Raw genomic sequence first — 72089 nt, forward strand, 5'->3', positions numbered from 1 at the left:
TCTCCAACTCCTGGCATGAGGCTAGGCAGTGGTGCACAGTGGGTGCACAGGGTCCAGGTGGGACCCAGGCCCTAGGAGGCACTCAGAAGCGGCTCAGGTCTCCAAATCTGGGCACAAGGCCAGGAAGTTGGTGCAAACAGTGCTGCATGGAGGGTACGGAAGTGGATCGGGGCTCTGGGAGCCACTCAGGACGGCTCAGGTTTGCAACCCCCCTGGCATGAGGCCAGGAACCCAGAACACAGGCCCATGCCCAGAGTATCTGGGAACAGACAGAGACCCCAGTGCCACACAAGGCAACTGGGGACTCTAACCCTCAGCAAAAGCCCCTTGATGCATGCGATGGTGCACAGGGCCCTGAGTGGGCAGCATCCCAGCGAAAGCCCAAGGCAGCTGGGCAATAGGTAGAGCCCTCGGTGCATGCGATGGCACACAGGGCCATGAGCGGGCAAATGGTTCAGAGAGCCCAGGAGGGCGGTGAGCCTCAGTCAGAGGAGGAGACACCTCACTCCAACCCTGGAGCCACGAGTTACCCAGGGATGGGGGATTCCCACAGAGACAGAGGGGTCTTTCCCACTCCTGCAATACTAACCTTTGGAGAGAAGACCCCTGAAGAGAGGGGCTCCTGTGGGGAGGTTTGGAGTTTTCCTGGTGGGGGGCGTGGGATGTAGTAACTGGGACGAGGCAGGCCTGAGGAGCACTGGGGATTTTCTCCTCCATCACTGGAGTGCAGTCACGGCTCCAGGACATACTGGGCCTTGGTGTCCCTTAAAGAGTGGTTTCAATTTGATATTCCTGCACTGTATATTTTGTGAGTCAGGGCCTCATATTTTATGTATTTGCATTTTATGGTTGTGAGCTGGTATGTCAATTGAGTAGCATATTGCCTGATCTTTATCCTTTGTTCTGGTTTACTTACCTGTATCCCAAGTGGAGAGGGAGGTAAAGGAGTGTACATATATTGCATATAGTTCCATGTTTATATATATATATTTCTTCCTATGATTTATTGTATTAATACATTTGTATATAGTTTCGTTCACAGAGCGTTTTGGCTTGGCTCTATAGGGGAAGGAGGGAACCTGCGTGCGGCCAGCAGTGGGGTGAAACTGGTGACCCTGCTAACCTTTCCCTTTGATTGGAGATGGCAGGACATAACCGGGTACTACCTGGGTTACATACCTTAGAAAGTGCCTAGATTGCCTCATTCACTATATAGGAAGCCTAGGAGATCTAGTTGATTAAGATTAATGATGTAGGGCAAAGTGCTTTAATATTAAGGCCTCCATACTGCAGTAGACGGTTGATGATGATCTGGCGCCGGAGCTCCAGTTCATCGCTGGACACAAGCACATGGGCGACCCTTCGCTATGTGGGCTGTCCCACTGACTTGCTGTTGGGTACCCACGTGTGTAGAATCACATTCATGCTTAAATACCATCCAAAATCCAAGTTGAAAGGCATCACAAATACCTTCCCGGCCCTTAAAAATATTTCTCTTGGGCAGCATTTGCAAATTTCTGTGCTGTGTGCCTGCATTTACAGGGGTGCGTGTGCGTGAGCGTGTGTGTGTGTGAGAGAGAGAGAGAGAGAGAGAGAAATAAATCAATAACAAATTCACTTTCCAGTTATCCTAGAATATGAATTTACTGAGTAAAAAAGCATAAAACAAGAGCATGCTCAAGATTATTATTATTCAAAGCTGTTAGCATGGGGAGCTTTGGATTTTACTAGTGCAGCATAAATTTGAAAAGAGCTCTCACTGGATGGGTCTAGATAACTTTTTTTCTTTCTTTTCTTTTCTTTTTTTTTTGTTTTTTTTTTTTTGGCACGCGATATGTTAAGGCAAACAGTAACAAAATTTCAGTTGAGGTCAGCGTGGGCATGATCCTCCTTCGGCCCATGGAAGGAGAAATTTAAAGTGATCATCTGCGTTTCTACTCTCCGACCTCTCCTCCTTCAAAGGAATCCTCAAGGCTTCCGAGTAAAAAAAAAAAAAAGGAAAGAAAAAGAAAGAAGTGTCTTCACGCAAACATGAGCCCATAAACACGAACCTGCTCCCTCGTATTGCTTTTGATGTGTGAACACAATGCCATTCTCTCCCTTGGCATGGGCCCAGATGCTTTCTTCTTTATTGCTGGCTGGAATGCCTAATAGGCATAAACTCACTGCAAACGGGACCCGCATGGATTTTAGCACATTTAGATCCTGAATAATTTAAATAATTTGATTCCAGTGATGTGGGATTGATTCAAATATGCAAACGTTTGCAGGGATGAGGGTGTGAAGAGGTAGCCATCCGAGGTTTCCTTTCAGACCATTGTTTTTCCTCCTATAGGATCAGTCAATGGCATTTTAGACTCTCCTCCTACTCATCTTTTCACTTGTCTGAAGCTTAAGTTCCTGTTGAACTAAATCCTTGTCCAGCATTTCCAAAAGAGATGTGAGTTTGAAGGAAGCTTCAGTTTTGGCTGATGAAGTGAGCTTGGGCTTAAACAGGTTTATGCATCCCTGATTTACTTAATCTACAAGGTGCATCTCTCCCTTGCCTTCTGGTCAAATTAAGGCAGTTTTAGAAATCCTGATTTTTAGATGCCGGAAACTTTCTGAAATTCAATCCTTTTTAAGGGATCTCAACACAGAGTACTGTTCGAACATCTTGCCTTGTTCTTTTTGGTTGTCTTACTTTACACATTCGTGCCCTTTGCAAGTGAGGAACTGCTTAAATAGTGTCTAACCCTGAAATACGGCTGCAGTCAAGTTGCAGAGCATTGCATCTAAGATTAACTTTGAAAATAATTGTGTATAAGCCACCAGGATATAGTATATATATTTTCTGCCAAAATTACTTCAATCACAAGGGGGTGCATAACATAGGGTTAGACTGACTAGTCCAAGGGGAAAAAAAATACTCAAACCAAACCAAACCGAACCAAACCAAACCGAACCAAACAGTTGTCTTCTGCTTTCGGGAAGTAAAGTTGCATGGTGAGTATTAATTAATTAATTAAAATGATTGTCCCAGAGAGGGGCTGTAGTTTAATGTTTAGGGCACTGCATTTGAAACATGAACTTCTGTGTACACTTACCTTGCTGTGAGCTCTGCCACTGAGATATGTTGTGACTTTGGGCAAATCATTTAGCCCTCCTGTTAATGCATGAAAGGGTTCTGAAAATAACATATTATATTTATTAGCTCTGTGTTGTAAAAATGCATTAAATAGCATGGACAATGTGTTTTCCTTTCACTGGATAAAAGGACATTTATAAGTAAGTATACATCGACATAGATATATACTCTAGCATGTGTGTGTACACCGTGTGTGTGTATTCCACAAACTGAGAAAGAAGAGAAATCAGTGGGCTTTTTCCTCTTTAACATACACACACACACACACACACACACACACACCAGTCCACAAACCGGGAAAGAAAAGAATAACTTCAGTGGGCTCCTTCCCATTTGTAAAAGTTGAGTGGGTCTAAATCACGCAAACAACTTATTTTTAACTGGAAATGTCTCTTTTCAACCAAACCATCTCTGATACCAATTTCCTTATTATTTGCATAATGTTTGGACAGAAACCGGACATGAGCATCTGAAAAAGTTGATTAAAAATATTTTAGGGGTTTAATCTCTGATTACATTCTGCCCTTCCTTCTTTATATTGTTTTCTGATCTTTTGTCTTGGAGTCCATGTGGCTGTGGGACAGACAATTGCCGTTGTCTTGTTTCCCATAGCCAGTCTTTGTTATTTTGCCTGGTCCATTTGGATTGGTTCATTAGGGGCTGGGTGAGTATCCATCAGGAGTCCACCTCCAACAACGATTCAGATAATGGCATATCAAGCACACATCTCACTGAAAGCAGAATGCAAATCCTAGATGCATAGAAGCAACTTTTGCAATGCGGTTAGAAGTAGAAAACAAGAGTTGAATCAGGACGTGGTTTTGTCCCTGGCTACCTTCTTGTGTTGCCTCAGTTGACCTAACTTCTTCGTGGTGATGGGATTTGGTCTGACACATTGTGTATTACATGATGCTGCAGCAACAAAAAGCACTAGGTTGGAGAATGTAGTGAGGCAGCATGTCCCACGTGTTGACTTGCCGATGGGTCTTTCAGCATCCTCTCTCTGGTAGAAATGGCAGTCCCCAATCCCCAATCCTTCAAGCATCAAAGAAGAGTAAACGCAGCTCGGCTGTCCATTCGACATATGCTTTCAGAAGCCTATTTTCCTGCTTCTGCTGGAGGACCTCTTCCTCCCCGGTCCAACTGACCTTGCACACTGAAAAGCTGTGCAAGCTGAACCAAAAGGTGCGGAGAAATGGAAAAGCCATGCCGCAGCATTTAGCTCACCGTACAGCCTCACAAAAGCATGCACACAAGCCAATTCTCTTGAAACAATGTGTGTTTTGGTCTGGGCACCATTAACAAATATGTTAACTCCATGTGACAACTGATTAATTTTGGTTTAAGGTTATGAATACAAAACAAAGCATGCTGGTATGTAACGTGAATTTTAATGATGTCACAGCACTGGTAAAAGATGAGAAAGATAATTTAATTTGCTTTCTTTGAAAGGTCAGTTCTCTTGAGATGAAATTTTCCCTTAGGGTGTCAATGCCCCTCATTCTCTTTTTCTCTTGCTCTCTCTCTTGCTCTTTATTTCTCATTCTCTCTCTCTTGCTTTTTCAGGAAAGTGAACATTTATATTTAAACACAAGAGTATCAGGGTTGGGTTTTTTTGTTTTGTTTTGTTTTCTTCTCTTTCCTTTTCTTTTGCAAAAATAGTGTCAAAAGAGAAGGGGGGAGGGAAAGCCCAGACGTTTCATTTTTCAAACTCGAGCCTATAAATATTTAAACAATGTGCTTCTTGCTCTTTTAGTTACTGGTGTGTGTGTGTTCGCGTTGTGGCTGAGTAGCGAAAGCAAGCCGCACATGGGCTCTAGCAACACAGGTGTAATCATTTCTCTGTAATCAAATTTGCATTTGCACCTGGGAAGATTGCAAGGGAGAATGAGTGATAAGCAGTGACAGGCTGGCTCCTGTCTTTGCTTAGGCGTGAAGGCCTTGGTCCTGGGAGCTCCTGCGAGGGCTCAGGCTGCTCAGCATTTCAGAGGAGTTACTCTGTACTTCAAAGGTTAGAATCCTACCCATTCCTGGGCAATGTAAATCAGCATAGCTTCAGTGAAGTAAATGGATTTATATTGATTTACACCAGACAAGATGTGGAGTCTGTAGTTCTGGGCACACGACAAACATATCTGACTGCGGTTTTCATTCACAATTAAATTCTATGGGACTCCTCCATAGGGGAGAAGAGTGTCAGCAAAGTGTCCTGCTGTTATACATTGGATATACATTATATACAGATAAAAAGGGCTGCTCAGCGTACCCGCGTTTCCTATTCTCTTCTATAAGTGAAACCCACTTAAAGTAAATGGAATTATGCTGATTTTTGCCACCTGATGATGCATTTCACCATGCATAAACAACTGTGGCCTAACAATATTTTTCTTACTTGGAAGTAGAAAATAGCACCTGTTAGGACTATTTAGGGAAGCATGTTTTAATCCTGGCAAAGGCAGAGGCCTTCTTACCTGCGTCTCTTATTCAGGCTTGCCGTCTATTTGCTTGCTTTCTGTCTTTGTGGGAGCGTTATGCTCAGATGAAATGCAGAAAGACTATAACAACGTCCAATGCACGAGCCAAGAATCCTACACAAAACTAAAATGTGATTATGCAATTAAAAACTGTATCACAATTTATATGCATAAGAGGATCAAGTTCAGGTTGCACAGTAACCATAATCCTGGGATTTAATTTTGGAGGGCTTAATTTCAGACCCTCAGTGGTGTCTTTTAATGCGGTATGTTTGCAATGCAGCCTGTATGCAATCAGACATGTACACACATACACAGGGTGTTTTTGGAACAAGTCTGCCAAAAGCTTCATTGACTTCAGTAGGATTCAAACAGGGCAGTGCCAAGGGTTTTTGAAAAAACGAACCCAGGTATTAAGTAACCTAGACATGTATTTATTTCATTGTTGTTTTTATTAATGATTTTTGTCCCCTGTTACCAAAGATGCAGGGTAAGATACTGAGCTCGTTTAGGACACGGTCATTGAGAGGTACTGGTGAAAAACTAATCCGCAATGAGGATTTCAACCTAAACTCGTAGACAGAGGGGCTCTCCTTCCATCAAACAAGCCTTTCACACTGGGCCCCCAACACCTTATTTAGGCTTACAATGAAACAGCAATAATAGCAACCACAGCTATGAAAGGGGATTTTTTAATTGCTGGTGTTAACTGGAATATCTTACACTTAGGTGGGGATTTCTGTTAACAACCCTTTGCATCAAGAACGAAGGAGTTAACACTATCTGATTTAAACAGCCGTTCAGCCGAAAGAGATGCTTCAAAATCAGACTCTCTCTAGAAATGGGTTGATTTTCTTTTTTGGCTTGGCAAAGACACTGGACCTGTACTGTATGCTAAGCTCATAATTGCCTGGCTTGTCAAGCTTCAGAGCTCACGCCTAAGACGCATCTTTCCTCCAGCCTCTGTTAATTTTGCCTTTCTAAACCCTAATGCCTCGAACAAGAACAAATGCACAGATCGCTACAAGAGCATTAAAGTTGTTGAGCTGGCACATGAAGCTGGCAGCTTCTCCCCTCCCGTCCCCCACCACCCGACCCGCCTTCCCTGTTTGTAGGTTTACAGCAGGGTTTGGACCACTGCAAAAAACATGTGCACAAGCATGCGTGCGCGCGCACACACACACACACATACACACACATACTCATTCATTAGGGCCTGAAGCTGTCAGATGAGTGTGGAGAAGAAGGAGCAGTTTGCAAGACCTTGATCCTCTGTTCTTCTCTGTGTTAAACTTCCTTCTGACAAGTGTCGGGAGATCAGAAATGTTTTATTCCTCAGTTTGGGAGAAATCCCCCCACCCAGCCACCAAATCCATTTTAAGAGCTACACCATCTTATATAAAGAGTACTCTATAACACTGGGGACAATCTTATATAACTGAATGAAGATGAAATCATTTAAAGCTTGATTGGATGGGGATAGATGCTATGGAAATTACTCTAAAAATCTTCAGATCTCATTTCTTAGGTTTTTCTTCTTTTTTTGGCACACTTCCCTCCCCCCACCCCTTCCCCAACTCTTGTGCTTTGATAGAAATGATGCAGTGCCCTATTACGTTCTGAAGAATGGGTCAGACAGATCGTAGGGTGTTTTATATTCACAATTAAAGTCTGCTGGACTTCTCTTTCTGAGAAATGTTCCAATATTGGATGCACATGGGCATTATGGTGCCATTATGTTGCATTAATTTGCTACAAGGACAATGGTCAAGAAGGGCAGCTAATTGCATATGGTACTTTTTTTCCTATGTCCCTTGGGTGGAATCAGTTTCTGGGGGTTGGGGGGGGGTTAAGGTGTAGTCAGGATTTAGGTAAGTGAACTACACTGAGGGACCTTGAGACATGAATCTGTCCCAATCAAATGCCAATATTTTTAATCTGAATGCAGGCCCCATACTTTTCATTCACTTACTACAACCTCATTACTCACAGCAATGGGCTAGATTATCAGCCCTCGCCCCACCAAGCCCTTGTGTGTTGTGAGGTCCTCTGAAACCAAGGTAAGAGAGACTGTTGAGGCCTTTCCCATGGTTTGTTCCCATGCCACCATTCATGCCAGATGATGTAGGCCCAGATCCCACACTATAACCCATCCCTTTTCCCCAGCCCCGCTGGGATACTTTCAGGATGAGGGTGTCCTGCTGCTGTCCATCACCATGAGTTTGAATGTTATTTCTGTTGCCCATCAAGAAACAGCCCCTTGGGGGGTTGGTAAGAAGCTATGGAAACTTTGATTTATTAGATCCAGAAACTAGGCAGGAAGCTAAAAGAGTCCTTAAGGGGACCTATCCAGTAGATGTGTTCTGAGTATGTCTAATGAATGAACCTAGCATTAAGTTCAGCACAAAATATAGCAGTTGTGGCTATTCTTGTTCAAGATCACAGCTGGGAGAAGACCTATTTCCTGTGTAAACAATCTAGTTGTTAAAAAGGTCCAACAGGAAGGAAAAGATCTAGGTCTAGTTCAGCTTGAGGACAAACCCAGAATCTGCGCTGCAAGGTCTTGAACATCATCCATTCATATCTACTAATCTGTTAACTATGTACATAGATGCAGACCCTTTATCCATATTGTATTTGTGCAGCCAATTTTTTTTTTTTTTAATATGCATTGGGCTATAAGATCTTGGTGATGGGACTCTAGATGCTCTTGTAGTCAGAGTAGTAAATAATATTAAGTATATCCACGTTGACCCTTTTTTGTGGTTTCCAGAACTTTCTGCTAATTCAAAGTTTGCTTCAAGATAAAAAAAAAAAACCAAAAAAATAGAGAGAACTGTTTAGTAATTGAGTTGCTAGCAAGAAGGTAACAGGTTTTTTCTGTACTGAAGGGAGGGGATATGTCATCATTTTTTTCCCCTGCCACATCCATACTTAGGGTGACTCTATGTCCCCTAAGAGGTAAGAGGAGGGTGGCAAAGAAATAGAAATAAAAAAAAAAAGAAAAAGTAAAAGACAAGCTCTTATATAAATTAGATAGATTAATGCAAACATTTGTCCACAAAGGAAGGTAAGAGGAGAGTGTTAAAGAAATAGAAATTAAATAAAGGCTCTTCAGTAAATTGTAAATAACAATTATGACCCCTACCCCCTGAAACAAATGCCACCTCCCAAGAAGCAGGTAAAGTCTTTTGGGTAGAGGTGATACCTTTTATTCAACCAACTCAATAGTGGCAAAAAAAGTTTTTTGCAAGCCTATCTCCCAGGAGGACACAAACAAATGAATAAGCTAAGAGAGAAGAGAGAAACATTGGTGAATCCCACTTCACCCCTTTGGTTTGCACCACGTACGACTCAAAAGCGTATTCATATCATGTAGGACCACTTTTCCCTGGGGTGAGGGTGACATTTTTTGTTTAAGGCCAGCATATTGCTCAAGTTACAAAGTAAGGTAAAAATGCTACATAGGCCCTGCAACGACCTTCTGCCTGGGGGGCTTTCACCCGTAGTGCCACATCCCCACAAGGATCACAGCAATTACTATTTTGATTTATGTCATGTGAGTGCCTGGAGGCTCTGACTGAGAGTGAAGCCCCATTGTACTGGGTGCATACAAACACATGGGAAGAAGAGTGAATGGCTTATGGTGATTTGTTGTAGATGAGGAACTGAAATGCAAAGAAGTGTCCGTGACTTGCTTAAGGTCAGACAGAAACTGAACCTATGAGCTTACCTGCCTCTGATCCAGTGCTTTTGCCATCAAACCATCTTTCCTCTTTAAAATAATTGACACCGACCTTGTAAAGCTGGTTCAATTTGTGCTGCTGAGAGGGGAGAGAATGTGATGTGCATTGAACAACCAGGGCTGCTAATATGAAAGCCCATGTCCTGTCCAAGATTTGTGATCTTGATATCACTTGGAGCTACAAACCCTGTGGCCAATATTTTTGTGTGCATTATACACAAGGCTTTAAAATGTCCTGTTAAGACAGGTAAATATAATTGATTCACACACAAGGGAAACTGAGAATTAGGCAGCAGGAGCTTTACCCAAGTTACACACCAAGTAACAGAGCCAGGCGGAGAACAGAAATGTGCTGCCCCCCCCCCCCCCCGACTCCTGTGTCCTAATTGCACCTGTTCCCAGAAAACACCACTTCATGGGATTTAGTGGCACGCACAGATCTACGCCCTAATGGTGGTTTTAACTTGAGGAAAGGATAAATGTTGAATTTCAGATCATAATAATACACAGCCCTTACGGAGCACTCTTCATCAGCAAATAGCGATGTCAGAGCTTTGTTACACATTGCACTTTAAGCTGCTTAAATGTGGATCAGTGTTAGTGTTAGCTCCAGTCTAGAGCAGTCGCATGTTCAGGCTAAACACCATCTCCCACTGGTCCCAACCTGTGCTGCTGTGACTTGCCACTAGACTAGAGGCTGGTGAGCAGGGGCGTGACCAGGTGCCAAGGCTGTGAGTTGCCACTAGAGGCCTGTTGAGCCAGGACAACTTCTGTCCCTGCTCTAGGTGGAGGTGGGGTGCCGAGATGGGTTGGTGGGGGCAGGATCATGAGACTGGAAAGGGGAGAGTTTAATGATGGGGGCTGGGTAGTGAGATGGGAGGTGGAGAGATAATGGCTGGGACTGGTGGTTGGGGGCTGGGTGGTGAAATGAAGGAAGTCAGCTACTGAAGCCACTAAAAGATAAAACAAAAAAAAATAGAAAGAACAATATAAATAAAGAAATAAAGAGTAAATACATTAAAGAAAATATAGTGAGTCTCATGTTTTAATAAAATGGGATTGGGATTGGGTACCCCCAGCTTGTGAGGGTATTTTATTTGCCCCAGAAGAGAAGACCCAGCTCACAGGGCTGGCCCCCTACCTTGCTCCACCCTCCCCTCCCCTAGCCCTCCTTCCTGGACTGGTCTGTGTCCCTGGTAGCTGCCCAGTCAAATCACACCCCTGAGGGTGGGACAGGGATTTGGTTTGGTGCCAGTACCCCCCGCCCCCAGCAATAAAGTTCAGTGGATGGAAAGTTTGTCCACACCACCCAGAACAGGAGGGTGGGAAGGCAAGGGACACTGCATCCTGGGATGCTGGAGGACTGAAACCTGAGTGGGTTATCTCTGGGCAGTGGTCATACATTTGTGGAACCTGAGCTGGGTGACACGGATCAGAGAGAAAACTGCCTGCAGTGGCATACATTTAAAACCCCTAAAGGGTGCTTAAAACTAGTTCAAACATCTTAATTTGTGGAAACTCCAGGGGTTAATTGCTCCCTGTACCACCTAAAATGAATGTGTAACAAGGCCCTTACACATAGGAAGGCTGCTTTGTACCCGTCTTGAAGATGGGAAGCTGAGGCACAGAAAAAAGACATGCCTTGATATGGTCAACAAGCCTCAAAAGACCCATAAAGATGGCAGGTATACCCTGAGTCACAATTCAATACCATATTCACACTGAGGCACATGGCCACATCTACACAAGTTGCTGACTATGTGGTTGTTACTGCATAGTCATTTAGTAGTTGCACACACAAGTACTAAATGACTGCACACTAACCAGTGTTACTGCACAGTAGCATCCCTCCACGGCTTCCTGGTGATGCTGACGGTGCAATAGCTCGTTACTACTGTGCAGTAGCATCATATCACTCTTCATGCCATGCAATGCTACTGTGCAGTAGTAACAAGCTACATCGCAGTCAGCGTCTCACATAGATGAAGCCACTGAGTGCTTTTGGAGACTGAGGCATCTATTCCTGTCAAGAACAAGATATGAAGGCAGAATTTTCTCTTATTGCTTTGGGGTGAGCCCTTGTAGATGAACCAGCAAAAGCAGGAACAAGCTCAAAAGTGGAAGAAGCCCAGTCACCTAATGGTCCCCTCATTAGGGCAGCCTTAAATGGAGCCTTTATAGAAATAAAGAACAAAAAATGGAGAACCCAAGTCAAGAGGGAGTGAAAAAGGATTTTTGCACTGAAAATGAATGCTTTCCATACATGCAGGCAGAAGGAGAGACAAGTCCCAGTATGCACAGCGAGAGACAAGAGTGGAGAAGGGACAGGTCTGCAGTAGGGCAGGTCACATCAGTGAGGGCTGCTTCTCCTCTTTGTGGGCAGGTAGCCACAACCGAGTCTGACCTAGCCCCGAGCGGTCAGCCTTCCTCTTAGCTAAGTGTCCTCTTTTGACATACAGTCAGGGTCTGGTTTTAAAACCTATCCTTATAAAATAAAATGTGGGCAGAAGTCCATGCCACCTCATGCCCCTGCTGCTGCTTCACATTCACAGAACCCAATCTACAGTCATTGACCTTATTTGAAACCATGTAATTATACATCAGGTCCCCATTTGTGCACACATTTGCTGGTGCTGGGACCTGTGCTGGGAACATGATTTAAGATGGAATTGGGGGGAGTATTGGAGCGGGGGAGGTAGTGAGCTCATAGATTTCATAGACATTAGGGCCAGAAGGGACCTCGCAAGACGATCGGGTCCAGCTCCCTGCCTGAAGGGCAGGAAAGTCAGCTGGGGTCAGATGATCCCAGCAAGGTGAGCATCCAGGATTTTTTTAATGCATCCAGAGTAGGTGCTTGCATTACTTCTGGGGGAGTCTATTCCAGACTCTGGAGACTTGGGTGGTAAAGAAGTTTTTTTCCTTATGTCCAGCCTAAAATGGTCTTCCAGCAGCTTGTGACCGTTGGACCTTGTCATCCCTTGGGGTGTCCTGGTGAACAGATGTTCTCCCAGATCCTGATGCACACCCTTGAGATACTTATAGGCTGCCACCAAATCACCCGTGAGCCTGCGCTTCTCCAGGCTGAAGAGTCCCATGGCTCTCAGCCTCTCCTCATAAGGCTTGCTCCCTTGACCTCTAATCATGCACATGACTCTCCTCTGGACTCTCTCAAACATCTCCACATCCTTTCTAAATTGTGGAGCCCACAATTGGATGCAGTACTCCATCTGCAGCCTCACCAAGACCGAGGAAAGTGGGAGGATGCCTTCTTGGGTCTTGCTGGAGATGCATTGGTAGATTGCATGGGGTGTATTGGTAGGTCCAGGGGATTTTTGGTGGGGTCAGGATGGGGGAGTGGTATTAGTGGGTCTATGGGAGGATGGCAGGTTGAGGGACGGGTGGTTTGGAAGGATCAGGGGGAATTTGGCAGGTGGGGGGTGGGATTTAGTAGGATTGGGTGGGGTAGGGCATCTGGGGCATCTGGTGGGGTTGAGGGGCATTGATGGATCCACAGGGGGTTGTCAGTCAGAGGGATAAAAATAGCTTGGTTCGGATAGGGGTAGGAAAAGCACAGCTCTGGGGCTGGGGAGAGCAGCTGGGCTTTCCCAGCCCTGGGAGGCAGACATTCGGCATATCAGGCACGAGTTAGCCTGATCTACATAATGTACCTCCTTAGGTGAATTAAGTTAGATCAGGCCAGCCATTTTTTGGCTGATCTAACATCCCCGAACACATGTACAGTTCAGCACTTAAATTGACCTATCCCTAATTAGGTCAATCTAAGTGTAACATCTGCACGTACCCATAGAGTACTTCTTGTGAGACATATCTACCCCTTTCCCACTACTTCCAGTGACCACATAGGTAAAAGTAGGAGTGTGCATGGGGCATAACTAGGACCTCATACCTGAGTTTCTCTCCAAGACTTTAAACTAGTACACTGCAGTTTTTACCTGTGTGTTTACTACATTAAGCTGGCCATTTTTCACTGTCTTCCAGACTTAATCATAATCGTAATACGGAAGAAGCCTTAGAAATGTTTGGGTAGCTTAAAAATGAGCCCTAAACACTAAGCAGACAAGGCTATTTGGGTGAATCTGATTCCCAGATTCACCCAAAGAGCCTTGTCTGCCTATGTCCTCAGACCAACACGGTTACAACCCATACCCCAAAAAACAAGAGGATTTTAGGTGGCCTCAAGGCTTTGTTACAAATAGTTCTGGATGAAGAAGAGACTTATAAAGTATGTGTTACATCTGTATTCTAGTGACTTGTCCACAAAAAGGACAGTGGGCTAGCATTGTTGTCAACCAACGGTTCGAGTCGCAGATAAGTGCTTTGGCAGGGAAGTTCCCAGATTCAAAATCTACTTATGATCTGTAGTTAGGAAACATTGCATTTGGCTTTGCTTACACTTGAATGCAGCGTTTGTCCAGCTGGGCGTTCAGGTAGCGTTGCTTCTAGCTTGTTTCATGTCTTCTTTGAAATCGGATCGTTGTTTGTGCACCTTGGCCACATCTACACGAGAGGCTGACTGAGCAGTAGCTCGTTACGATTGTGCAGGACCGTTGAGGGGCACAAACTGTGACATGATGCTACTGCACAGTTGTAATAATCTTTTGTTACAAACAGAGCTTGTAAAACGTTACCGCGCAGTCAGCATCACCAGGAAGCCGTGCGGGGACGCTACTGAGCAGTCATGCCGGTTACTGCACAGTCATTTAGGACTTGGGTATGCAAGTACTAAATGACTGCGCAGTAACAACGACACAGCCAGTGTCTTGTGTAGATGCGGCCATTGACATGTTAATGCCTCTTAAAGGAATTCATGGGGTGTATGGGGGGGGAGAGTTATTCTATCTCCATAATAATAACAACAATAATAACAATAATACATTGGAAAGGAAAAAGAAAGACGAATGAAAATTACTCCTTGAGGAAGAATTACCATTAAAAGCATACATTTTGATAATATGGTTTTTCCACTAAAGGAAAAAAAGAAAAGGCTGAAAAAATTAAAATACAGGAAAAACACAAGTGATTCCAGGAAGTGAGAGCTTTTGAACAAAATTAGCACATGTGCTTTATAACTGACTACCGCTTCTTTTTTTTTTTTTGATGCCTTGTTTCATGTCTAAATCATTTGTTGTGAAATGTAAGAATGCTCCTTTCCTTTTTTTTTTTTTTTTTTTATCTTCTTTTCGATTCCTCTCCCCTACCGTGTACTTACCCATTTTGCTTCATGCCTCATTAGGACACTGAGTCTAAACAGCCAGCTGGATGTGCCTGGCCTGTGTATGAGCATCCCTGCACCATTGTTCTGATCGCTAACGCTGCTCCCTTGCTCCCCTTTGAAGCTGCTCCAAAGGAACTTTATCCCTCTGTTCCAGCTGCCATTTCATTAAGCCCTTGCTTCACAGGATTTTCCACAACCACTGACACATCAGAGCAAGGATGTAGCCATTAAAATAATGAAGGGGTGGGGGGGGGGAGGAGAGAAGGGGGGGGGGAGAGTAGCTCTGAAGTGAAAATTGAAAAGGAGTACAAGGTTATTTAAAATATAAAAGCCAGGTGTATCCTAATTTTTCATTTTATTTCTTTTTATCCCATACTCCAATTCCTTCCTCCATCACTTTTCAGTCTTGGAAACCCCACGCAGATGGTTGTTGAAGGCCATTTATTTTAGAGGGGCAACAAGATTAGAAGGATGTCTTCATGATAGAGTGAACTCAGCTTCCCTTACTCCTGTGTCACTTCTGACATCCCATTACACAGTCCACGTGAACACCCTGGTACCTGGCCTTAGTGGTGCTATCAGCCCAGGTGAGCTTGCTCGTCCAGCACTGCCGGCTAAAGTCCGGACGATGTATTCACTCCACCTGGTAGCCCGCTTCCTTCATAGTGAGGACACAGGCAAACCACACAAGTGAAGATAAGCCTCTAATGCCTCTCTGCCATCTCCCCCATTTGGTCTGACAAATGGACAGGGGTTTCTGCATCTCCCTGGCAAAGAGCCGCAGACCCCTCAACTTGATGCAGAACCATGCCGTATGCCCCTGGATCTTAGGGAAAGACACAGGGGTCTATCTACACTACTGCCAGCATGCCTCACCTATCAGGTCTTGCTCTCACACACCACTCTGGAAATATGCTGGGGGCAAAGTTGTTCCAGGCATGGCTTCCCTGCCACCTTCACTCCCGAGCTGGGCAGCAGTGAGGATGCAGTGATTGCGTGCAGATGTTCACACCTGGGCTGTGCTAACGTGTGCACAGGACCAAGTGCCACTTCTCCTGAACTAACTCTTAGGAGAAGCTTTCTCCTATAAGTTAGAAAGGAAAGTATGCTCTGGCCATCGAGACACTGGGGTAGGGTTTATTTGTTATGAGTCTCTAACCCAACTCATCCATCAATAAGACATCTGTTTTTTCTGTGCCTCTCTTCCTCCCTGTACTTTGCTTGTCTTGTTCATGGAGACGGTCAGCTCTTTGAGGAAAAGAAAGTCCATCACAGTACATTTGCACATTACTCAGTGGGGTCCAAGAGCTTGGCAAGAGCTTCTCAGTACTAGGAAAATAGTTTGCACTTTCAGGAGGCCAGAACAAGTCTGGCTCCAAACTGCCTCTGACCTTCTGGATAGCACATACCATAGAGTCTCACTTGGGGATTAGCATATCAATCCCAAGACCAGCTGGGATAGGCAAATGTGTCTTTCAGTAAGATATACCTGTCTTGACACTGGTAAGACAGACAGGGGTGGATCCAGAATGAGTGCAGTGGCATGGCTGCACCTCCTTTGCAGACTGGACCATGTCACAGGAGCCTCTAGGGACTTTTTTACATCCCCAAAGCAGGTACAAATTCCCCTTTCCCTTCCCTTCTGTGCTCAGAGACATCTCTCCTCCCCTCCCCTCCCCTCCTCTTTCCCACCCACCCTGCTGCTGCTTTCTTTGCTGTCCTGGGGGCCGGGGAGCTTCACAGCCAATTCTGCCCACTCCAGCTCGGCTGCACAGGACTGGGCTTAGGGGCTCCTGAACAGCAGGGAAAGCACCAGCAGCAATGAGGGAGGGGAAGGGAGGGCAGGGGAGGGGAGGGGAGGACCTGCCTCTGAGCTGGGCGGGGAAGGTGGAGGAAGTCTTCATTGATTTTGGGCCTTTAAAAAATCCCTGGAGGCTCTCAGAGTGCAGTCTGCCCACACCACTTTAGGGGAAGTTGGTGGGAGGCTGGGAGGAGGTTGCAGCCACTCCTGCTGCACAGAGTGTTGCTCCCATGGCCCCTTTGCCAAATCCTGGATCCAACCCTGGAAACAGAATAATTAATCAGTGTTTTTGACTGTCTGTAGACCTTCCTTAGAAATGATCCATTGAAAGTCTGAGTTGGAGAAAACCACATGCCAAATACCGTATTTTCTCACATACAATATGCACCTTTCTTCTCAAGAACACAGTGGGAAATTCGAGTGGTCATTATATGTGAGAAACACACTGCACGCTGTTTCTGGCACTTACCAGGCAAGAGTGAAAGCAAACAATGAGCTCCCTAGCTGCTGCTACTCAGTGACTTCTTATAAGGAAAAATCCCCTTTTTTTGTTTAACTCTGCCTTGCAAATACAAGGTGCATATCTTATTCCAGGGTACTTTTCTTGGAGAAAATACAGTATACCATATCATCATTTTTCGCTTTCTTTACTCTGGTATTCAGATACCCCTTGGACAGTCACAAATTTAGGCTTCCAGTGCCTCTGCAATAGGAAAGTCTCATTCCAGTTTGCGGATGGGAAATTGAGGCAAAAAGAAATTAAGGACTTGATTTGAATCCCCTGACTCATGCTGAGAAACACTTGACTCCTGCTGTCATCCTATTTACTTCAGTGGAAATATTCACAGCACAAAAAAACTATCCAGTTAAGTCAAAGTGTCAGCACTGGGCTTTAAGGGACTGGCCTGCGGTCAAAGAGTGTTTTGTACCAAAGCTGGGCCTGGAAGCATGGGGAGGAGGATGGGGACCAATGGCTTGAAGTTGCAGCAAAGTAAATTTAGATTTGATGATCTCTGGGCGGAAAAAAAAACAACCCTTCACTGTGAGAATAGTGAGGCAGTGGAATAGACTGCCTGGGGAAATTGTGAGCTCCCCTTCATTTGCAAAACTCTAGTTGAGCTACTGAACGTTATCACCTCTATCACGAGGTCTGATTCTTTTTGCCTAGACCAATAGGGCTACAACCTGGATACCCATCACGGGAGCCATTCAACAAGAGGTTGGACAGCCATTGGTAGGGGACCGACTAGGTGTAGCTATGCCTATTTTCTAGCATGGGTATTTCCCATGATCATGGACTTTGCTGGTTGACCCTTCCTTCTCTCCCCACCCTTTTCTGCTGCGTGTCAATGTATTTTTAAACCTTTCTCAGAGGCACTGGGTGTTGGCTAAAGCTGAGGCTGAGGACTTCAACTGGGGTGCGCCGATTCTGCTAGGACCAAAATCGGAAGTTCCTAGCTAGAGGGCCTTGCCCCTCCACTCAGAGTCAGACTGATTCCCATAATTGGGGTCAGGAACAAATTTAACCCCATGGCCAGCTGGGTGTGGACTGCGGGGGCTTTTACCTTCCTCCATAAGGCAGGGACCTCTTGAGTGTATATTGAAAACATTTTACAGAAGCAGGATATTGGCTGCCTTAGTTCCCCCTGCTTTATCTGTAGCAGGGTGTCAGGATTGAGGGTAGTCTTATGTAGTAGAGTTTAGATCAGGGGTGGGCAAAATGCAGCCTGTGGGCCGAATGCGGCCCACCAGGCCATTCTATCCGGCCTGCGGGGCCCCTAAAATATTTAGAAAATTAATATTTATCTGCCCCTGGCTGCCTGTCATGCAGCCGTCGAAGGCTGGCCAAAACTCAGTAAGCGGCCCTCCACCCAAAATAATTGCCTGCCCCTGGTTTAGATTATGATTGTATGGGATAGTTTGGCAGGATGACCTCTGGATGTCCCTTCCAGCCCCACTTCTCTAATGACTCTAAGCAATCTTTAACAAGACTCTCCTTTTCTCAGTAATTAATTTTTATTTTGAAGACTGTTGGGTAGTGGGATACTCTGTCAGTAAGTCTGATCTGTGACAATTCATTGGGGTGGGGGACAGGGGCAGGGTTGGAGGCAGGGGTGGGAATCAGTCCTTACTGAGTTGCCAGTATTTTTTTCTGTCTAAATCTATAAAATTGCAGTTTCTTCCAATATAAGTCCCTATATATATGAATTTACAAGGCTCTCTCTGTGTTCATGCATGTGCATGCATGGAAGTGAGAGAGTGAGCAGTTTTTACTGAGCATCAGGCACTGTCATTCAATCTGCAGCTTATTTTGTTTCAGTCAGAATGAAAACTTTTCTCTTTTTTTCTTCTTCTTTTTTTTTTTTTTTTTTCTTTTACTGCAGCCACATCTGCCCTATGGATGAATTTATTTCCTCAATCTCATGGTGCAATATTGCATTTCAGTTGTCACTTTTGATTTATCGTTACTTTAAACATTAAATCTCCCTTTGCATTTTTATTGGTTTCATTAAAAACATTCTGCTCGTCTTTTTCATTTATAACCTATATCAAAAGGAAAAAAGCGGGGGAAAGAAAAGAATGTATCCCGGCTTCAGTTTGTACCCCTCCCCATCCCTTGTCACATTCAAGTTGTTCCCCTCCAATTTTCCCAATTTTCCCAGGTGATAAAGGCAAAATGAGGGTTTAAATCCCTCAGCCCTCTGGGGAATAAAACAAATAAATATGAAACTTAGATCTTTTGTTACAAACAGAGTTTGTAAAAACATTTATTAAATCTAATAACTTTTGTGTTTAATGAGGCACAGAGCATATGTCAGAAGTATGGTGTCCAAACGGCAGTAGCACTGAATAGTTTATCTGGCAAATGTGTTACACAAGGTTTGACCCTTAAATTGAGCACTGGGAGAGATAAATAGGGTAATCAAAAGCACTCCCTTACAGTCACATGAACTTGGAGCCATCTGGTCAAGGCAAAAATAAATCAGTAATGCAACTGGAAATTATCTGTAAAGACCTTTGGGGATTGGTTGAAGCATTACTACAGTCTCTCTCTTGAACCAGAGAATAGAGAAAATGTTTGCAAATATCCTGAAATTGACTCTAATTAACACAAAAAAACCAAGTTTGTTAAGGCTGGATTCTAAAATATATAAACCCGTGAAATGATCTGAAGTTAATTCCCACCAAGCAAAACCAATGGCACAAACGATTTCTTTTTCCCTCCGTTCTGCGCGTAAATACAATAGCAATGAAAAGAACTTTTAAAAAATAATTTGGATGAGGGGCAAGCTGTGTGTGATATGCAAGTACTTTCACTGCACAAGCGAATAAAAGGGAAACAACATACATGATATACATATTTATTGGGTTTTTTTCTTTCAAATTCTCTCTGTTTTAAATGTTATCATTATTCAAGGCATCTGGGTCCAACTGCCAGCTCTTTTACTGGCATAGTACTGCCAAACACGCCAAAATCATGACTGTCTAATCACATGACTCCCAGAGGTGGTACTTCACAAAAAGCACTGAATATCATGAAATCCATGAAAGAGTCAAGGGAGCTGGGGACACTGCTGAGTTTCCATATAGTTTTGGAGAAATTATTTCATCTCCTGGTTCTTTGTCTCCCTATCTTTAAACCAGTATGACCATGACATTATTTCCATGCTTTGCTTGCCCTATTTGTAAAATGACAGCTTCACGCAGGGAGAGTTTCTTGATTTGTATTGCTATGTTTTTGCTAATGTGATATCTTGATGATTATTCCCACATTGTTTTCAATGCAACTTCATCATTGTTTTCCTTGTGTTTGACTAACCTGAAAACAGACTTGATACATTTTCTCTGTTTATAACAGAAGCAAATTAATCCCTATGAATTGAGGTGCTGGAAACCTGGGTTCTTCTGCACTGAGAATAGGTAAATGTTGTAGCCTTTTAAGCTAATTTCTGTCCTGATATAAATCTTATGCAAGACTATTTGCCTTATTGAGAGTGCAAATGGTGTCATAAAAACCTAATCTGGTCCTTCATTAGAAAAAATGAGAAAAAAAAAACCCACCACACCGATTCAGTCTCCAACTCAGCCCTTTTTTTGCACCTAAATTATTTTGCCATTCATGCTTTCTATTCTCTTGCCCATTACTTTTTTCCTCCCCAGTTTTCTAATAATATATTTTCTTCCATGGTCACAAGCAATCCCAAACCAAGTTCTTGTAGCATGGAGCTATCTGAGCGAATTATAAACCATCTAGCTTGGGTATTGATAGCAGTCGAGGTGTGGCAACACAGAGTTCAGTACCAGTTACAAGGACTGTGCGAAGCTTCAGTCCCTGATTTGATTCAGCAGAGATTTGGCCCGATTTGGTGGCTGAATCTCTGAATCAGAACCAAATCAGAGGACCCCTTAATCTCTCCAAATTGAATCAGAACCCTCTGAATCGATTCAGAGATACTGTATTCGAAAAGATTTGGGGATTCGGACATAGACACAGATAGCCATAACTGTTTTTTTCTACATACCTCTAGGTACCAGGCAGCTCGTGAATGCTACAATGCTGGGGTGGGTGGAGTGTCCCACAGAAGCACGGGGGGCTCCCCACTGTGCTCGGCAGCAGACCTGGAAGTGGACCAGAAGCACTTCCAATCCACTTCCCGGTCCGCTGAGGAGTGTGCTGGGGGGCCCCCTGTGCTCCCCTGAATCAGCAACTGGTGCCCTCTGGGTCTGGGGGGGAAGCTGAGGTCCCCCTGTGGCTCATCGCTGAGCTGGGGAATGCAGGGGGGGCCTCTGTGTACTTCCCAGCATACCTGGAAGTGGGCTGGAAGTATTTCCGGTCCACTTCCAGGTTTGCCACTGAGCATGTGGAGCCCCCCCCCTCCCCCCCTTTGGGATGCTCCATGTGCCACAGCATTCAGGAGCCACACCTGGTACCTCGAGGTACATAGAAAAAACATTTAAAGCTGTGTCTATGTCCGAATCGCTGATTCCCCAAATCAGCATCGAATCTTCAGATTCAGATTAGGCCTAATTGAATCAGGGACAGCGATCCGAATCAACAAATCGAATCACTGTCCCGATTCGGGTTGAATCCAAATCTGAATCGAATACGGCCTGCATCGCATACCCCTACCAGCTACCTGAGCTGAAGTCTCTTCAATCGTGTCTCCGTTTCATCTGGCGCAGTGTCTGCAGCCCTTGTAATCAGATCTGGGATAGCTTCGTGCAAGCTGGGGTGGGTACTACTAGCAGTATGGCTGCAGCAGCAAGTAGCTTAGTGCACACCGACTGCCACAGTACAGCACATCCCAAATGATTTGTATCCTGGTCATTTGCATCTCTCTGAATTAAAGACAAGTTGTCTGCTCTGGCTTGTACTTCAAAGGGTGCTGCTTCTCCTCTCAGCTGGGGCCCAACAGCAACCCCACACAGCTGATCAGAGCAGGGGCACATTTTAAAATCAAATCAGCAAGAAACAGCTGGAGCACCCTCGCAGCCCTTGGAGCTGTTTGCTGCAGCTGTATGCACACCCAGCTAGCCCCCGTCTTTCCACCTGGGGAGGGAACTGAACCCTGTGAATTATCCACCCTAACTAATTTAAAGCTATGACTATAGAGTGCAGTCACTGCAGTTTGTAGACATATAGCTTAAGAGTAAGAAGTCCTGTTTTCTATGTTTTATCTTTTCTTTCAATGACCTGCTATGTAGCAGTGGGCTTCTTACCTCACCCTTCTGTGGCACAAATTATCTTGTGCTGTATCCTTGTACATCCCCTTTGCACAGCACCTTTACCTCCACTGGAGCCTTTAGGTGCTATTGTGATATAAATAATCATGATGAAAAAGAGTGGACATACCGTGGCCAGAAGAAGCATCACATTTCCTGCCTTCCCTGTATAATGAACCTGCCTTTCTACTGGGGATTTGCTTTCCTGTGCTCTGCAACACTTTATTCTTCTGAATAAGCCTATTATATGAAGATTGAAACATTAGGATTAATTACACAAAATGGTAGTGTAAAGCCTAATGAAAAACATACATCTCCCGCACCGACTGAAACCCCCAGAGAAATCTTGAAAATATTGACTTTGACAGTTTTTGCTCTGTGTGACTGATTGCATCAGTTGTATAAAATACTTTAATAAGTAGCATTGTGTGCATGTGTGCATATGTGTGTGTATGCACGGTCCCTGATAAGGCATGAATAACAAAAGGAGATGTGGAGGATGAATTACAGCTCAGGATTCAAAAGGGTTTGGCTGTTTCATCACGATGCTTTCTTCTCGATTATCTCTGGATCCCCCCTCCCCAGTCTTTATTCACAATAAAGCCGGCATTTGATCTCTTTGTAAATAAACCAAGCGTCAGGAAGTAACTAATGGATCTACTGTGAGAGTTTGAAAACAAAGTTGAAATAATTGCTTGCACAGTTCATTCACCTAGAAAGCACCATGTCTCACCTCACTAAAGGAGAGTCAGACAAGCCTTCTTACATTATGGCTGGAGATTTGCAGAGACACAAGACGGAAGAGAGTAAATGAGAGTTAGGCACCTGTAAAAGGTGTTTTCAAAATCTCCTTGTGGGTGTAACAGCTGGACTCCAGGCAGCTTGTCTGACTTGCTCCACAACACAGGCCATGCTATTTCTCCCAGTGGTCCTTGCATGGAGACTAATCAGTTAGGAGGGTCCAAAGGAGCCCTGGGTGCTGTTCAGACTCCATACTCATCCAGCTCACACCCTCAGGGAACTGCTAAGGGGGCTGCAATTTCGTTTTCTGAAGTTGGAAGCTGTTCAATAAGAACGAGAGTAGCACTGTGAGTCTGAGCTGTATTGAAACCAGCTACTCAAAGAAGAAAGCATTTAGACCATTTTACCAACATGTCAAACTATCCAGCCTCCAGCACCATTTGTTTTAAACCTCCACGTCATACTGAACAGACTAAGAAGTATTTACAGTCCTCACGTGATGCATGCATCCTAAAGAGGATTTCTTGCTTTGTTGTTCAGAGCTCTACAGAACAACAGAGGAGCTAACGGAGGGAGGGCAAAAGGTTCAATTCATTTTGGATAAGCACTCTTATTCCATGCAAACTGTCCATGCAATCACCAGCGATTCTGCTTTTGACTGATTTAAAACAATCCGTAATTTTCGGTGAGAAAAAAGAATCCCAAATCCATATTTCTCCATGATTTAAATGAAACACCACTATACACGTATCTGTATATTAGTGGTGTTTCATTTAAATTACGGAAAAATGTGGATTTGGGGTTACATTTTTTTCACCGAAAATTGGGGATGTTTCTAAATCAGAGAAAACTAGGATCCCTAGCAAGCACCACAATGCTATATACTTAAATACATACTGGGCGTGTCTACATGAGATGGTAACTCTGCAGTAGCCTAATAACACTGCGCAGTAGCATGCTGGGCAAAACCCATGCTAATATGCTACTGCACAGTTAGCATCTGTAAAAACCCATGTGCCAGTGCTACTGCTCCATAGTACCAGTTACTACACATGGATTTAGGACTTGGTTATCCAAGTACAAAACATAATGTATAGTTATGGTGCATTAATTAGTGTGCAAATGCACCCACTATGTTCTTAAATAGGTTTATCCTGAAAACAGATTCCCTCCATCTGTCAGTCTATCTGTCTGTCTATCTATCCATCTCTATTTTTAGAAACTTATGTGCTCAGTCACTAAGCATACAAACTACTTCATTTTCTATACTCAAAATCATTTTCTGAATTCCTGAGTCTCCGCTTTATTTTTTCTATACTCAAAGGCATGCTTCCCCAGCCTCATTAGAGCATAATTTCTGGAAACGTACCATTCTAAGGACACAAAAGAGCATTCGACAGCCTGGGAATGGGGAGGAGGAAGATACAGTGATTTATGTTAAAAGGATACCGTATATATACAATATACCACTATGAAATAAAATCTTATGAGTAAATATCTTTATGTATTTCTGCAGTGCGTGGAGATCCTTCCCGGGATAAGGGTCCCACTGCGTTAAGCATAAAAACAGCGAGAGCTAGTCACTGCCCTAAAGACTGGACTACGTAAATAGGTAAGAAGCAGCAGACACAGGAGTTAAGCAACAAACGGATACAGCAGCTGGGTGGCAAATCTGAGAAGAAAACCCAGGTTTCCTGAAATCTGGTCCATGGAGCTGTTTACTGGATGGACTACCAATAATATTTTCCCAGTAGGAAAAAATAGGTTGTTCTCAGTTCTCAAGAACATGTGTGAGAGACAGAGGAAAAGCATTAGAAAATACAGAAATGTGGCAGGATGTCAGACTAGCTGTTGACACACTCAGTCGTCTCATCAAATAATATGCAATGTATTCTGTAAATGAATGTGTGGGGCTGGGGGGTGGTAGAGGGAGATACGTTATGAGAAGGAAGGACTTTCATGGGAGCAATATGTCTTACAATCTAATTGCTCTGTGTTTTATAGAACTTGATCATTAGGGTATCCTGCTTATGGTACCACAGAGATGTAATAGCGAAATAAAGCAAGAGGCTATTAAACAGAAAGTTTAAATATAGCTACAGGGACAGATACTTCATGACAACTTGACAGATGTCTTGGAGTGATCACTGGTTCCTTCATCACTAATTACAAAATCATTTGTCTTAAGGAAAGGACAAAAGAGAAGTAATTATGAAAAACATGATTCTTAGGGGATAAAAAAGATAACATCAGTTTAAAACATTGAAGCGATCATAACCATTTAGAATCATTATTAGTTTGCTTGAGCCAATGACAGCTTGGCTTTCGAAGCCAGTGGGAACAGAGCTCCCTGTGCCGAAGAGAAGAAAACATTCAATTTCTTGTTATGCTAAACTTATCCCCAGACTCCAGAGATTTCTTTGATGAACAGTTCATTAAAATTTCCGACCGCAGATGAATTTGAGCTAAAATACACAAATGTTTTAATTATACATTCCTTTTTAATTACACTAATGACTTGTAATGTGTTTATGTTGGTTTAGAGTTTAATTTCTTCTCTTAGATTAGGTGGTTGACTTAAGGATTGTGCTTTTCAGTAAAATAACGTGATTCATCAATGTTTGATCATGAGTTAATCCAAAAATATTAAAGCGTTGCAATCCTTGGCGGAATAGTAATCCGCACACACATACACATGCACAACTGCATTTGCCTTTTGCATCCTCAGGGACAGCTAAACTCCTGCAGCATTGTGTAAGGATATGTGTGTCAGGAAGCTAAAGTGACCTGCTGCTACACTTGGAGACCCACCACGGCTATATTTGCCAAAGGGAGAGGCAAAAACCAGCTTCCAGATGAATCAGGCCTAGCAAGGTTCCTCCAGGATTTTATCTAAGGCAAAGCACCCTTTGGCATTGCTACAAAGAGCTACCAATGAGCCACAAGGGCCAAGGACAGAAGTTACACATACACCAGTATAAGTGATCACTGATCCGAAACCGGTTCAAATCTGTAACACAACAGAAGTTCAGTGAACATATACCACTTCCAAAATGGCTGAAACTGGTTTAAGATGAACCTGGATGGACATAATATCAAGCTGAACTGATTTAGGTTAAATCTGTTTATTGAACTGTTCCAGATCCCCTCAAGATTTAAGTTAACTCACAGTCCCCCAGAATCCCAGGGTGCTTTGCAACTCCCCCCACAACCTTGCCCCGTACAGGGTGGGTGGGCCAACTTTGGCCCAAGTTTTCTGCTCCTGCTGAGCAGGGTGGTGTGCTCCACTGCCCCCTTGGCTTCTGGCCTGGGCCACTACAGGCTTGTGGCGACATTTTTGGAATCAAAAGTGAATGTCTGTTCACTTACTTATCAGTTCAATCTACTCAGCTCAGTCTCAACTGCAAAGATTGAATTGATTCATCCTTGGGCTTCTTGACTGTCTACACGTAGCCAAGGGGACGTTGTTTAAAACTAGGGAGTAGTAATTGTCTGTGCTTGTGAATTCAGATGCCTATTAGGCTATGGTAGTGTACGAGTGATGTTGTAGCCATGATGGTCCAGGATTATGTGAGAGGCTTTCTTAGGGTGATTATCTTTTACTGGAGCAACTATGTAGTTAGGACAAAGTTCAACAAGCTTTTAAATGCAAGGCATTCTTTTTTGGGTTTCTGATCACATATGGACACCTGACTAATGGATCAGATTTGGTTTCCACTTTAAAGAGTCTGATCTGACCTAGATCAGACCTAGATCAGACCCCACAAACAGGAAGGAAGCATTTTCCCAACCACATCTTCCCCAAAACCTCATGGTTAAGGCACTTGTCTCAGATGTGGGAGATCTAGGTTCAAATTCCAGTTCTTCCTGAGATATCTTGGCTACATCTACACGAGACATTGACTGTACAGTGGCTCGTTACCACTGCACAGTAGCTTGTTACTACTGCACAGTAGTGCTGCATGGCACAAGCAGTAATAACAAGCTACTGGACAGCATCGCTAAGAAGCCATGCAGGGACATTACTGTGCCGTAACACTGGTTATTGCGCAGTCATTTACTACTTGTGTATGCAAGTACTAAATGACTCTGCAGTAACAACTGTGTAGTCCATGTCTTGTGTAGACGTGGCCCTTGAATCCATAATCCCAAATCTTCAGGCTTTATAACATTCTTGGATAACAAGGTTGCTCTCTTTTTATCCCTCCTGTTGAAGCTCATTCACTTTCCATAGGATAATGAAATAATCTTTAGGGCAGAGAAAAAAGAAGACAATCTGAAGATGATACTATCACTTAATATTTTGAACAATAAATGGGAAGGGGTAAGATTTTTATCCCAAACCATGTATAGAACATAGAATATTTTATACAAAGTAGAATAAAAAGGACTGGGGCAATTTCACTGTAGAGACTGGTGTTTAGGGCATCACAAGCATTAAATCCAGATCTCCCACATTACTGAGAGGTTCTTTAACAACAGAATCACCTCCTCCTTTTTTTTTTTTTCTGAGAGAGGGCTGCCATTGGTGGTTGTGAGCCTCAGGTAGAGGGAAGTATCTTATTGCAGCCTGGAGGAGGCACCCAGCTCTCTTTGAGAGCTGATTGGATCACACTGGGTATGTCTATACAAGACCCTTTACTGTGCAGTAGATGTGTCTATTGCACAGTAAATTGTCACCATCTATGCATGCTCACATTTACTGAGCAGTAAATTAGTCTACTGCACAGTTAGCTGCTAACTATAAATACAGGTAGTAAGCTAATTGTGCAGTAGATACTGCACAGTAAAATATGTGTAGATGCTGGCCGGGAGCAAATTTAATCCTAGTCAGCCTAGCCAGCAGGGGGCCACAGGGGACAGGGAGCTCTTTGTCCCAGTCCTGGCTCTGCTCAGCTCCCTGGCTCTCCCCCCCAAGAGCTGGGAGCTAGTCAAGGCCAGGACTGGGGAGCTCTCTGTCTCACTGTTTCTGCTCCCCATGTGGGGCTGGCTGCTCTGGGGAGTGAGCAGGGGCTGGGAATCCAGCCCTTACTTGTTCCCTAGAGCAGCCAGCTCCATGCAGTGTGGATTCCCAGCCCCTGATTGCTCCCCAAAGCAGCCAACACAGCCCGGCACAGAGCTGACTGCTCCGAGGAATAAGGAGGGCTGGATTACTCCCCCCCCCCCCCAAACCCTCCCCAGAGCATCCAGCTCCGTGCCAAGCTCTGTGCCCTCCCTGCACCCTGCCACCCAGCAGCTGCCTCACACCCCACACAGCTGCCAGAAAACTCCCTGCCCTATAGGATGCTTGCTGGCAGCTCTGGGTCCAGATGTTCATGGGGCCAGGTGGGTTCTTCCCACTTCAGAGGCAGCTGTCTCCTGGCCCCAGGCACATCAGATCCCCTCCCAATGGGCACAGGCCCAGGAGAGAATTACCACTGAAGTGGCAGAGCTTTCCTGGCCCCCCTTGCTGGGACCACCCTATGCCTCTTGCAATCCCCCAGGCTATCAGAGGAGAAGGGGAGAGCCTGGAGCTCTTTGTGGCTATTGCAGGGGGGTAAAGCAGGGTGGGAGGAGCCCCGCATAGCCCATTGCGAGCAGCCTGGTACATTGGCAGCAAATCCCAAGAGCGTGTGTAGATGTGCTCCTCTGTAGACTTACTGCACTGTATTTTTATTGTGCAGTAAGCCTACTTCAAATTAATAGCATATGTAGACATGCCCACTTCTCAGCATATCCTTTTAGCTTGCTGGCTTTTGTAGATCTGGTTCTTATGCTTCGAACTATCCATGTGCATCACATAGGGGGCTCAGGTGACTAACTGGAGGGATCTGGGTCTTTCAGTAGCATGGCTCTTGTAGGACTTAACTTTTTGTAGATGTAGCCAAAGAGCACTGAAAACACAGCAATGACTGGTGTGTGTGTGTGTGCACTTGTGTGCACACACACATGTTGTTCTCTTCTAAAGAACAGAACTGGAACTCAAGTATGTAGTGCTAATAGAAATTCTCTTTTAGCTCAAGTGAGGCTGAGATTGACGTTTGCTGTCCTTCTTAAGTTCCACACAGTCCTAGCAAAACCCTGAAGCTTGCTTTTAATTTCCCTGAATATGCCCTTGTTGTTCTGTCACAACAAGGTGAAGAGGAGAAACCAATAGACCATCATCATACTTTATACACCATTCACTATTCCACGTCACTCGGATCACCAGCTCCTCCTTGTCTCTTTCCTAAAATAAGATAGCCTTGCCTGTAAACTTCTCAATGTGTGGAAACTTCTTTATTAGCATGTTTTTGTTCCTGTTCTTATTTTTATTGTTGCAACAGATTTTGGGGACCTTGGTCAGGTCAGGCTCCCACTGTATTAAAAAAACCCCACAAAAATCCCCAAAAAGGATGGCAGGGGATGGACAAGAAGATGACCTTCTCAGGAATACTTCCAGCCCCACTTTTCTGTAAATTTGTGATTCCAGAGTTCATCCTGTACCTCAAGATGCAGGAAAACTGACTATTCTGCCACAGACTTCCAATGGGACGTATGCAGAACACTTTGGTTCTCTATACATTAGCTCTTTGACTGTCAACTGTCGACTGGGAAATGGGAATAACAGTACTTACTTATCCCACTGGGGTGTCACACTCAAGATTAAAAGGTTCTTGCTTACTCTCGTAACAGCAGCCATACGTGCTCCTCTGATAGAAATTCATAAGAAGTAATGGGTCTCAATTTCCACATTTCAAAAGATTTGTGGGGTTTGGGTGATCAAAAAATAATAGCTCTGCACACAATTGTTAGCCAATCAAGACCTGTCATCATTAAGAGCACTATGCATGTTCTGTAAGAATATTTAGGTAACTATTTTTTTTTCTCCCCAGATTGTTATTGAGTTACTTTACTTGAAGGAGGGTAAAGAAGTACGCCGGCTGTGTATATGAGGCATAGCATTCCAATCCCTACCGTCACCTTTCCACAGAGCTACAGTAAGATAAATAGAGCAATATCCATATTTTACAGTCTATAAAATCCAAATCCTCTTTAAAAATACCTTATGTGTAATGCATACACTTGCTAGCTTATTTATCAATATACACTTATGCAAAATGTATATAGATAGGACATTTAGTTTTAGGTGTAAACCAATATTTACTTCTGGAAAGCACTCAAGTGTATGCACAGGGAGGGGAAGAGGGCAAGAAAGCATTCAGATTTCTCAGTAAAGAGTTTGCAATAGGTGGGGAGAAAGCCTATAATAACTGACTGCAATCAACAGCTTCATTATAAATGCCAAGGTCTGAATATGGATGATGAGTGATCTACCTACTTCTAGAAAGATGTCTGAGCTCTGAACGGGGCAAAAGAGGGTTGGAGAAGGTTTGCATGTGGTAGGGATGAGGGAAGAATTGTTAGAATAGTTTATTTTGTCCGTCTTGTCAAACTAGATTAGGGGTGTCAAACTCGTTTGATCCCGGAGGTTGGATTTGGACTGTGGGGCTTCTCACAGGCCAGATAACCCATGAGCAGTGGCAGCAGAGTTAATCCCTATGACTGCCAAGCAGCTGTAGTGGCACAGTTGACAGCTTCCCTTTTGCCCTCCACCAATTTTAATCACCAACAGGGACTAAAACACCCCAATTTAGTGGCAAGTAAGCAGGGTAGAGAAGAAAGACCATTAACCCCCAGAGCTCTAGAGCCATGTTGATGCAGTGGCCTTGGGAACTAATGCAAGGAGCCCTGCTGGCCAAGTCCAGCCCATGGAGGTGGGTAATCCAAATCCATATGAAGCCCCATGAAATAAATGACTGACCTTCATGAGGGTGGATCTAGCATGTGGGCCATACATTAAATACCCCTGAATTAGATTATGGACATTTCAGGACAGGGGCCATCTCTCAACACATGTCTGGACAGCACCTGGCATAATGGTGGCCCCCAATGAAGGTTGGGACTGGTGATAAATATCTTAAAGAAAAAAACAAGAAGGCTACCCCTGAGGTTTCTGACAATTGGGGTTTAAAGACTCTAGACTTTTCAACTTCTCATGAAAATAATTTGGAAATTTTAGAGGAAAGGGAGGTTGATTTTATAGTTAAAACTGAGCAAAGATTTAAGGGGGATAAACTGGTGATGGATATAATTTTTTTCACCCTTCTATCGATCTGTCTGGCTACCCCACCCACAATCTGCTGATGCCCGTGACTGTAGAAATCAAGCACCAAACACAGGACTTGCAATTACTGATTGGGCCATAAGAGACTTTTGTCTTCCCTTCACTTAAAACGGGGGTGCAGTCGCACCTAGTGGGAAAGTGGCCTCAGGACAGGTAAATTGGCGAGTTGACCTGCGTGTGACATGTGCACGTGATGGATTTACCACAGTAAAATTAAATTTAATCAATAAATTTGCCACAATGAAACTAAAATTAATAGGAGATGGTTTAAGTTGCCACTCTCAACACAAGTTTGGCACAGAAAAAAGTGCATATATACATGGTAATGCCATTATGCTACATAAATAGCCTTTTTCATTGTGTTTCGTCACGTGTACATGAGCAAATTGTCATGTGTACAAGCGCCCTTTGGTATTCAATATACCTGAAACTTTCTATGTTTTATTGATTCCTATTATAATATCTTACTTGTTTTCACTGAGTTTAAGAATGCTTTGGAGACCAGGGAGTTCTCAGAAAATGCTTGAAGTTGGCCTGGCTCATTTTGATATTTCTCGGTCTGTCTTTTCCAGTTCAAGGCTTTGCACCAGAAATTTCCTCTCATGAGCTTTGTCACATCCTGGGGAAGGCTAGTCATTTTGGAGTGCCATCAGTACACCTGACACCTTTGTTTTTTGTCCTGGGGTAGCATCCAGAAATGCCATCCAGGGTTAGAACCCCATTGTGCTGTACAAAAAAGCATTAAGTCATGGGATCCCAGAAATAACTGAACCAAACCATGCTGAGGTTCTTCAAAAATCAACACCAAAATGCCTCAGGGAGTAAGACCTACACGTCCTTAGTATCCCCTCCAACCTTGTCTTCCCTAAAGTCAATCATTCCCTTTTCTCTGTTGAATGCATCTGTTGTCTGAATAGCAGAGCAAAGCATTGAGCTTAGAGTTCCCCATAGCACAGAAGGGCAACATTGATTTGGAGACTTGTGGATTTAAAGAGATTGTTCTGCATTGGCAGCTGCGTGCATGTAATTTCCAAGGATACTGAAGGTGGGTGGTATATGTGCAAGTGATTTATAAATTGGACCCTTAATCTCTAAGTTGATTGTACTAAACACCAGATTAGGTTGATTGTTATTTTGAATTAGTCTTGTTATGTGATTAGAACAGGGCTTAGGGATTCACATTAAAATAGCTCCTGCTTAGAAAGCATTCTATACTGTGCCAGGAACAATAGTTATAACTAGTTAAAACTTTGAGTTTCTGCTGTAACCCTGTGTTCTCATAATCAGTACTATAATGCCATCTCTGAAGGCTGTGTATGTTATTTAGTTACCAATACTTTGGCTCTCAGCTGCGCTGAACACCTCTGCAAACAGTTCCTTATCATTCATATCCTGCTACTTCATGCAAATTACTTGGCTTCCAGGATGCTCTGCATTTGTCACCATGACATACGAGACAGACAGACAATTAGGTGATGAAAAACTTTAATTCAGCTTCTTGAACTATACTTTAGAATTAAACAGAGGATAAGTTAGCCATTTTTTTTTAATCTGCATATTCCATTCAGGGCTTCCCCTTGCAATTTGTTAGTGCGAAGGTGTCTGTGGTCAGAGGAGAAAAAAACCTCCTGCTAATTAAACTACCCCTGAGGCATTGCCAATGGGGAGGATATTTATTCAAGATTAAAGAAATCTGTGTGAGAGTTTTATTCCTCAGATAAACCACAATAAAGAGGTCTGAACTTTTAGAGTTTGTTTCTGAAACTCAGGGATCAATGGCAGAGCTGGGAGCTTGGAAGAGGATTCTGGGTAATGGTTTGTACTAAGCTCCCAAGCGCTCTATATTTGCTCATAGACATACTTTTACAGAGGAACAGAGATTTCTCCTGAATGCTTATCCTGGTACCAGACATGGGTTCTGAATTAAAATTAAGATTAATGTAATAAATTCTAGTGAGTGAGACAAGGCAATTCTTTGGCCATCTAAACCTTATGCTGGTATTATCTATAGACTCAGACCTTCATGGTAGCAATAGAGAGATGAGCCTAGCCTTACCTGTGACAGGATATTCAGGAATGTTATTACATATCTAAATGTACATTGTCTTCCCATTTAGAATTAAGATGGTATAGATTCAGTTTAGACTGGAACTGAATTAAACAAGACTTTGCAGTCCACTTTAAGTGTAAATGGAAGCATCCACACAGGACCTTAATGTGACTCTTCTGCTTTAAAGTCACACTTTGGATCAACATGGGTTTTGGATAAGCCCATTCCTGATTGTCTGATAAATTCAGACAGCCTTCCCACCACTGCGGAGGGCACAAACTTCCAGCTATGTCCCATCCACTTGTTCCCATTGCATGCATCAAACCCAGAAGCATGGTTGAAAGGCCACTCAGCAGATGCCCTCAAGAGAGACCTGCAGAGGGACACCATGAAGCAGACTCATGACGGCAGTGCAGGGGATGACATGGATAAGTTTGGGTGGGTGTACAGAAGCTGAGGACTCGACTGCTTTTTCTGATGAAGAATCTGGTGCTCCAATTTGGGTTATCAAATCAGATTACACAATACATACCATATGCATTCTGCATGTGGAGGACACTCATTGCTAAGTATTATTAATTTTGTACAAGTGGAGCATTCAACAACTCCAAAGGAGGGTGAAAGCACAGTAAAATAGCTGCTGCATAAATAGTCTCTGCTGCTGGGAGTTTGCAACCAAAGTGCAAAAGAAAGAAAAATAGGGAAAGGGAAGTATTGTCACCCCTGTTTTATAGGAGAAAAAAGACATTAGTAGGACAATCTATTTTGGTTTTTAGGTGCCTCAGTGGGGCTCAGGCAGGTTTCAGGCACCTAAAAAGATCTAGCCCAACCCAGGAAGCAGGAACCACAAGAGGCAGCTAGGAGCACAAGGTGCCTATAGTTTTGATCTCAGAAAGATCTGCTCTAGTCCTGAAGAGGCACCTCCACTCCACGTGTTTTCCAGGAGGCGCTCCACCCATGATGTGGACTCTGAATACATCCATCTCACATCAACGGCTTTGCATTCAGGTATAACATGATAACCCCGGAAGACTAAGTGTCCACCTTCTACCCTCCAGCCTAGCAGGTAGAAAAAGCCCCCACCCTAAAAGTGGTGCATCAGAATTTTAGGTGAGTTTAGGCATCCTGTTGAAGATGGGCCACCGAGCATCCAATATTGCAAGAGTCATGGGATCAGAACTGGAACAAGCAAAAAGAGTGTGCCTTGGTAGCCTCAGCAGCTATAGCACTTTCTCAGTGGGGAAAGCCTTGGTTCCTTAGTCTTATTTTTCTTTTTTTAAACCCTAACTGCCTCATGTAACATTTATATGTAGCCCCAAGAGCAGGAACTAGAACCCAAAGGTTCCTTCTGCTGGAAAGTACCATGGCTAGTAGACTACTGAGTTGCATGTCCTCTTCTTCTGCCTTCATGACTCTATTACTCTATGCTGACCTGGAGGCTGGCTACCCCAGGATGGGTGGAAAATGCTCTCATCTCTAGCTGTGGGCAAGGCATTCTCCTGGGAAGTTAGAGGTGTGAGTTTAGGCCTCTTGAGAGCAAGGAGGACTTCCTAAGTGCTCTAACTACTAAGCCATTGCACAAAAGATGGAACCATCCCCACCAGCTCTGATCAGTTGGGCACCTACCTCAGAAGTGGGACTAGGCATAGTGGACTATAAATGAAGAGCGGTGCTTTGTGCCGCCTGATTCAGGTATTTTAGCTCTACAGAGGGACAGGAGTTCAGACACTCGCTGCTCTTAGTGAATCCCACTAGGTACCTCTTGATTCTCTTGAGAGGTTTCTACTAGGGGTGTGCGAAGCTGGCTGTATTTGATTCAGATTCAGCTCAAATCAGGGACAGTGATTTGATTTGTTGATTTGGATCACTATCCCTGATTCGATTTGCCCAAATCCAAATCTGAAGATGTGATGCTGATTCAGAGAATCATCGATTCAGCCAGACACAGCTTTAAATGTTTTTTTCTACATACCTCGAGGTACCAGGCTTGGCTCGTGAATGCTGTGATGCTGGGGCAGATGGAGCGTCCCACAGGAGCATGGGGGGGGGGGGGGGCACATGCTCAGCGGCGAACCCAGAAGTGGACCAGCGATCGGCCACGGGGTACTACCCCAGACCCAGGAGGTACCTAGAGGTATGTAGAAAATACATTTAAAGCTGTGTCTATGTCCGAATCGCTGAATCTTTCCAAATCTCTATGAACCAATTTGGAGGGTTCTGATTTGATTCGGAGAGATTAAAGGGTCTCTTGATACAATTCCAATTCGGAGATTCGACCACCAAATCGGGCCGAATCTCCACCAAATTGAATCAGGGACCGAAGCTTCGCACAGCCCTAGTTCCTACTTCAGCTTTCTGTATAAAGCACCTCCCCACAGTTAAAATGCACTGTCCTTCAGCTATACATAAACCTCCCTATGGACTGAAAGAGTTAGTCTTTAAGGTACCATGCTGCCCTGCTTTCGACCTGAGTTCAGACTATCGTGGTTAACATCTCCCTCTACTGAGTGCTAGGCGCTTGTAGTTGTTGAAAATTGATTGTCCTGGGCCGAGCCACCCACATTTGAGGCTCTGGATCTCTGAAATAAGGGTGCCTCCAAGGTCGGATAGGATGGCAACCTAGGCAATTAGCATCTGATCATACCTTACGTGGGTTGTCTCAGGCGATACAGAGCATCGGTTAAAAACCCAAGGTCTGGACTGCACATGCCAGGAAGACATGCCATTCACTTAAAGGGTAGACCGTATTTTCCCCAAGAGGTAGAAATAGCTGTCTTATTTTTAGGAGTAAGGACAATTCATAGTCAATTTTGGTGTTGCTGTTATAATTTATGGTGGCACACTTGACAAAACAGTCATTCATTGATTTACTGAAAGACAGTGATCAGGAGGGCTAGTATCTCTGTTTGCTTTCAAGAGGAATCTTTCAGAATGCAGAAAAAATATATTTTGCTTTATACAGAAAGCATAAGTAGGTGTGTCTGTCCATGCTTACAAGAGCATGACAACTCTCGTTGTGCTTCATGGTGAAAACTGGCCAACTAAATGCAGAGAGAATACTTCCACTCCGACACAGGCTCAGAACGATTCCCTTCCCCACCAACTTCTTACAACTTAATACAAACTTAGGATGTGATTCTAGAATGGGGTCTTCATGTCATTTAATATCTATAATTATTGACCTCACTGAAATCGGTATTACATTTTGCTAGACACTATATAGTGGTACTAGGAAACAGAGGCTATTGTGAAAAGCTCATGATCTAGAAGGAGAGGAATTATTCATCAATGGGGAGTGAGGCAGAGAGATCAAGTGACTTGCTTTATGTTACAGAAGGAGTCTGTGGCAGAGACAAAAAAATGAACCCAGCTCCTCCAAGCTCACATCTAATCCCAGAAGCACAAGACCACCCTTCTTTCCTTTGGAGTCTTCTCCTTTCTCATGACCAACATACGATGCTCTCCATAAGTATCCCCAGTTGTCACATGTGCAATATGTATACAATGGTACCATCATTCATATCTGAAGTCCTGGCAAATAGAGCAGTACATAGACACTGTGGGCTAGTGACTGACTTAAGACATTTTCAGGATAAGTCATATGTTGTTGCTTTAGGCTGGAAGCATCTAGTAGAGGTGGCTGATACTTGGAATTTCTGATTATGCTAATTTTTAATTATGGTATTTTAATAATATATGAGAAATTCAAGGGCAATTTGAACCACAAAGTCATCTTGAAGCATCCAGACATTCTAAAATCCAAAATTATTGAACCCCCCACTTTTTTTTTCACTTGTCTTTTTTCCCCAAAAGGAACGTTTTATCGCAGTAAATGCATCTACACGGGTAGTTTTGGTGGTGAAAAAATGACATTTTTCTAAAGAAAAAAAAATTGTTGATTTTTTTTTTTTTTTAGTATATAGCATTAGTGTTGGCAGAAGACATGATGCACCAATACTTTTGTCCTTTGGTCTGTTCTTTTATGGTTGTTCCCATGTTTCTAAGTCATTGCTTGACAAGGAAAATTCTGCAAAGAATATTTCCCTCAACCATAAATAAAACCTTTTGTAAATAGGTCTATATAATCTTGTGAGTTCCAGGAGAGTTCCCATTGTCTTCTTTCCACAGCTACAATTCATTACAAAATATGGCAGAGACTGCATCTCATTTTTCATTATTTATTATGTCCAAACCTGGTAGTGTATTCTACATGCAATTTCAGGAGTCCAGTCTCAGAGATTTATGAGACGGTGCAGCCCTATTTATGGGTGGGGCTTGGTTCAGAAGATGCTCAGATAATGAATGAGTTGCTATGTTTGGTATACAACAGCTTTCCAGATGATGTTACCAAAGGGGAAAAATATATACACACACACACATCTGCACACCTGCTCCATGTATAAAACACAGGGCCAAATTTTAGGTTCTTTGTTTCCTCTAACCTCCCCCCCTCCACAAGTTAAAGAAAATTAGGAATTAGTTTTGTTTGATTTTACTTCTTTTAAGGCCATGTGAAAACTTGGTCCAGTCTTGAATGATCTGGTCGGGGATGGCCCTGCTTTGAGCACGGGGTTGGACTAGCTCAGTCCTTCTCAACCTTTTTTTGTACTGGGACCCATTTTTAAACATCAAGGGCTAGTCTTGACCCAGCGCCCCCCACTCGCGACCCGCTGGACCCATCCGCTGTTTTCCCTTGCCAGCTGGAACTCCGCCAGCCTACGAAGGAAAAGCCAGAGTTTCCCACGTTTTTCTCCTTTAAAGAAGCATCCATTTTAAAAGTTTGTTCGTGACCCTTTCATATATTCATGCAACCTGCTTTTGGGTTGCAACCCACATGTTGAGAAATCCTGGGCTAGATGACCTCCTGAGGTCCCTTCTGACCCTAATTTTCTCTGATTCTGTGGCTATACAACACGGGTTGGTATTCTTTAGTTTCAGACCTAGAGGTCCTCTGCAAATCAATACTCAGTGCAAGGAACTGGCTATGTGATGTCTCCAGGCCTCAGCTTCCCCTGGTATAAAGTGGACCGCATAATACAGGGCAAGTTGGCAGGCTTGGTTAGTTGCCTTTTGAAAAGGATATTCAGAGACTTACAGGAAAAGGGGCCAGGCATATAAATTATTGTTCTCCATCTGTTATGCAGCTCTTGGGAAGCTCTGTGCTGTGAAACAGCTGCAGCAGTTTACCCCCGAGGTGGCTGCACTTTAACAATTGCTGTATTTTGCAGGAGATGCTCCAATGTGATCCTCTAAATGGATTTCACTTACACTGGGTACTTCCCTGTTGTATGATTTGTTCTCTCCGTGTGTTAGAAATTTCCAAGGGTATTGCTCGAACGTCCACCCGGGCAACAAGTGCAGGATACAGTGTAGGCTGCATAAGGATAAACACAACTGAAAAGTAAAGGTACAGGTTTGAAAAGATGTAAAGGAACCATATAAAGAGCATGTTCCTCCATCCCAAAAACCAGAAGGCAAAGCCTGTCGAGCCTACCAGGAGGTACTTCCTGAGATGGAATATGCGATAGAAACCCCAAGTGTGGGAGAGAAGGGAGAAGTCAGGCGGTAAATTTTAGATCCATTGGTAAATGTTTGCGATCCTTAATCATGAGAGTTGATAGATAAGATGATAAAGCAAGACATTATCCATATAGAAAGGTAATATTATGACCTGACTAATGCAAGGGCTTGCAATTAATGACACTGATGCATTGGTCAAGAAGGAGCATTCATGGCTCAAGGTGAATACATTAGCAGACCATGTAATTTGCTTTTGTCTGCCTTGCACTAGTTAGTTTAAAGGAGGCCATGCTGACATGCTCTATGGAGCTCTCTTGGGAGGTCCGTGCAGAAATATGCCATGTATGGCAGCGGTTTTCAACCTTTTTAGACTTGAGGCACCCCTTAGAAAATGTCAGGTCTTAGCTTCCACTCTTTTTTGTCTACAGAAAAATAATAGCACAGTTGTTCGTTTGTTTTTTTTTCCATCAAATGACCACAGCTGTAGATGTATATTTGAAAGGTCTCATGAATTGTGTTTGTAAACCTATCAGCGCTAACATTTTGTGGCACCCCATGGCACCCTTGCAAGGATCCCAAGGCACCTTGTTGAGAATCACAGACATAGAGGCTGGAGTACCGAGCAGCTGTTCCTTGTATGGCTTCCTTATCTGGAAGCTAGGTGCCCAGTGAGATTTTTAAAAACCCCAAAGCTGTTCAGAATCAAACTCCTATTGATTTTGGTTGGAGGTACATATTTGTAGATGCCTTCAAGACACCCACCAGGCACTTGTACCCGCTTCCCCCCCATCCCCTCCGACCAGCAGGAGTCGTTTGGCGTGTGGGGCACCCTGCAGGTCTGGAAATTTGGCAGTGGAGGAGAGATGGCAATGAATGTTGTCACTGCTCTCTCACACTAAATCTCCAAGCCCCTAAGCCAGATAATGTGGTGGTGTTTGCTGCACTGGGCTGGCATGCAGGGCTGGGGTGTTGTGTCACGATGTGGAGTACATAATGGGGTCAAGGTGCAATCTCACAAGTGCATGGGCAAGGGCCAGGGCTGTATCTGGGGCTAAGGCATGATCTGGTATGTGTATAGGTCCAGGGTGAGAGCTGGCGTGCATGCAAGGTTGGGGCTGGGACGGGGACCAGGGCCAGGGTGAGATCCAGCATGTGAGGGGCCTGGGCTGGTTTTGGGGCCCAATTCAGCATACACAGGGCTGGGGCATAACCAGCGTCAAGTGATCTGGTGTGCACAGGACTGGGGCAGTGGGTCCCACCTAGCACATGGGGCTGACCATACACTGTATCCCATGCACTGGCTCCAACCCATGGAGCAACCCTGCACTACTCATCCAGCCCACAGGCCAGAAAGGTTAGGCACCACTGGTATAAGTGAATGAATAACTTCCTGCAGGACAAAAAGGGGTAGGGGATTTACCATGTATGTGATCTTCTGGAAATTGCCTATGTATACACTTTTACCCATGGTGGTTGGAAGCTAAACCACAATAGCTTAGCTTTCATTCACCGAGGGCTAATGACTAATGTAGCTTCCACGTTTCATGAGAGCAGAAAATGCCCATGGGCAGTTATTGAGGAGTAGCAGAGATGCTGTGAAGCCCCGTGCCCCTTTTATCCGGAGGTAATTGTTCATACCTCCATAACCTAACTCAGCATTATTATTATTGCCTGCCCATGGAAGCTATACACAGGGAACCAGCCCTTAGACAGAAACACAGCAGACAGACTGGATCCCTTCCCTTCCTAAAAACTGGTGTGTGCCCTGGGAGCAGGAAGGGCGAGGAAAAGAAGATAAATCACCGAGCTACAGCCCTTGTGCAATGCAAGCACGTTCCACACTTTTGTTTCTTAATAAAATACACAAAAATCCCCAGGAGACACGGGGAAGGGAGCGGGGAGAGAGCAGGGGCAGCGTCATTTTTAATAGGTTCATTTCATTTATGAATGGAGCACATTTTTTTTGACAAAACCCTGGGCTTCTTGAGATGTGAAATAGGTGAAGGAAAATACAGTTTGGGACCATTAATTATGCTTTCTTATTGAGTATATAAATTTGATGTCAAACAGGCCTGGCTGAATGGTATATATTTATTTCAAAAATATCATTTCTGTGAGGCATTGCTGCATCATCCTATTGATTTAGGTATTTTTGTTATTGTGCTTGATGCTTTTATGAAAGGCAGGCTATTAACAAACTAAATTGAAAAACTAGTGAGTCAGACTTTTCTTGGATGATCCTTTGCGTTGCCTACATGCAGCTTTAAATTGGAAAATACTGTAAAAGACTTATTTTAATGGGACAGTCTCCTCTTTGCAATCCATAAACCTTATTTGTTGTAAAAAAAAAAAAAATACAAGATAGAATTCTCATGCTCCACTGCAAGTCGCCTATTTTCCTCTCCTATCTATAAAAATGTTAATCTTTTCATTTCAAAGGGTCACTATTTTTGACCTTGTTGGACGCTTGTATTAAAATCCTGTGTAAAACAAGGCCCTCTTAAAAGAGCAACATGGAATATTTTGTGCTCATGCAAACAGTCGTAAGGAAGTGGCTGTTTGCCGCTTCTCTTCTTCCAAATGCATCCATTCCAGATCTAGGGCTTGGGTGGATTTGGTTCAGCGGCGCCAAAGGAATGAGGCTGAGTGTTGTTTTGGCATTGCTTGCACACCCCTCCCTGTCTGCTTAGCAGTTTTAGTCTGATTTTCATGTTCAAAGAAGGACAAAAACTCAAGGTAACATTAATCAAACCACTAAAAGTCCAGCTGATTTCATGGGGAAAGCATCAATTACACTGCGGAACTAGGTCACCCAAAAGGCTTTAATCACCAAAGACCCTGATCTTGTAGTCCTTACTCATGTGACAAAGGCAAATTCATTAACCGTCTAAGGGTGAAGTTACATATCACAGTTATATCATGCTAAAGACATTTAAAACATAAGCATCCATGCTTTAAAACTTGTGAACTTTTGCTAAGTACCCTCTGAGCATCTCAGAGTTATGCCTCTTCAGGCGACGGTTAACTCTGGGCTCTTGCTCATGTTAGGGTAACTTCAGACTACTCCACAGAGATAAAACAAGCCACTTGCAGTCCTTCAGCATCCCAGGATGAACCACTCCCAGCCCCCAGAGCAAGGATAGAGCCCAAGTGTCCTGGCTCCTACCCAGGGCCCTGCTTGCCAACCCTCCAGTGGCAAATCACAGCTATACATGCAAGAAATGGTGTTAACCCTTAACATGCAACCACCCACAGCATGTTTTAAATTTGACACTTCTGCAGATCACATAGATTTCCTATGGACTCAGTGCAATGTATAACTTTACCCTAACTCTATTGACACCATCAGGCCATTGGCTCAAATCATGAGAAAAAAAAAAAGGGTGGTCTCATGGGTTTTGGATTAGATGGGAGCTTGGAAAGTCTGGGTTGATTTTATGGTTTCCCTCACAAACTCTCTCTGTAACACAGGGCAAGTTGCTTGATTTCTCAGGGCTCCACACCTCATTGATAAATAGTTAATAACAATTCTTGTCCTTTGAGATCATAAGCTATTCGCAATAGCATCTGTTTCTTATGTTCACTTTATACAGTGCTTAGCACAATGGAGTTCCAATTTCAGTAGGGGCCACTAGTTATATTGATATTGAATTATGTGAAGACCCCTTCTGTAATTACATCTCAAGTTTGTAGTGAAGCTGTGAGAGAGGTGGCAAGGATCTGGCTCTGAGCCTGCATCATAGTGGAAGTTGAATATGAATGTTGACAAGTACTTCATATTCCAACAAATATTTAAATGCATGCAAAACAGAAATCATGTAAATGCATGCAAATGACATGCAAATTTCAATTCAGGCTCTTTAAAAATATAGTGCAGTCAAATCGCTATATGAGTCCCCCAGATCAAAGTGCCCCTCTTCTCCAAAGAGGTTTCGGGAGCCCATTGTCTCTGTTAGCCAAGACAAGCAACAAGTGGTTGGGATGGGTTTGCTCTCTAGAGGTCCTAGAATGGGTTTGTCCTGAAGAGGCCGGATGTGGTGTGATACCTGTGAAAAATATACCTTGATGCCTGGTCAATGGGCTCTGCTTTCACAATGACTGCATAACGGGGCACTAGCAACTTAAAAAATCATTCTTCCATTTGAAGCTTCCTTATCTCCTGCTGTTACAAAGTATCTCAGACAATGACTATAACAGAGAAAGACAGAGAACAGGTAATACATATGTGGGTGGGTTTGGTGGGTTTGGGGGTTTTTTTTTTAGTTTCAATTTGTTCCTTTGTTAGTTCCCTGTATATAATCAGCTGCATTGTTTCCTCCGTGCCAACCATTAAGTAATCAACTCCCCCGGTTTGTGCATCTTTCATTCAGCTACAGGACAAAGAAAGAAAGAAAGAATGAATATATATATATATATATATATATTATAAGAAAGAAAGATAATATTTTAATATATAAAATATATAAACCTATATAAATATATAACTATATAGATATAAATATCTATCTATCGATCGATCAATCGATCGATCGATCGATCAATAGATAGATAGATAGATAGATAGATATGTTCTTTCTTTCTTTCTTATAAATATATAAATATATTAAAATGGACTACATTTCAATTGATGGTGTCCCTGGAGGCACCAAATAGGGTGGAAAGAGTCTTACAGTTAAGCGACTTAGTGACTTGCCCAGTATCACGGAGCAAGTCAGTGGCAGAGCTAAGAATAAAATCAAGCAGAAGTTGAGTTGTAGTCCACCTTCTTTAACCAGCAACTAGCTTTAAAAAAAAAAAAAACTATTGAATGCCCGATACAGGGCAACTGTCTCTTCTATATGGAAATGCTTGGAAGTCAAGAATCCTTCCCACTAGCACAAAGGAGTTTTATACAAGCAAAGTTTTTATTTTCCTTGATAGGAAATGGAAACAGGGGCTTGGATGAAGCAAAGTTCTTCTGGAGGTAGCATGCTGACCTATAGCATTGTATTAGGGGAATTATACTGTACAAGTAAAAAAAAGAAGAACGAGCTCAAATGGCAGCCTAGCCCCAAGGGGAAACTGACTTCGGTAGTAAACTTCAACTCAATTTCAGCTCCTTTGAGGTCAAATCTACTTTAGTTTTGCTTGATTTCTACTTTTTTTCCCCCTACTTCCCCACTGACATTTATTTTGAAAGACATCCTCACATCTTGTTTATTATTTTCTTTATTAAAGGGGGAAAAAAAATCTTTCTCCTTCCTCCCTCCTCTTCTGCTTGAAGATGAAAGGTAAGGGCTTCACTCACCCTAGAAGGGAAATACATGTAATCTGCTTTGGGATGAAAGGAGCTGTTTGAATGAGACATGCTTTTATTAGTAGTAGTAGTATGACCAAATCCTGGTTACTTGTATGGTTGTGCATCCAGAATAATTCCAACAAAATCAACGGAGTTGCTTTGGATTTATCCTAGTGTTAACATTCATTGAAATGGTCCTATCGATGTCAAGTCATCATATCACCCTCTCCTGACTTTCTAAGGAGCTGCTAATATTTAGTGTTACTTCATAGCTTCCTGGTTAATATGTTGCTGGTCATCTCTGCCCTTAATCCACAGAAGCTATGAGTCTGTAACAGCTCCAGCAGGAAACACATGGCTAAGGTTTTAGCTCCAGGGTTCCCTGTTTAATCCCTCATGTGTCAGCCAAGACCAGAATTGTCACATAAGGGAAGGATCATCTGGCATTCAAACTGCTTTCGAGTCCCAGATGATCTGGACAAATGTCCTTGGATCAGAGGCAGTAGGTAACCCACTGCTGAGTGTGCATGAGACATCACTCTGTGCCCAACCCATATAACTGTTACAGGCCTAGGCAAGGGCTGTTACCTCCAGGGAGGTTGAGGCACACACTGACCAGCTGGTCACTGTTACATACTTCAGAGAAGTAGTGTCCCCAACTGAAGTTGTGAATGATCTAGGAAAGATGTGATTGCTAGAAAAGGTCATTTTTCAGTCAGCATGCTTTACTATTTTCCCTTTGTTTTCTTACCACTTCTAGCTACTAGAAATAGAATAGGAGGAGAACACTGGGGCTACTACATTTCTTTGGGGAAAGGGCCCAGGGAGCATTCTAGCATCAGTATCACAGTTACAAACCTCACAGCCTCTCTGTCCCTTTCCTGGTGCTCTAAGGGTGTATCTAGACATGCATTTAAGCATGCCTAAATTTAATGAGCATTAAGCTAATGCGTATTAAGTGATTTTTGGCAGGTGTCTCCATGAGCAGGAACTTGGGACCAACTTTAGATCCATGATATCCTACCCCCTGAGAGGTAAGGAGAGTGAGGCCGATACCTAAAGGTGATCCATTTAGGATGCTTCTACATGAGATGCTTTAATGCACATTAACCTAAGTTAATACACATTACGGGTGTGCGTCTACATGGTCATGCCCTTAATGTGCATTAACTTAGGCTAATTGTGCCTAAATTTGATACTTGCAAAGGCAGGTATTAAATTTAGATGTCATTAGTTAAAACACATTAACGCACATGTAGACATGCACTTGGGACTGACAGTCCTGATGAGTACCCCTCTGACCACCAGCGGGAGCTCCAGCCTCTGACCACATGGCTGCCTGCACTTGGAACTAATTTTAGTCCCAAGTTGAAGCCAGGAGAGGCAGCCAGCCAGGAGCCATGATGCTGGGCTCAGGCCAGCCCTCTAGTGGCTGGGAAGACCCAGCACTAAAGTTAGTCCTGGGATGTGTCTACATACACTTTAATTAACCATGCCTAAATTTGATACCTGCATTTGCAGGTATCAAATTTAGGCACAATTAGCTTATGTTAATGCACTTTAAGGGGGCACACGTGTAGACACGTGCCCGTAATGCACATTAACTTAGGCTAATGTGCATTAATGCATCTTATGTAGACGTGCCCTAAATGAACCATCTTTAGGTATTAGCCTCTCTCTTCTTACCTCTCTGGGGGTAGGATATCGCAGGCCTCTCAATCTCACTCTGAGGTTTGGCCCTAGGCTATAGGATCTTAAATATAAACTATTCCTACCCTGAATCAATTTTTGTTGTTGTTTGTATGTTTTTTTTCCCTTCAGAAGACTGTGTCCCATTATGAATATAGCTTCCTTTGCACCCAAATTTTACCTTAAAATAGAAACTAAATATTTAGGAAAAAATATTAGCCTGATTCCAAGTCCCCTTTAGATAAATAAATAGCACCTATACAGCTAAAATGAGCCGTTTAATTTTGAATTAGTATTCACAAGTGTCTCCGAAAATATCAACACTTCTCCAGCATAGAGCGCAAACTCCCAGCCATGTCCCACCCACCCACCCATTCCCCCTCAACAGTACTAAACCCAGAAATGTGACATTTAGGTTACTTATGTGGATTTTAGATCCTATCCCCCCATGCACATTGCTTTTGAGCTTGCCCTCCTACTTACCCACCTAAAGCAGAGTTGGATTTGGCCCCAGTTTCTTATTCCATCTCTGCAACTAATTTGCAATGGGATCTTGGTCCAATCATTTCACACCACTCTGTTTCTCATCTTGATTTCAGTTTTTTCTATACATATTGTCAGTTTTTCAAGGTTGAGATAGTGATTGTGTTATTTTACAGGGCCTAAAATAATGGGGGCTTTGTTCTGGATGGCAATTTAAAGTTCTGCTGCAATGGAAATAATAGCACTTATTGACACCAACTTATTTCCTAAAGAACCCTTCTTCCAACTGGAAATGCTGTATTTGCTCACATAACATGCACACCCAAATAAGACACACATCTTGTTTTGGAGAAGCAGAATGAAGAAAAATAAGTATTTTCCCAGCCATTGCTGAATCCTGACCACAGGGAATCCTGACTACATAGATGATTCCTGACCATCACTGCTCAGGCAAAAGCTAGTTTTAACTTTTTCAAAGCCACTGCCAAATTAGCCGAAAGCTACTGCCAATTCAACAGTGGTTCTGAAAAGGTTAAAACTAACTGTGATGTGGAAGACTTCATTCTGCTCCTCCCTCCCTGTCTGGGGAGAAAGACAGCACTGGCAGCCAATATATAGCATCCCTATTCTTCAAATCTGTTATAGTTCAGTTAATACATGCACCCCAGTTTTGCATGGTTGCTTTTTGTGAAAAAACAAACAAACTGCACATAGTATTTTAGCAAATATGATACTCACTCTTGCTTCATTTATAAAACTTGACAAGGTCTTATCCCTATGTAGTAGCACAAAAATCCTGGAGTTTCCTATTGCTTTTATGCACCCCAAATTCCAAATGTTTGTAGTTTCAATGAGTGATAGCTGGCCCCTGGATTGACTTCTTCTTCAAGAGTCTTATCTGAACTCTGCCTATCTCTTGATTTGAAAAACTGCTCTGGAAGTGTAAGGTGAGTGGATTTTTTCATGATATTTCTTGTGCTTTCTACTTCAGGTCATGGTTGGAAATAGCATGAGAACAACCTATTTCACAGCATTTCCATGTGAAAATTACACATAAAAATGAATGCAACTCTGTTGAACCTGCAAAAAGGGTTTGGATAAAGTTCAGTTTTAAGTTTGCTTGAAAGTTTGAGGGGTTTGTATAAGGGGAGATTTATTTTATCCAGAAAAAAAAAAATAAAAGGTTAGGCTTCCTCAGCTAGAGATTGTGGAAAATATGCATGATCTTGTACCTGGTTCTTGTATAAATAGATTGTACTTTTACAAAGGAAAGGATTAGAACTATCTGGATCCCTGTGTCCAGTGTTGGAACCCAACTACAGAAAGGATGTAGACAAACTGATGAGAGTCCAGTGGAGGGGAACAAAAATGTTTGGGGGGGTCTGGGGCATATTACTCCTGAGGAGAGGCTGAGGGAACTGGGCTTATCAGGCCCAGAAGCCCCAGTGAAGGGGTGGAGTAGTGGTCCCAGTGACAGGGCAGAGTGAAACCTGGAGGCCATGTAGAGTAGGGTGTGTGGGTGCTTGAAGGACTGTGCACAGGATGATTGGAGTAGAGACCCCAGTGGGGGGCATGTGGATAAGATATGTCTCAGGTTGCCTGAGGACAAGTTTAGGGAGGAGACCAAGTGCAGCTCAGCTAAGCGGTTGGGGGAGTAATAGTGGATCTGGATGCCATCTGCATGGCTTGGTATAAGAAAAGGTTTGGAGCCATGTATTTCACCCTTGGCACCAGGGCAATTAAATGGGCAGCCTCCCGCATGTTTCTATCTACTTTGATACATCAAGGTGTGGCAGGAAAGGCAGAGCAGACTGCCCTAGACAGGTGGGTGGGCTGACGTTGAGATGGGGCCCAAGATGGCCCCCTGTCAGAGAGGGTCATCCTCTTAACTTCATTTATTCACAGGGAGAAGTAGCATGGAGCATTTAAATGGTTTGGGAACAATGATACAGAATCTATACATGAGCAAGGACTTCAGCCAAATTTCTAGGCCACTGAACCAACCAGTGAACCATGCTTTCTCCATTTCAAATAACTGGGATTACTCAAATGTTTTAAGACCTCTCACTGGAGTAAGAGTTGAAAGATCCAACTCCATATTATTCACATGAATTCATTAGGAAATATTGAGATCCCCATTACTTCCCCCTTCCCCACAAAGAGGACTGCACTCCTGCTTTACTTTTCAGCCTCCTCCTTTGATGATGTTTTGCTCCTGGTGAACTGATGTTAGTGACTCCAATCCCAAATCATAAGAACATAGAAACATAAGACTGCCATAGACTTTTATAAAGATTTCAGAGATTTCATAGACATTATGGGTGGAATGGACCTCAGGAGATCATTGAGTCCATCCCCCTGTCCCAAGGGCAGGAAGTCAGCTGGGGTCAAAGGATCCCTGTAAGATAAGCATCCAAATGCTTCTTAAAAGAACTCAGAGTAGGTGTTTGCATCACCTCTGGAGGGAGCCTATTCCAGGCCTTGGAGGTTCAGACAGTAAAGAAGTTTTTCCTTATGCCCAGCCTAAAACAGTCTTGGAGGCGTTTGAGACTGTTGGTCCTTGTCATTCCTTGGGATGCTCTGGTGAACAGCCATTCCCCCAGATCCTGATGCACAACACTGATGTTCTTATAGGCAGCCACCAGGTCCCCCCTGAGCCTGTGCTATCCAGGCTGAAGAGTCCCATGGCCCTCAGCTTCTCATCATAAGGCCTGTTCTCCTGCCTTCTGATCATGTGAGTGGCTCTCCTCTGGGCTTTCTCAAGCTTCTTCACATCTTTCCTGAATTGTGGAGCCCAGAGTTGGATGCAGTACTCTGGCTGCAGTCTCACCAAGGCCGAGTACAGTGGGAGGATGATATCCTGAGATTTACTTGAGAAGCATCTATGGATGCAAGCCAGAATTCAATTTGCTTTACCAGCTGTGACATCACATTGGTGGCTTATGTTCATCTTGTGGTCAATCATGACCCCCAAGTCTCTTTTGGCTTTGGTGCTAGCGAGCGTAGCACTGCCGAGCCTATAAAGGTGCTGCAGGTTTTTGTTCCCAAGATGGACTACCTTAAATGTGCCAGTACTGAATATCATCAGGTTTGTACCTGCCCACTTTTTCAGCCTATTCAAGTCAGCCTGGATCACCTTCCTATCCTCAGGTGTGGATGCTCTACCCCAAAGTTTGGTGTCAAATCATTTACTGGCTCAAACCATAGGGCCATGTTGCCCAGGATCCTATGTCATACAGTGGCAGAGAGTGGGATGCTGAAAAGGAGAGTGAATTGGGTCTGACCACTTTTACTGCTCCTCTCTCACTTGCACCCTCCAGCATTTAATTTCTAGGAAGTTCCAATTCAGAGACTGGATCCCTAACTCCACTGTTGAACAGCTACCGACGCCCCTTTCTTCCAAAGATTTGTCCAATCCCTTTTTGGATCTGGCTTTCACAACACCTGGTAGCAATGAGCTCCACGCTTCAGTTACACACTGCATGAAAATAACTTCCTTCCATTAGTTTTATACTCACTACCTACTAGTTCCATGTTGTGACCCTTAGTTGTTGTATTGTGAGAGAAGGGAAATCATACATTGCTATTGACTTTCTCTCACTGTTTAGTATTTTGTAAACCCTTCCCATGCAACCCACAAACATCTCTTTTCTAAACTGAATAGGCCTAGCTTCTTTTGTCGCTCCTCATATGGAAGCCTCTCCATACCACTCATCATTTGTGTTGCCCTTCTTTGGACCTTCTCTAGTTCTTCTACACCCTTTCTGAGGTGCGGGGACCAGCACTGGACACAGTATTCAAGGTATGGATGCACCATGGATTTACTGGGACATCATGATACTTTCTGTTTTCTTTACCAGTCATTTTCTCATGGCTTCACTCTTTCAGGATGACACCAAAGTAAGGACTCGAGCTGTTTATATGCAGTATGTAGCAATTATGAATTTAATTTCCAGAACCCATCTGTAGCTATGGTAACAGGCAACGTTGGGAGAATAGAAGTAAGTTGTAGAGTTACTTTAGGCAGAAAAGTTGGGGATTTTTTTTTTCTTTTGCTCTTGGATGCATGTGTAGAACTGCCATTCAGACCCCACTCTGGACATAAAGGACAATTTAAAGAAAACTGAGGAGTTTTTTTTCCAGTTAGGAACACCAGCTGTGTACTAGTGGAGACATACTACATTGGTAAAGGGTATCGTACTAAGTGGTAGGATTGAGTCCTTTGAAGGTAACAGCCTACTATTACTGTCAGCTTACAGGGTTGTTCCTATGGTATAAGTGGCAGATATCTGTGCTGCAGTGCTAACAGAAAGTATTTAAATCCATGGATAACTCCTCTTGGGTCACTACAGAAGCTCTGTTATTGCTGTCTACTGGGACAGTAGATCATTCTGAAAAATGAAAGCATGCACTATTTGAGTATAACACAGTCAAGTTTGTCACAGTTCTGGGTGCTGCTCACAGGTCTAAATAGAAAAGAATTGGAAAATGATTATGGGTTTTTGCCTGATGAAAGTTTTGGGATTAAGTTTGGTGAGTGCACAAAGCTGCATGCCTGCCCGATCAAAGTGCAGCCCTTACCAAATATGCTTGACAGCTATGCAGATATTCCTCAGGTCTAATGTATAACATCCCTCCTAACTATTTTGTCCAATAAAAATATTATCAAGCAAATCTTGTCTCTCCATTGTAAAAGGCAGGCCTTTATTCCAAAATGCCAACTAAACTGCTGACTGGCATTCATTATGGTTATGGACCACAAGCTTCAGGGAAGTGCCATATGCCTAGGGTGACCATGTGTCCCAGTTTGACTGGGACAGTCCCAGATTTTGGAAGGTGGTCCCAGCTGGGCAGTGAAAATTAAAATGAGCATCCTAGTTGTGTTGTGCGTGTCTTAGTCCAGCAGGGAGGCAGAGCGGCATGAGCTGTGAAATAGGAAGACAGCAAATTTGCCCTAAAATAGGACAGCTTGATTAGTGGAATGACCATTAAAAAGGGGTGGTCAAGTAAAGAACCTATGAAGTAAAGAACAACGGGTCATTAATGTGCTACTGACTCCCTTAACTACCCGAACAGTAATACCAGAGCTGCACTATGTCGGCCCACCCCTGACTCTGCCTGCAGCAGCGCCACTCACTTGATACGGGGAGGAAGGGAAATGTCCTGGATTTCACATTGTCCCATATGGTCACCCTATGTGTGCCCTACTGAATTTCCCATGTACTAGTGATTTTTTTTATGCTTTTCAGTGACAAACTCTATGCAATTCAGATGGCTCCATAGTAGTCATGCAGGAATGAAAGTGAATAGCCCACCCATCTTGTGCACTGTCAGAAATCACTTATTTTTCATACACCAGTGGTTCTCCAACTGATCCATGAGGACATGGTAAATGGTGCGTCTGGATCACCCAGGACCATGCATGCCTTTATAGTGTTTTCTTTATAGAGTTTGAAGAGTTTGCTTATAATGGTGCATGAGAGATACTGGCAGATGTAAATGTGATATCTTTTATTAGACCAACTAAAGAGTTGGAAATATTGTTCTTTGCAAGCTTTCAGGTGTAAACACCCTTCTTCAGGAATAGGGAGAGTCTGCTTGTGTTTGTACTGTTCTGCGTGGAATAGAAAAAAAAGAGTTTATAGTGGTTCATTGGTTCAACATTTGGGATGCATTGTCCCAGACAATATGCAAACACATAGTCTCAGCTCTGAAATGTTTAGATACTAAATAGGTAAGGCATTCAAGCCAGGGGAGGGCAAAAAAGAAGCAAAATTACCTTCTCTTAGGTCACATAATACATCAGGCAGAGAGTAAAACTTGAGTATTATGAGCTCCACTCCAGGTCTTACATGGCACTATGTTAAATCTCACTTAGTACTTTTTGTCAGTGGATCTGAAACTGCTGTACCAAGGATGCATCCTTCAATTTTTCTTACAGATTGGAAAGTAGATCAAAGAGAAGTGAAGTGTTTTGTCCAGTAATAGCTAAGTCATAAGTGATAGACTCAGGGATAGAGCTTAGGGCCAGGTACAGACATTACACTTTTACCAGTATACGCGATTGCAAATCTGGTCTGTACCTGTAACAGGACAGAAGTTTGGCACAAAAACCCCCTGGTCAATACTCATAATAGAACAGAAATTCAGTGCATGTAGACCAGTGTAACAATGGCAGAACCTGGTCTAGGATTAGCCCCAGTCACCCAAGGGTAAATGTGAGTTCTGTTTGCTACCGATCTTAACTACGCTGTTTACAGAAAACTGTGCAATTTAGATTGATTTGCACCTCAGGGTTTTGGATACCTGCACCTAGCCTAGATCACCTAAGTAGTACTCCAGTGTCCCATACTCTACACTGTTTCTTTTACAATGACTGTCTTGATAACTCTCCGCTGCTTAAGATATTTAGGAAGGTCAGTACAACACAGGAAACATCTGGACCCCCAATACTGATGGCCCTAATATTTCTTTTTCGGTAAGTGCCAGCAATATGCTGAAAGCAAGGTTCTTTGCTTGCCTATGTCCTTAGACCAACACAGCTACAGCCAAAAACCCAGCAACAGTGTGCTCAATGCTTTTCAGACACAAAATATCAGTAGTTAAATAGAGTTAATGAAACCCTTCCACCTCAGCTGACTTGGTTCCAGAAAGACATACTGTGGCAGTAGTCCCCACATCTGTTCTTGCAGTCCCTTACTCCCTACAGAGAGGCTTTGGTTAGTACATGCACAAACCCAGTGGCTGCACATTTGACCGGTTCATTCCTTTACTTCTATGCTCTCTTGCATGATGCAGCTTCCAAAAGGGCTTCCTTTGGCTTGCCCTCCACATCCATAAAAACTACAGTGATTTTTTATTTTTTGAATGGAGAACAGCAAGCTTGACCTAAGCGTAGGTGAGGCATGCCTGCATCGGTGCAAGGGGTTGGACAGTTGAGGTCCCTTCCAACCGTATGACTCTAGAGCGATTACAACAGTGAATCTCCCTGCTATATGGGAGACTGAGCCTGGACACACAAGTTTACACTGATATAATCAGTGCTCAGAGAAGTTTTACCATGGGGCTGAACACACAATGCACCGTCCTTCCTCACTGTAACTTCCTCAAACCCCATGTAGAATTATCCTACATAAAATCAAGGCCCAGTGGAAGATACAGTGATGCACGTGCCGGCTATCTGGAGCTTCCCCAGGGTACACATTTGCTCATGGAATCAGAACTAGATTTTTGCATTAAAAATGTTTAAAAATCTTGAATTGGCAAGCCTTTGGGCACAGGCACCCTTCTTCAGACTTAGGAGAAAAGATTGCAAAGTTGTCCCAAGTAGAAATGAGAGTTCATATTTCATAGGAGATTTAAAGGTATGGTAAAATCTCCTGTTTGGCACAGTTCATTTTATGCAGAGAAAAGTTGGAATTGTCTGTTGACCTCGACATTGCTTGGTGGCAAGCAGGATGTGGCATCATATTTCTGTCTGGTTATAAGGTTTCGTAGTTCACAGAATAATTCTGTGGAAAAAAAACAAACAAACCCTGTTTCTAAACAGGAATGTTTATCACACCTTTAACTCTCCTATGAAATATAAGCTTTTGTTTCTACCTGGGAGAGCTTTGCAATCTTTTCTCCTGTGCCTGAAGAAGGGTGCTTGTGCCTAAAAGCTTGCAATTAAAGCTTTATTTTTTTTGCAAAAATCTAGTTGGCCTAATAAAAGAGATCACCTCCACCACGAGTTGATTCCTTTTGCCTCTAGGACAATACAGCTACAACCTGGATACCTGACACATTTGCTCAAGGCATACAGGATATAATCTGCTCCCTAGCCACCTAATGACAATGTGTGGTATAGCTGTCCACTGAGTGCAGCTACCCTGGATCTGCTGGCTCTGGCTACCAGTGAAATGAGATTGGTGCATCAAAGGACTGGAAGTTACACACTGTAAACATGCTGTCTGGACACACCTTCTGATTCAACATTGAATTCTGGGATGTGGCTCTGTGAGCCAGGAGGGAGGGTGATAGGGGTAGAAGAGGGTGTTTGGGGGAGTGCCATGGTGCTGCTGAGCTCCTGCCCCACCCCAGATCCAGGGATTAAAAAAAACAAATTCCTGCAGTGACTATAAAATGTATCTTATCTTTCTGAGACAGGGTGACCTCCTCACACATGGGTGGTGATGAAAAACACTGTCTTCCAAGTGCCAATTCTGCATCCTCTGCCTAGGCCGATCGCATATTCAGTTCACACCGCTCTCCTCTCAGCTCTCCCTGGATTCGGAAATGTTTGGATGACTATGCCCAGGCTGATTTGAAACAGGAAAAAGAAAGAGGGAATAGCATGAAATAAAGGAAGGTGGGAGCAAGGCTATCTCAGAAGGAACAGCCAAGCTTTTTAATTGAACATCACTGTCACATCCAGGGAGCTTTATGTTACACACAGGTTGGAAATCATTTGCATCTGTTGTGTGTTACCACACCTAAAGAGCTCAAATTATTTTGTTCATTATCCTCCTAGGAACTGAGTTTCCATGTCCTCAGCTACCCCTGCCTTAGCCCCACTTTTAATCACTTGTAGAAAACCAGAGGCATGGCTGGCAACTTTAGTGCCCTGGTCCACGCTGTGTCCCCTGCACCTTTCCTACTTCAGCTCCTGGGAAGGGCAGAGAAACAAGAGTGGTGCATGGTAGAGTAGCCATTGCAGGTTCACTGCTGCTAGGGTCGGATATCATGTACTTTTTTTATGCCTCTGGCATGTATATTGAGGAGGCAGAATAACACCAGTGTTCGACAGAGGCTGATATCCTCCCCTGCCTCCATCAGCAACCCAATGGCTCTTTCTCCACTGTGCACCACTGCCACTTCTCTGCTCTCCCACTGCCACTTCTGGAGCCACAGCAGGCAGAGTGTAGGGTGCAGGAGGGAGAGTGAGGTGTAGGCAGTGCCCATGGCTGATGCCCCACTTCCCCATCCATCATTATGCTATTGCACACAAAATTATCAAAGGTGCACTCCATTGTCCAAAAGATCATAATTTTCACTGTATCACCCTGGACTCTCAACCCCTGTGCTGAATACTTTTAACCTTGTGTCATCGGATTGCAAAACTCATAATTCGTTCCTCCTTTACTTGCTCTCTCTCTCTCTCTCTCTTTATTGTATTTTATTTTTTTATAACTACTTCTAAGTTGCCCCTGCTCCCCTGGCATTGTGATGAGTTTTGGATCGTTCACGGTGTTTAAACCTTTCAAGAACATTTTCCACATGGAGAATCCTCTTAAAGTGAATACATCATTGTACATGATTATCCATGCTTAAAGGAACAATCAGCAGAACAATATGTCCTGTTCTCAGTGCTGCCTGTGAACCGTGCTCCTCCCCCCCCCTCCATTTTTTTGATGTTCATTGTATGCTGTAGGTTTGAATAGTTGCTGGCTTGGAAAACCATGGGTGGGGGGTTATTTGCAAATAATCTGTAAAATGAGGTTCGAATTAGCATGGGACAAATCTCAAGAAGAGCAGAAAATAAGTTGGGAAGGGCGTGTCTGTGCTTCCTAAAGTTCAGATGATTGCACGAAGCTAACCACCCAGAATTCCCTTCTTCCTCAAAGCCACCTTCTGTCCTCCCACCAATTCCTTCCCCTGGCATTTTAGGGCTCCCGTAACTCAACCCTGTATTTTATTCTCTCCTGTTGTCCCATACCCATCATTGTGATGCCTGAAGACCATCCAGAAAATCATTAAGGACATGCTGAGCATCTAACACCTGGGTTTTTTTGTCTTTCCCTTCCTGTTCAAGCTTTTGGTGATATCATTAGCAGCTGTCTGAGGTCTACGATTCCCCCTCTTCCAGAACATGAGTTTGGATCTGTTCAGTCTTTTGCCTGAGAGTTCGGCTGGGTCTCAATTCTACTGTATCGTTGTATGTGGCTATTTACAATGCAAAGCATATTGCAGAAGGTTTCCCTGATAAGCATCTGATAGGCATATTTCTTAACGAATCATATAAGAGTAACCATATCTCTTAATGAAACACAGCATTTACTGTCGCTAATCTGAGTTGTGCATGCTCAAAACCCACATGGAGGCAAGTCTATGAAGTTCAGAGTGAACCAACCAAACCCATTAGGTGAAGCTCAAGGGAAAGGACATCAAAGGTGACTGCAAGGCACCTTAACAGGCACCAGGTGTTCATTCTTTCCCCTGACTTCAACTTCAGCACACCAGACAGGAATGGGTATAAGGATGGGTACTCCTACACTAGAGTACCTTTCTCTTTACCTCTTGTGGTGCCTTTGTCATCCCCACAGAAAACTGAAGTGATATTTGTAAAAACTGGTTAAAATGTTCAATCTGATTTTTTAAGAGATATATATTATATGCATATATGTGAGTATGTATATATATGTATGTGTGCATGAGTATTTCTTAAAACAGATTTAAAATGTCTTTTATCAATGAATCTAGATACATTCTGGTCCCTGAACATTCCCCAGCTCTCCGATCTTTCCCCCAGCTCTCTGATGGCTTCCGCCAGTTCTTTCCAGGGGTTGCGGGCCGTCAGATCATGCGGGATGGCAACAGGCTACCGCTGCCAGCTGGTGATGGCGGTGGCTCTGGGCTATTCCCTCAGCCAGCAGCAGCACCCTGCTTAAATCCCACACGCAGATCCAGGGGCCTGTGCCCCCCAGGAGGGCTGCGGGGCTGTGCTAGAGTCCTCCTAGGGGGCGCTGGCCCCCGGATCTGCATTCGGGATGACAGCAGGTTGCTGCTGCTGGCTGGGGCTAGCACCAGCACTGGGTTCTTGCCGGTGCAGGCCACGCCAAGCGCTGGGCAAATTTGGGTGCTGCCGCTGGTCCCAGCCAGCAGTGGCAGACTGCTGTCATCCCATGCAGAGATCTGGGGGCCTGTGCCTCCCAAGGAGGATTCCTGCAAAGTCCCGCAGCCCTCTCAGGGGGTGCAGGCCGCCAGATCTGCATGTCGGATGACAGCAGCATCTGAGTCTGCCTGGTGCTCAGCGTGGGCTGCACCAGGTACTACCCAGTGCTGGCGCTGGCCCGAGCAGTGGGAGCCTGCTGTCATCCCACATGCAGATCCAGGGGCCTGCACCCCCCAGGAGGAGTCCAGCACAGCTCCACAGTCCTCCTGGGGGGTGCAGGCCCCCAGACCTGTGTGTGAGATGACAGCAGGCTACCACTGACAGCTGGGCCAATGGCAGCACCTGTCTTTCCAGCACTCAACGCTTGGCGTGAGCTGCACCAAACACCTGTCCCAGCCGGCAGTGGCTACCTCCTGTCGTCCCACACAGATCCAGGGCCCCACACCCCTAGGGAATAGTCCGGCACAGCCCTGCAGCCCTCCCATGAGGCACAGGCCCCCAGATCTGCATGCGGGATGACAACATGCATCTGCTGCCGGCAAGTGATAAGAGTTTTGCTTTGAATAGTTTGAGGTCCAGTTTCCTAGAAACCTGTGGACCTATCTTCTTGAAGCAAGGCAGGCTTCATGACCTCTGAAAGGACTACCATCCCTGCAAGTTTCATCTAAACCAGGCAAGAAATGAAAAAGTTAAAGGCATTTTCATTATTCCCCATTATAGCCTATGGGCCAAACATCGAAACAGCGTCGAAACAGCATCAAAACATTGAAACAGTTTCAAAAAATGAAACAGAAGAGTACTTTGAAACAGCAGAGTCTTGCTGTGAATCTGAATTACTGGAGCTGGGGACTGGTCATTAAGGTGGAGGACCTTAGTCTTCTGAATATTAAGCATCAGTCCCGTAGCTTGAAGTTCTGCTTACAAGTGAGCACAGACTACAGCATTGTCAACATACTGAAGCTCAATGATTCAGGTCAGGGTGGTCTTGTTTTTGGCTTGAAGTTGGCTGAGATTAAAAAAACTTACCACTGATTTGGTAATTTAGAAAGAAGGAGTGGGCAAGGCCAATTCCAACAACATGCTTTTACTTGGTATATGTGCAGAGCATGACCTTGTCATTACTAACTCTATCTTCAGAGAATGTGACAGTACAAAACAACATGGCAACACCCCTGCTTGAAACAATGGCACCTCCTCGACTACATCATCCTAAGAGCACATGATCTAAAAAATGTCCATATCAGGCTTGTGATGAAAGGAATCAATGAATGCTGGCCTGATCATCATTAAATGAAATAATCATCAGTACAACATCAAATGGCTTCCAACCCCTAGGCATCGCAAAGCCCTCCAAATACATCTCAGTAAGAAACTCTCCAATTTTAGGATTGAAAATGGTAACACTGGTGTTGAGGAAGATTGGTAAGCTCTAAAAGACACCATCCATAAGATGGTCATGCAATCAATTGGGTTTATCACCTGATGCCATCAGGATTAGTTTGATGAAAACAATGCTGAGATCAAAAATATCCTTAATCAGAAAAGAAAAAAAATTCTGTGACTGGCAAAACCATCTTATATCCAGTCAGAAGCAGGGAACTTTTTGACAGATTAAAGTTGCAGTCTAGAGGAAGATTCAAGAAATGGGAAACAAATGGTGGGAAGAGAAGGCAAAAGAAATCCAACAATTTGTTGACAATCATGACATGCAGATGTTCTTCAGTGCAATCAAGGCTGTGTAATGAACCAAGCTCTTGCAGACTCACCCTACTTAATCTGAAGATTGCAGTACACTCCTCAAAGACAACAAGTCCATTAAAAAACTGCTGAAAAGAGCACTACCAAAAGCTCCTGAGCCAAGAATCAATGATGACTGATGAAACCATCAAATCTATCCTTCAGAATCCAGTAATGGAAGCACTTGCCAGTCCACCAACCTCTGAAGAAGTCCACCAGGTAATAAGACTAATGAAAAACAGCAAAAGCATCTGGCCCTGATGGCATACCAGCTAAGGTCTTCAAAGTAAGTAGGGAAACTATGACCAACAAATGTTCTTAAAATCTGGAACAGTGAGGAAATTCCTGCACACCTAAGGAATGCCAATATTATCACCATTTTTTAAAAAGGAGATAAGTTTGACTGTGGAAACCATCAAAGTATTGTTCACTTCTCCATCACTGTGGAAGATCCTTGCTTGAATTTTGCTGAACTGACTGCTCACTCTAGCAGAGGAAATCCTTCTTAAAGTCTCAATGTGGCTTCAGACCATCAAGTGACACCATGGACATGGTTTTTGTGACTCAGCACAACCAGGAAAAAGTCCAGAAAACCACCAGGAACTGTACATGGCCTTTACTGATTTGACCAAAACATTCAACTCTGTTAACCTTGAGGCTTTAGGGAAGATCTTATCGAAGTTTGGCTGACCAGGGAAATTTATCACCATCCTTAGACACCTTCATGATCAGACAACTGCCTCTGTCTTATGCAGTGTCTCCACTATGGAGCCCTTTGCCATTTGAACTGGTATCAAGCAGGGCTGGATGATTGCACCAATATTGTTTTCTGTCTTTCTTGTGGTCATCACGATCCTCCATGAACATCTGACACATGGCATCAGCATCAAATAAAGGATGGATGGGAACGTTTTCAATCCCTCCTGCCTCCTTGCTAAAACCAAAATTACTTCAGCCTTGATTGTAGAACTTCAGTACATTTATGATTGTGCTGTTGTTGCACATACTGAGGAGGACCTACAAATGGGTCTTAACTGCATCTCTCTCAAGCATACCAGTGCCTTGGACTGGCCCTTAATGTTGGAAAAACAAAGATGCTTCCCCAACCTGCTCCAGGCCAATCACCTCCCTCCAGCAAAGATCCTCCATGACAGACAGGAGTTGGAGAATGTTGAACACTGCATACCTTGGCAGCCATCTCTCAAACAAGGACAATATCAGTGAGGAGATCCAGTATAGGAACTGATGTGCCAGCTCTGTCTTCAGAAGACTGAATCATCACATGTTCAATGATCACAACATTGGGACATGAACAAACTCCTACTTACAAGACTGTGGTAATTCCAATTATCCTCTATGGTTGTAAAGCTTGGGTAATATATAGGGCCACCTGAAAAGCATGGAATGCTATCACCACCCCTACCTCTGGAAGATCCTTGAGCGTAGGACTAAAATTCAGAGAGACCTCAACAGATTGGAGGATTGGACCAAAAAAATATCGTGAGGTTGTATAAAGACAAGTGAAAAGTCCTGCACTTAGGATGGAACAATGCACCACTACAGGCTGGGGGGTCGACTGCCTAAGCAGCAGCTCTGCAGAAAAGGACTTGGGGGTTACAGTGGACAATAAGTTGAATATGAGTCAATAATGTCTCCTTGTTGAGAAAAAGGCTAATGTCATACCAGGCGGCATTGGTAGGAGTATTGCCAACACAAACAGGAAAATGAATCTTCCCCTCTATTTGGTACTGGTGAGACCACACCTAGAGTAGTGTCCAGTTTTGGGCTCCCTACTACAGAAAGGATGCAGACACAATGGAGGGAGTCCAGCAGAGGGCAACAAGAATGACTGGGGGGGCTGGAGCACATGACTTGTAAGGGGAGGCTGAGAGAATTGGGATGACTTAGCCCACAGAAAACAAGACTGACAGGGGATTTAATAGCAGCCTTCAACTCCCTGATGGGTGGTTCCAAAGAGGATGGAGCTGGACTGTTCTCAGATGACAGGACAAGGAGCAATGGGTTCAAGCTGCAGCAAGGGAAATTTGAATTAAATATTAAGAAGAACTTTCTCATGAGGAGGGTAGTAAAGCACTGGAGCAGATTACCCAGAAAGGTGGTATAATCTCCATCCTTGGAGGTTTTCAAGACCCAGCTAGACAAAACCTTGGCTGGGATGACCTAGTTGGAGATAGTCCTGCTTTGAGCTGGGGCTTTGTCAGTAGATGACCTCCTGAGGCCTCTTCCCACCCTAAATATCTATGATTCTAAGTTAAAGCAGATGGTTCAGGTGAGTTCTTGCAATGTTCTTTGAAGTGATGGACAGCAAAACAATCCCTTTGTATTTTCCACAGTCGGACTTATCTTTTTTCTTGAACACTGTCACAATCATGGCATCCCTGCGATCATCTGGGACTGTCAAAGGATATATGTGGCTTGTCAGCAAGGAGAGTGTTGCTATCTGCTGTCCCTACTACATCCTGGTGGTGCTGTCACTTCTTGATCCACAACTGCTTATCCATCAGAGTTACCACTGCTTATTTTGCAACTAACCTTCCCTGAAGGTCATTCCTCTATCCGCCACCTGTGGACACGGTGGGTAGCAATATAGCTCTGCTGCCAGTTAAAATACGAAATACTTATTTAACTTTCTTTATAGACTATGTTTGGGTGAACAAGAGTCCAGCTAGAGCTACATTCAAAGTATACTTCATGCTAACACTGAAATTAAGCCAATTCCTTTGTCTCTATGTTGCTGTTGTATTAAGAACTAGTCTCAAAACATTGACACTTTCTTAAAAAAAAAATCAAGAGCATTGTGGAGGGCAATTATCTTTAAACATTTCTTCATTAGAAAATACAAAAATATAGATTCTGTGAAAACTCTGCATATGTTCAATTTTACTCATGAGAGTAATCCCCATTAAAGTCAATCAGATCTAAATGGCCAAGGGAAATACATTACACATATTCCTTTCACTGACTGATGAAAACAAGATGCCAACCATTTTATGCATATTATTTCAACATCTAGGCAGTTAAAACAATGAAAGAAATCAATCACAGATAAAATTAGTAGTATACACTGTTTTCTTACCTGTACTTTGGTCTGGATCAATGTGCCTGAGAGAGCATGTTTGGGTTGGAAAGTTAGTGCTAGTTATAACATGAGTGTTGCCTTTCAGCTGTGCCCTCAGGAAACACCTTAACTCAAGAGTTGACTTGGCACCTGCTAACATGAACATTTGCAGTGCACATACAAGATAGCGCTGTGTACATGGCATTAGTCCAGCGGTGCCTCCCCATAATTCCCTCTGCAGACCCCAAAAGGACAAAATCTTCCACAGTAGAGTGCAAAAGAAGTCATAGTGCAGATCAGCTTTTTAAAGAAGGTTATATTAGTGGCAAATATAAGCCATAAAATAAATCTTAATGCTACACATAAATGAATGTAGCACCAGGGTGAAACTTGCACCCAAGTGCTATTTGACAAAGTAGTTATTCTCAGCGGAGGGAGGAACACTTGACTGGAAGGGTAACTCAAATCTGGATAACTTGACTTAACTCTTCAGTCAAATCAGATTCAGAGGGGTTCATTTTGGGTTTTTTTTGTTCTCTCGCCCCCACCCCTTTTATAGAGTTTACGGTGGTGGGGGGTGGATAATGGTTTCAGGTTGAATGGATTTGACTTTTAGTTCAAGTAGAAAATCAAATGCAAAGGCCAGTTGGACTGACTGAGCCAGAGGTAAGATGTTGGTAGCAGTGATTATACAGTGTTTTAGTGGTGGCTAGAACATTAATCAAGAACATGGGTGGCCATGCTCAGTGGCCTCCCTAACCCAAGGGAATTCAAGCCACATCTCTTAGCCACCAGAGAGAGGGGTCTTAACCATTAGTGTCACTGGAGAATTGTGGAAGGCACACAGCCATGAACTGAGACTTACCATGCGGCCAGGAACAGAGAGAGGTGCAGAGCCAATGGGACATCGCCGAGGGGCAGAGGCGCGGCAGGAGAGAGGCTGCTATGAGAGGATGAGCTGCACTGAGATCGGAGAAAGAAAAGCCAAAGTGACTGCAGTGGGCTGCAGGAGAGCTGGCATGTGCAGCCGCACCAGTATGGGCATGCTTTATGGTGGCATGCTGATGCTGGTTCACCACCTGGCCCTCACAGGAGGGGAATAAAAACCCCTCCAGGTGACATTCGGGGAGGACCAGAAGTGGGTCCTCCAGAAGGCCCAGAGCAGCCGGGATCAATCGACAGCCCCGACGGGAGTGAGTGGTGGCAACCCCAGGAGGGGGCATGCCCAGATAATGCTGTCTCAGTGGAGCCTGAACTCTTACTTGGGACAAAACCATGGATCCCGGATGCAGCTGGTGTGGAGCAGAATAGTGGTGAGCCTTGAAGAGAGAAGTAGAGGAGAAAGAGTCAGACACAGTGAGTCAATAATAGGAGAAAAGGGAGAGCACCTGGGAGTAAGGCATCCAAGGGTGAATACGAAGCCAAGCCAGGCTGACGTGAGGCCTGAAATGGGATGGTACACCATCCAAACTGGACTGTGAATATATAAGGGCTAAAGCCCTTACCGTGGTCAGCGGACTTTGTCTCAGCTGCAGCCAAAGAACAACATATCTGTTTGGTGCAAGGCAGGGAGTAGGGGAGGCGGAGCCCCCATATGAGAGGCCAGGCGAGAGTGCTGAAAGAGGGAACCAGGGGAGGCAAGACTTAAAAACATCCTCCCAACAATAACCAGTACCAACAAGATGTGGCAGGTGAAAATCCCTGGGGACCTTTCAAGGTATCTGCATAAAAGACAAACTGTTGACCTGAAAGGAGACGGCTGTGCTCAGAAAGAGCAAAGCCCACTAGTGAATATAATTGGAGGTTACAAGGATACTTTCCAAACAGCCTGTTGAAACTGGGCTACAGCATAGGAAAAAATGTAAGATTCACTGGGCCCAAATAGGAGCACTAAAGGGCAACCTCGGAGGCTAGTGATGAAAGCACTTGGCTAGGAGGCAGGTAAGCTGGGTTCTGATCCCTGTTCACAAGACTGTTTCTATATTGTATATTACACAGTGGTTGGGAAACACACTAAATATGTCATAAATCTGTGCAGCCCCCAGAGGTGGCTGTAGCTCCATGAAGAGTAAAAGCTTTCTTTTTTCAGTGTTCGGGGTGCTAAGGGAAAGGTCACTATAAAAATATAAAGCTATCACTGTGTTAATTATTGTCAATAATAATATATAACAACCAGTAAAATGCATCTGACTGATTGCCAAAGTACTTAGCGACTGCCCTTTTCATCTTCATGCAATTTGATTTTTTCCAATCAGTATAATAGGATGCGCCTCCAACAGTAGCATCCCTTAACAGGCAGTAATATTGTCTCTCAGGCTTCCCAGGGTACCACCCTGTCCTCATCTGCCATGCTTTGCTTACGATAAATGTGAATTTGGGAAGCTACCCTCAAAATACTGAAGTGAGCCTAGCAGGGCTTCCCTCCAATCAGCTCATCAACTGGGGGCTAGTCCAGCCTAATCCTTTGCTTTTAATCATGACCAGAGCTATGTTTTGAGCCCCAGTTACTTTTTTCTCTTCCTCTCGGGGCCTGAAGTCTCAACTCCTGATCAGACCCTCCTCAGGTCTTTCTGGCTTTAGTCCCTGCCAACACTCTCAAGTCTACCAAAGGACTTCAGTGTCTCCCTGGCCACCTGCAGCAACCTCCTTATACCCCTTCAGCCAGTCCCATGCCTCACGGTACATACACAATCAAACATGCAACATGAATGGTATCTCTGTGTGAAACTCTCTGAAGACCTCTTTCTCCCTACAAGATCATGGCCAGAATAAAAATAGCCCTAGACCTCTGCCTGGCTCCTTCTCTTCCAGTCTCCAGGCTCCCTTTCCCCGCTGAGGCACAGGGTTTCTGCCTTACTCATTACCTTGCGGTCTGTCCCTGCAGACTGCACTCAGTTAGAGGTTATAGGCCCCTGCTACAACCAGAATGAAGGATGTCACCTGTGCTACTTACCTCCAGGTTATCCACCTGGATGGAACCAATTTATAGACGTAGCACTTAGCCTGGGTAGTTTAGATTGGTAGTGACCAGAACACACATTCACCTTTTGGTACAGGGGGTGCAAATCTTAGACTAGGTTCCACCATTTTTAAACCAGTCTGTGTGATCTGTACTTGTGTTATGGGTGTAAACAGGTTTTGTGTGCTGAACTTCTGTTCTGTTATGGGTATAGACTGGTTTCTGATGACTTATACCAGTAAAAGTGTAATGTCTGTACCTGGTCTTAAAGAAGTTTCTCAGAAAGATATTTCCAAATGTCAGCATTTTCTATTACTTTGTCATTGACTCTTAATGTGTTTTCAGAATGATTTGGTCCTTTCTTGGGTAAAGAAGAAAAATGAAAATAGGAAGAAAAAAAAAAAACCCTTATATAATTCATTATTATGCAGCTTTAGCTTTGCAAAACACAATTTATAGCTAAAAACTCGCCTTTCTTTCTGCTGTGCCACTTCAAATGTCCAATGCTAAACAGAAACTGCTATAAAAATGTCTGGCCTCACTCTAAGAGATTCAAATGATTGACAATAAAGCGGAAAACTGTTAAACATATAACCTTGATGCTAGTTCCAAGGAATATTTATTCTCTCATGGTTTTATTCTTTGTTTTGTTTGGTTGCTTTATTATATTGTATTATATCCAATTGTGCATTTCAGCAGCTATGCAAATGAGTCAAGTGCCTGCAATGGGACTACCTGCAGGAGTAAGACAGCAAGAAATGGCCCATAGCATAAAGTGCACATGCTCTATTGGCTGTATTATAACTTTGCTCTGACCTGAGTAAGGGCCAGTGGATGCATCTGTGCATGCACTTTACTGTGGAGTTGACTAATTAACTCCAGAATAAGGTGTCACTGTCTACACATGCACTGGTATTAGGGCTCAGCAAATTAACTCTGCCATAAGAAAGCACTTTGGGGGACAGTCTGTCTTACAGTGGAGTAATAAAGTGTGACAAAGTGCATGTGTAGATGCTGACAGGGGCTGGCTAGGGCATAGGAGTGCTAAAGTGCAGGGGATGCCTGCCAGCACTCTGCACTTTAGTACTTCTGTGCCCCAACCAGCCCTGACACTGCCCGACGTCACCACCCGGAGCCTGGGGCTGACCCCCTGAGCCTGCTGTCAGCCCAGGGCTGCTCTGCCCTGGGTCAAACTGCTGCACATGTAAATGCTACATCTGGGAGCAGCTGACTCTGGCTCAAACTTCTCTGGGGTTTATTGCTTCACATTACTTTCACGCGTAGATCCACCCGTTGTGTAACAGCACCGTCTGAGAACCAAACCAAGAGCATCATGCGCAGTCACATTGGCAAAGTGATTATTAACCTTCACCTTGGGGAAGAAGGAAGCTACTTCTTCCGCCACACAGCTTATCCTCTGCTTTTGTACTGGTCCACTTTGCAGGGTGAGAAGCAGGGGAGGGCAGAATAAGGCTACTCCTATTTGGTTTCCTCCCAGGGAGGGGTGCCAGGTGAGTAGCTTCTGCAGCCACATGTGCAATCATCACAGAGCTGAGTAGGAGGATAAGGAAGGCTTGACTCCCCTGTGCAGTTAAGTCAGGGCTGTGACAATCTAGTCCCTTATATTTCAAGACACAGAAGTGAATAAAAACATTAAACGTGAAAGAATTATTACACTTGAAAGGGTTTTAAAAATCCACTGTACTTCCTGCTGTCGGTGCATTTTTTTTTTTTTTTTTACCTTTTGTGTTTTCCTCTGCTAGGACACTGAAATATGGCTTTGCCCAGAAATGAAATCCCCAAAAGTAACATCCTCAGAAAGAGCGTATGAAATACGACATCCCCAAAACGGGATCCTCTTCAGCTGGTTTTTTGTTTTTTGTTGTTTTTTGGGGGTTTTTTTTGCAGAACTCCAGCGTGGTTTGGCAAGGGGAAAAGAAGACAAAGCACAACAGTGGCAGCACATGTAAAATGCAAACAGTAAAAGGCAGGCAACGAGGAAGGCAAGACAAACTGCAAGGCTGAGTTATAGTCAGGGCAGAGCCCAAAACCTAGCTTTATGGGTGGAGAAGCACTGCACCCTATGTGGCTTCTCCCTTGTGGCTTTACAAACATGACTTCAAACCCTCTTCTGGACTGTGCTGAAAGCTGCTGCTCCCATTTGTAAATGGGTACCTGCTCATTAAGGCTGAGGCTTCAAAGGTATCTTATTCTGGGGTATATGGTGTGTGAGAAAATGCAGTACTTTAAGAGCCTGTTTCTTATCTCTGGTTAACATCACTGAAGACTAATCCACTCTCTTGAACTCAGTGGAACTATATTGAAGCACTGTAAAAATGCAGTGAATGAGAGCAGGGCAAAGCATCTTCAACAAGGCCAAGTAAATTAGAGCATAATAATATCAGCATTTGCTTTATTTATCCCCAGCATTGACAGTCCCATTCATTCTTTTACAAAACACGGCCGCAGGATCTTCTTCAACAACAGGAGGAGCCTTCACCACACTTCTCATTCAACTGATGGCAAATATCTGGCTAATGCAAAGGCACCAATTCCATTTCTAACCAATAAGAAGAATCCAGGTTATGCTCTCTGGCTGCAGGGGACAGGACAAGGAATAGCAGGCTTAAAATGCAACATTAAGGAGGCCATACAGGGCATGTCTATATGCATGCTTTAATGAGCATTGGCCTATTTGAATGCACATTAAAGCACCACAAAAATGTGTCTTTAGCTAATGCACATTAAAATAGGCTAATGCACTTTCTCCTAGTACCCCACAATGGAGGTACTAGGTTTCATTCACATTACCTAAAGCGCATTAATTAGTGTGTAGATGTGCCCACAGAGTTATAGAATCACAGGGTTGGAAGGGACATTTGGTGCAACCTTCCCACATGGATATTGAAATGATATTCCTAAATCACGCCTGTCCAATGCTTATCCATCCCCTCTCCTAAAAACCTTCTGCAAAAGAGACTCTAAAACTTTCCATGTCAGCCTGTCCCACTGTCTCACTGTATTAACAGTAGGGATGTTTTTTTTTTCCTTGAGCTCTAACTGGAGTCTACATTCCTCCAATTTAAAACGATTTTGTTTAGGCCCTGTTCTCTGCAGCAACGGAAACCAGCTTTCTCCTCCTCTTCTTTATGGCAAAATTTCAAATATTTGAAAACTGTTCTCATGTCCATCGTCATCTCCTTTTCTTTGAGCTATACACATCTGGCGCTCTCAGGCTTTTCTCATACAGCTTGCCTTCCAAGCCTTTTGTCATTTTTGTCACCCACTACCGGCTCTCTTCTGCTTTGCCAAGTCCTTAAAAACAGGGAGCAGAGACCTAACCAGTGCTGAGTAGTGGAGCTATCCCATGTTCTTGTTACATGGTAATTTTAGGTGGCTTCTGGAGCTCTTAATCCCTGGATTGGTTGAGCTAGATGTTAACAACTTTATGTGGCTTCAAGCGCTCATTATTTGGCTCAAAGTTATGCCACTTCAGGCATACCTCTAATCTGAATAATTTTGCTCCTCTTCCATTATGGGGTGGCCCCTCCCCTCAGCTGTTCCATCCAAGTTGAAGTCTCCCAGTATCCCAGGATGCAGTGCCCCCTCCCTTCCACCATTCTGTGAGTCAGGGAGAGCAGGGTTGCTGGGGTACAATGGGGATGGGCATGGCACCTCACTGCCCAGGTACATCAGGCAGAGCAAGAGCCAGAGCCCTGCAGCACCCAGTGGCTGCAGTGCCTCCTGCTGCCACCTGGACTGGCCCCTGTTTTTGCTCTACTGGGGCAGAGGAAGGGGCAACCTGCTTTAACCCCCAACCCCAACTGCAGCATCAGAGTTTGCACAGGATGTGAAGGTCTGGAGGTGGCAGAAGCTGGTGCTCCCTGCTAATGCCAGGCAGTTGCAATGCCAGGCCCTGGCACCAGCCCCCTCCCTTCCCCAGGCTCCTTTAAGCAGGGGTGCCAGACAGCATTGGCAGTCTTGGAGTCCCAGGGCTGGGCAGTAGGAAGCATTTGATATAGGAAAGGGGTCCTAAAAGGGGCTTCTGCCTGGTTCTGGGCACCTCTTCTGAGGGAACGTCCAAGCTGGGTGAGCCTGGCCATGGCTGCTCTTGTCTCATTCACTCAGGTTCCAGATTTTGCCCACCTCCCACATCGGGGAGGGGTCAAGGCCAGGGGAGGGGACATCTGGAGGTCTCTAGAGATCTCCTATGGATTTGGGGTTTTCTTGGGGATCTGAGGGTTTCCAGGGGATCTCTCAGGGATCTTGGGGTGTCAAAGGATCCAGGGGTCTCCAGGGATTTCCCAGGGATCTAGAGGCCTCAGAAGGATCTAGGGGTCTACAAGGCCCAGGGGATCTGGTGGTCCCTGGGAGATCTCAGGGAGTCTCAGGAGGATTTGAGTGCTCTCCAGGGCCTAGCTCCCCCTCCCATTTCCCTGCTCAGAGGCTTCATCCCTCCATTCCCTCCTGCTTACTTGGGCTCTGCTGTGCCCCACACCAGGAACCCCCTTTCCCCAGGGCAAGGTCCTGGTACCATGTGTGCCACTGGGTACCCCACTTTCTCTGGGTGAGGGGGCTGCTGACCAAGGAGGGGGGATGCTCTATTGCATCCGGGAAGGATTTGAACAGAATACAGCCCCACAAGGTGGGGGCTGCTGCAGCAACTGTGGGGGGGGGCAGTCCAGGATGGAACTGGACTGGGGGAAATTCTCCAGTCCCCAACCATCCTACCTTGGGGATGTAGTCCCCTCCTTGCATCCAGCAACCTCCCTACCAGCAACCGGCACTCCAGCCCCTTCATGCATTGGGTCCTAATGTCACCTGAGGTTGTTAAGGATGCTTCCGACCAGCATCCCAGTCCCCAGGGTTACCACTTCCACCTGGGGCCATGAACAGGTTCAAATCCTGCCCCCGCTTACCACTCCTCTAATGGCAAGTCACAGCTCTACAGGTGAGTGACAGTCAGAGATGGTTTTTCACCTTAAGATGAGACTGCTCCACTAAGCCGATCAACACTAAGCTGATTAACAGTTGTGCGGCTTATGGCGTAAGGTGTAACAAGGCCCTCACATCTTAAACTCCTGTTGATGCAGCCCAAAATTGCATTTGCTTTTATATCTGCATCATATTGGTGACTCATGCTGAGTCCACGATCCACCAAAAACCTCCAGATGCTTCTCAGCAGTGCTGCTGCCCAGCCAGTTTCCTCCCATTCTGTATTTGTGCATTTGGTTATTCTCCCTAGGTGTGCCACTGTACCACTGTCTGTGCTCAACTTAATTCTGCTGCTTCCAGATGTGCTCTCTAGTCTATCAAAATCCTTTAGCATTCTACTTCTATCTACCACCATATTTGCAGTCCTTCCCAGAAGCCCTCTATTCTGACATCTGCCTTAACAAAGAGGGTTATAAGGAGTTGTGTGGATGATCTCCTGGGATAACACATGGTCCATGCATATAGTATATGTTCTTAGCTGGGCACATTGGTTCTAAGAGCAGAACCCCCTCCCCCATGCATTACAAAAGGGTCTTTTAGTCCCTCGTTTTACTTGATACTTGAAAAGCATTTTTTTTCTTTCTCCCCATTTGACTGGCAAAGTAGCATAGCTGTAGATGATTATAATAGTTTAGTAGCTTTGCCTATCACAAAGTGACTTACCTAGACTTCAGTAGCCAAAGTATAACCCAGTCTAACTCTAATTAAATGAAATTATATTCTTGGCACATTGCCTTCATTTACAAGGACTTTCATCTATTTCATTTATGCACGGCTTTTTCTTACGAGGCTCACAAGCAAGATATTTTGATTGGGTGTCTTGCATATGTAATGTTCTACTTTTTTAGGTTATTGATCAGTGCATTACACCATCCCAATTAAAAAAAAAAAATATGTAGCCTAAATTTATTTATTATTTCAATGATGATAAACTAGGCTGATAAGCAAAAAAGGGAAAGCTTAAAATAATAATAATAAAAGAATCAGCTGCTATAGGCTGCTTTCTCACTCTATTAGCAAATTGTGTTTTCTCTAATAAGATACAGAAGCCAGTAATATGATAGGAAGTCATTAATACAATATAATCACAGTCTAAGATCAAACTCATCTCCTCTCTCTTTACCTTGTCAAGTGTTTCAATATTTTATGTTGTAATGTGATGACCAGAACTGATCACTGTAATCTAAGTGTGGATCTGACTAATGCATTGTATAATCAAAGATTTCCCCTAGACTTATTATATTCATTTGCATTTTCTTGTTCTTCTTATGGAAGAATGGTAACTGTTCAGAGCTCTTCCAGTTAAAGATCAAATTCTATTCTGAATGTAAACCTCCTTTTTTCCAAGAGGTTTAGCAATGGGATTTTATAACTCTGAAGCAAATTATTAAAATTATTATTATGCATTTTCTCCCTTTATCTATATCTCTTTCACTTGCTTTCCTTATTTTCCCTTGCTTAGATTTTAGTAATTCACATTTGCCATTTTGGAATGTAATGGAACAGAGAGAAAGTTCTCCTTTTTAGCCTTCTTTTTCCTCTCTATTTTCATGGACAATACAATGGTAAGATTATTACTTAAAGCAAAAAAAAAAGTCTTAAATTTCAATTAACTGTATAAAATAAGGGCATGACCCAGCCCCTCTCCCCCAGAGACAGTCCTTCCAGGTGAGGTTTGGTGCATATTGGCAAGGTAGTTGCAGGAAATCCCTCGGCTGTCACTGTACATGTTCTAGCTGCTCGGTGGAGAAAAAAGAAGTTGGTCTCTAGAGCTCCCAGTTCAGCTGCAAGTGAAGCACCAAATTCCCCTCTGTGTCATCCAAGCAGCAGGCAGGCTTTGCTGAATGGATTCCCAAGATAAACACTTCCTTAAAAAACCCTACTTTAAATCATTGCCTCCTTATATTAAGGTGCACTTGCTGCTGGTGATGGGATGTGAGAAACTGGGCAAGTTACTTAAACCACCTGCCATGTGAGTCCACCTTTTTGCCACAGAATCAGCTGCCCACATCAGGGAGCAAGAAGGGATGAAGACTTTGTATAGCTGCTGCTTCCTCTACAACACAGATGGGAAGGAAGGGGATGACAGAAGATAGATGATGGGCAGAGCCTTGGCCACCATGTCTTGATCAATGGAACTGGGTTTGGAACAGCCCCACAGAGTGTTTCAACATACTGAAAAAAAAATTCCCCATCCTGAATTGGGACAAAGGGTCAAAATCATTAAAAAATGAAGAAAATATGTTTAAAATGTTATAATCAAATCAAACAGTTTGTTTTGCTAGTAAAGGGAACATTTCTAATTATTTCTACCCCTTTTATTTCCTATTCTATCTAGATAAATATTAGGTGTGATGAGATCAAGTCATTTTGAACCAGAAACCCTGAATTTTCCCAGTAGAAAATGACAAAAAGAAATAATGTGATAATTA

Source organism: Alligator mississippiensis, chromosome 3 (assembly GCF_030867095.1).
Source record: "Alligator mississippiensis isolate rAllMis1 chromosome 3, rAllMis1, whole genome shotgun sequence".
In the NCBI taxonomy this organism is placed as follows: domain Eukaryota; kingdom Metazoa; phylum Chordata; order Crocodylia; family Alligatoridae; genus Alligator; species Alligator mississippiensis.